At 36.2% G+C, this 72089-nt stretch overlaps 4 protein-coding genes across 10 annotated transcripts; 2 read left to right on the top strand and 2 right to left on the bottom strand.

Annotated features, from left to right (window-relative positions):
- Positions 1–6: 6 nt before the first annotated feature.
- On the bottom strand, positions 7–4185 carry LOC109858514 (ankyrin-1-like). Of its 4 annotated transcripts, XM_020435845.1 has the most exons (12): positions 3979–4185; positions 3673–3885; positions 3366–3566; positions 3054–3254; positions 2738–2935; positions 2434–2631; positions 1938–2132; positions 1633–1830; positions 1321–1521; positions 1013–1210; positions 806–904; positions 7–698 (listed from the first exon to the last, which is right to left on the bottom strand). In XM_020435845.1, exons 2-12 carry the CDS (start codon positions 3836–3838, stop codon positions 40–42), a joined length of 2514 nt encoding a protein of 837 aa, XP_020291434.1. In that variant the 5' UTR covers positions 3839–3885; positions 3979–4185; the 3' UTR covers positions 7–39. The 4 variants fall into 4 exon arrangements, with proteins under 4 accessions (XP_020291434.1, XP_020291433.1, XP_020291435.1 ...); XM_020435844.1 differs by having other exon boundaries at positions 3673–4185; XM_020435846.1 differs by lacking the exon at positions 806–904 and having other exon boundaries at positions 3673–4185.
- A 1955-nt stretch (positions 4186–6140) lies between these two features.
- On the bottom strand, positions 6141–9514 carry LOC109858515 (ankyrin-1-like). 2 transcript variants are annotated; one of them, XM_020435848.1, is made up of 8 exons: positions 9424–9514; positions 8835–9343; positions 8528–8728; positions 8223–8420; positions 7915–8112; positions 7608–7808; positions 7300–7500; positions 6141–7192 (listed from the first exon to the last, which is right to left on the bottom strand). In XM_020435848.1, the coding sequence occupies exons 2-8, from the start codon at positions 9067–9069 to the stop codon at positions 6531–6533; spliced, it is 1896 nt and encodes a 631-aa protein (XP_020291437.1). In that variant the 5' UTR covers positions 9070–9343; positions 9424–9514; the 3' UTR covers positions 6141–6530. The 2 variants fall into 2 exon arrangements, with proteins under 2 accessions (XP_020291437.1, XP_020291439.1); XM_020435850.1 differs by lacking the exon at positions 9424–9514 and having other exon boundaries at positions 8835–9049; positions 9146–9416.
- Positions 9515–11972: 2458 nt separating this feature from the next.
- LOC109858518 (UDP-N-acetylglucosamine--peptide N-acetylglucosaminyltransferase 110 kDa subunit) lies at positions 11973–29629 on the top strand. 3 transcript variants are annotated; one of them, XM_020435859.1, is made up of 12 exons: positions 11973–12402; positions 15436–15586; positions 15722–15965; positions 16249–16317; positions 21216–21412; positions 24432–24521; positions 24673–24853; positions 24942–25544; positions 26619–27133; positions 27265–27718; positions 27803–28179; positions 28279–29629. In XM_020435859.1, exons 1-12 carry the CDS (start codon positions 12267–12269, stop codon positions 28463–28465), a joined length of 3204 nt encoding a protein of 1067 aa, XP_020291448.1. In that variant the 5' UTR covers positions 11973–12266; the 3' UTR covers positions 28466–29629. The 3 variants fall into 3 exon arrangements, with proteins under 3 accessions (XP_020291448.1, XP_020291447.1, XP_020291449.1); XM_020435858.1 differs by lacking the exon at positions 11973–12402 and adding an exon at positions 14600–15036; XM_020435860.1 differs by lacking the exon at positions 11973–12402 and adding an exon at positions 14600–14976.
- Positions 29630–64813: 35184 nt separating this feature from the next.
- LOC109858511 (U1 small nuclear ribonucleoprotein 70 kDa) lies at positions 64814–71151 on the top strand. The gene is made up of 7 exons (XM_020435839.1): positions 64814–65091; positions 65204–65386; positions 65474–65536; positions 65628–65709; positions 69527–69770; positions 69877–70217; positions 70305–71151. Exons 1-7 carry the CDS (start codon positions 64948–64950, stop codon positions 70466–70468), a joined length of 1221 nt encoding a protein of 406 aa, XP_020291428.1. The 5' UTR covers positions 64814–64947; the 3' UTR covers positions 70469–71151.
- Positions 71152–72089: the final 938 nt, after the last annotated feature.

Here is a 72089-nt window from a genome sequence, read left to right on the forward strand (position 1 = left end):
AAAGTAGTTCGTTCTTCCTTAACTTACACACATAGCACTTTAGATGTATTTGAAGTAATTTCTATCATCATTAATATCAGTATTAAAATTACTGACACTAACAGACTTCCAAGTATCTATTAAAATTCTTATGTCAGTATCACTTAGGTAACTAAATATTTGATCAATACACTCACGTGGTAGCTCAGGACAATTACAGAAAAAATAGAAACTTTTAGTGCCTTGTTCGAACAACTCTTTCTTTTCCATACCTTTTCTGAACTGATTTTTTATCATGCTAGAGTATATTGGAAATTTTGTTTTATACTCGTCTGATCTTAAAACCTGCACTACATTTTCATTTCTCATGTATATTGCTACTAGATTTGTATCTTTTATCAAGATATCGTAAAATGATATGTTAGTATTACTAATTTTTTCATTCTTCATGATTGCTACTTCTTTTTCACATTTATCCTGAAAATCCTTCATTTTGTAATTGCGACTCATTGATAAGTGTTCACTTACGTATAAATTTGCAGTTTCCATCTTAACTATATGCTGTTCAAGAATCTCAGCAATTTCTTTACAATAGTAGCGGTTATAAAAGCGACGATAATTTTTATATGATATAGTATTAATGTTAGCACCTCTGTCTAACAGCATCTTAACAGTATCTACATGTTTTTGGTAAACAGCAAACCACAGTGGTGTATCACCTAGTGTAAAGAAAGAGATAAATGTCGCATTAACATAAAACTCCATGTTTTAAAAGATGTTCATCAATCTGTAAATATCTTTTCTCAGCTGCAATTTAAAGTTATACCTGACTTATCACTGGTATTAACGTTAGCACCTCTGTCCAAAAGCATCTGAATACCATTTACATGTCTTATTTGAACAGCGAGAAACAGTGGTGTAACACCTGAAAAGGAAGAGATATGTGTAGAATTAACTCTCCAATTAAACTCCATGTTGTAAAAAGTTTTCATCAATCTGTAAATATCTTTTTAGCTGCAATTTAAAGTTATACCTGACTTATCACTGGCATTAACGTTAGCTCCATGATTTAAAAGTAATTCAGCAATTTCTATTTCCTTATTTACAATTGCATTGTGAAGCAGAGTTGTGCGATCCCGAGTTTCAGCATTAACGTTAGCACCTCTGTCCAAAAGCATCTGTACACCACTTACATGTCTTATTTGAATAGCGACACACAGTGGTGTAACACCTAAAAAAGAAGGGATTTATATAGAATTAACTCTCCAATTAAACTTAATGTTCTAAAAGATGTTCATCAATCTGTAAATATATTTTCTCAGCTGCAATATAAAGTTATACCTGACTTATCACTAGCATTAATGTTAGCTCCATGATTTAATAGTAATTCAGCAATTTCTATTTCCTTTTTTTCCATCGCGTCGTGAAGCGGAGTTGTGCTAGACCACTGATTTTGATGATTAACGTTAGCACCTCTGTCCAACAGCATCTTAACACCATCTACATGGTTTCTTTGAATAGCAAAATATAGTGGTGTAAGACCTGGAGTAAAGGAAAAGATATATGTAGAATTAACATAAACTCCTTGTTGTAAAAAATGTTCATTAATCTGTCAATATCCTTTCTCAGTTGCAAAGAGAATAGGAGTTATACCGTTATTGTTACGGGCGTTAACGTTAGCTCCATGATTTAAAAGTAATTCAGTAATTTCTATTTCCTTATTTTTCATCGCGTCGTGAAGCATAGTTGTGCCATCCCAAGATTTAGCATTAACGTTAGCACCTCTGTCAAGAAGCATCTTAACAAATTGTTCATGTCCTTTTTTAACAGCAAGATGTAGTGGTGTAACATCTGGTGTAAATGTAGATATATATGGAAAATTAACATAAACTCCATGTTTTAAAAAATGTTCACAACATTTATATATATAATTTCTCTAGTGCAATATAGAGTTATACCTGAGTTATTATTAACGTTAGCTCCATGATTTAAAAGTAATTCAGCAATTTCCATTTTCTCATATTCAATCGCATAGTGAAGCGGAGTTCTGCCAGACCCCGGAATTTCGGCATTAACGTTAGCACCTCTGTCAAGAAACATCTTAACTACATTTACATGTCCTTTTTGAACGGCAAGACACAGTAGTGAAATACCTGAAAAAGAAGAGATGTATGTAGAATTAAACTTAATGTTCTAAAAGATGTTTATCAATCTGTAAATATTATTTCTCAGACCCGGTTTCACAATCCGCGGTTAACTCGAATTAACCGAAGTTCGACTTGCTGAGCTCGGTTTAACGCGTTCAATCTTCTTTGTCAAATCTTCGCTAACCAATCACAGTTCATGTTTAAGAAGAAAAGATACGTTACACCGAGTACAGCAAATTGGGCTTCCGTTAATTCAAGTTAACCGTCAATTGTGAAACCGGGCCTCAGTTGCAATATAAAGTTATACCTGACTTATCACTAGCATTAATGTTAGCTCCATGATTTAATAGTAATTCAGCAATTTCCATTTCCGCATATTTAAACGCATTATGAAGCGGAGTTGTGCCATCCTGAGTTTCAGTATTAACGTTAGCACTTCTGTCCAACAGCATCTTAACACCATCTACATGTCTTTGGCGAACAGCGAGACACAGTGGTGTAACACCTGGTGTAAATGTAGATATATATGTAAAATTAACATAAACTCCATGTTTTAAAAAATGTTCAAAAATTTATATATATATTTTTTCAGGTGCAATATAAAGTTGAACCTAAACTGTCACTGGCATTAACGTTAGCTCCATGATTTAAAAGTAATTCAGCAATTTCTATTTCCTCATATTTAAACGCATCATGAAGCGGAGTTGTGCCATCCCGAGTTTCAGTATTAACGTTAGCACCTCTGTCCAAAAGCATCTGTACAACACTTACATGTCTTATTTGAACAGCGAGACACAGTGGTGTAACACCTGAAAAAGAAGAGATATATGTAGAATTACCTCTCCAATTAAACTTAATGTTCTAAAAGATGTTCATCAATCTGTAAATATATTATCTCAGTTGCAATATAAAAAAAAAAAGTTATACCTGACTTATCACTAGCATTAATGTTAGCTCCATGATTTAATAGTAATTCAGCAATTTCTATTTGCTTATTTTCCATTGCATAGTGAAGCGGAGTTGTGCTAGACCACTGATTTTGATGATTAACGTTAGCACCTCTGTCCAACAGCATCTTAACACCATCTACAAGTTCTCTTTGAATAGCAAAATATAGTGGTGTAACACCTGGAGTAAAGGAAGAGATATATGTAGAAGTAACATAAACTCATTGTTGTAAAAAATGTTCATCCAAGTGTTACTATCCTTTCTCAGCTGCAAAAAGAGGAGAAGTTATACCGTTATTGTCACAAGCGTTAACGTTAGCTCCATGATTTAATAGTAGTTCAGCAATTTCTATTTCCTTATTATCCATTGCATCATGAAGCGGAGTTGTGCCAGACCACTGTGTTTGAGTATTAACGTTAGCACCTCTGTCCAACAGCATCTTAACACAATCTACATGTCTTTGTCGAACAGCGAGACACAGTGGTGTAACACCTGGTGTAAATGTAGATACATATGTAAAATTAACATAAACTCCATGTTTTAAAAAATGTTCAAAAATTTATATATATATTTTCTCAGGTGCAATATAAAGTTGTACCTAAACTGTCACTGGCATTAACGGTAGCTCCATAATTTAAAAGTAATTCAGCAATTTCTATTTCCTTATTTTCAATCGCATTGTGAAGTGGAGTTCTGCCAAACTGATCTTCAGTATTAATGTTAGCACGTCTGTCTAGAAGCATCTGAACAATTTCTGGCACCATTTATAACACCAAAATGAAGTGAAGTATTATAAGATTCGTCAGTGTCTCTGTTAACATTACAACCGTTTGTTTAAAGTAGTTTAATAACTTCTGTATGCTTATTCTCAATAGCATCACAAAGTAAATCATATCCTTCTGACCATGCTTGTGAATAAGATAGTCCAAGATAAGTAAGTAACTCCCTTGCTCTTTCTAGGTTTCCTTCACGAACTGCACATATTATTCTGTCGCTTGTACCAATAAAGTCCATGTTAAATATAGTGCTCAGTTTGCATCTGTTTTTCACTAAAATCTTTCTTCTATGTTGTTTCTTTGTTTAAGTTTTAGTTTTGATTTTTCTATAATTATTTATATGTATAACAGCCAATTTTTTCACTTCTAGATAAGTTTTCGATAACTTTATGTAGAAGATATCTCCCAAAATTGGTTCTTCTTATTGGTTCGCAGAGAAATTTATCCAGAGGATAGCTATCGAGAGGTGTGAAGAAATCGGCCGTAAGTCGAAATTGTTAGTTCGCATAAAATCTAGGTAGCGGTAATGGGAGCTTTTCAGCTACGTACAGAAGGCGTCAAAAAGTTGCAGAGTTGGTGCGGGGATGGGAGAACACGCGAGGCAGTGTTGTTGCCACTGAACTATAATGGCTTAGTTTACATCGTGCAATTGATACGCGTATCAAGTGATACAAATAACAATGTAAACGCATGAAACGTATTTTAAAAAGTTATAAGTTGATTAAAAGATATAGGGTTAAGATTATAAACTTATAATCTTTTAGTCTCTCTGATCAAAATGTCTTGCAGAAAAGGTATGACTTGAGGAGAAGATGAAACAAAGACATTTTTGGAATTATGCCTAGAAAAGCAAATTGTTGTTTTAATGGACGGAAAAAAAACACAAACATATAGATATTTTAAATTTATTAGTTGAAGATATATGGAAAAAAGAGGCTTTTTTAAAACGGCTCAAGCTATATATTTTTGTACACTGTTATTATTCATCCTTTTTCAAATAAATTATACAATCTACATTATACACGTTTTTTATTGAAACAAATTATACATGATCTGCAACAAGAAACTCAAGCACATTAATTCCAACTATCACTGCTAGGAAGCAATCGACATAAATTATATTCGTATTATTGTTTTCTTTTAGTACGTTTGATGTAAACGCACCCGCACTAAAGGCTTTGGTACGCACCAAACTTAATACGCGTATCAAGTTTTGACCATAGACGTATAATATATAGACTGCGCGTTCCCCACCTTTGCCATGTTAAGAAAATGTCTTCAACGTGGAGAGAGAGACAGCTGGTGTTGAATAGTAGCCTCATCTTTGTCTAGCGAAGTAGTGGGGGAAAAAAAAGTCTTCGCTGATTGATAGAATAGTAGTGGAAAAGTGGGGATAGAAAAATAGTGGAAGCACTAAACTCTATATACACTGGAATGCGCATCAAGAAAAATTCATGGTACAAATTGAATAGCGCCATGTTTGTTTGGCCTGGTATTTTAGCAAATCAGAAGCGTGTTCTGTGTTCCGCTACAATATGAATAACGGAGATGAAAAAGTACCAAAATAGAAAAAGATTATTCAGGAGTTTAAGTAGTAATAAAATTACATAAAATTATAAATATTTATTTTTAATATTTTAATTATAAATATGTATAAAAAAACTTTTGCTCGTTAATACAATATAAAAATAAATTTGCGTATTAATGCAATTTAGAAACCTATTTTTTTAATGGTAAAAAAGCACGAAGTACACGCGCGCTAATTGCAAAATATCATTATATGTTATGTTGCAAAATAACCTAACGATTTTTTTATTCTACATTGTTAACACATGCAGAAACTGATATCAGAGAGAAACCTGAGAGCGGCCATCCTAATGTAATTTTTTACGACGGTTTCAGCCGCTGGTTTTAGCCGTATTTCCACAAAAGTGGAACTCAAAGGCCGTTCTACATTAAACGCAAGTAGCAGATCTCGTGGAATTGACCAATTGCAGAGTCAAATCAGCCAATCGCCCAACGTGATTGATCAGTTCCACGAGATTTGCTACCAGAGAGAAACCTAAGAGCGGCCATCCTATAGTAATTTTTGATTATCTCTCAACTGGTGTGCAACTGTTGAGTCGTCTAAACGAACCCATTTACATTTTATGGGTAAGTTCCACTTGCCGTTCGCAACGCTCACGCTCATTCCACGAACTCGCATGTTCCAACTTCGAAACAACGGGTCCTTATATATATATATATAAAGAAAATACATACATATGTCTGTGATAAAAACAAAGATTAATTCAAAGCTTTCCAATCTAATTTTATTTTTCAAATTAATAAAAGAAATTACACGTATTACACTCTGTTCAATAAAAGAGTATCATCGAATTAATGTATATAAATTTTGCGTTATACAAATGTTATAAAATCTGACACAAAGTTTGAAAAAAAAGGAGATATAAAACAGTCTACTTTTCCTTGGATCCACCATACAAGAACACGTCCAAGAGAATGTAAACGTAAAAAAGAACTTTCAAAAAAGTAGGATAAGATAAAATCTTAAAAACAAAATAAATTCACAAAATAAGATAGTAATCTGTATTTAAAATACAGCAATAATCTAAGTTTTTATACCTGTTATTTCATGTTTAAAGTAGTTCGTTCTTCCTTAACTTACACACATAGCACTTTAGATGTATTTGAAGTAATTTCTATCATCATTAATATCAGTATTAAAATTACTGACACTAACAGACTTCCAAGTATCTATTAAAATTCTTATGTCATTATCACTTAAGTAACTAAATATTCGTTCAATACACCCAAGTGGTAGCTCAGGAAAGTTATAGAACAAATAAAAAATTTTAGTGCCTTGTTCGAGCAACTCTTTCTTTTGCATACCTTTTCTGAACTGATTTTTTATCATGCTAGAGTATATTGGAAATTTTGTTTTATACTTGTCTGATCGTAAAACCTGCACTACATTTTCATTTCTCATATATATTGCTAATCGATTTGTAGCTTTTATCAAGATATCGTAAACTGATATGTTAGTATTACTAATTTTCTCATTCTTCATGATTGCTACTTCTTTTTCACATTTATCCTGTAAATCTCTTATTTCATAATTGCTGCACATTAATAATAATTGGTCACTTACGGATAAATTTGCAGCTTTTATCTTAACTATATGCTGTGTAAGAAAGTCAGCAATTTCTTTACAAGAAATGCGACAATAAGAGTCATAATAATAGTTATATGATATAGCATTAATGTTAGCACCTCTGTCTAACAACATCGCAACAACTTCTACATTTCCTTTTTTAACAGCAAGACACAGTGGTGTAACACCTGGTGTAAAAGAAGAGATATATGTTGCATTAACATAAAACTCCATGTTTTAAAAGATGTTCATCAATCTGTAAATATCTTTTCTCAGCTGCAATTTAAAGTTATACCTGTCTTATCACTGGCATTAACGTTAGCTCCATGATTTAATAATAATTCAGCAATTTCTATTTCCTTATTTTCAATCGCATAGTGAAGCGGAGTTTTGCTAGACCAATGATTTTGATGATTAACGTTAGCACCTCTGTCCAACAGCATCTTAACACCATCTACATGTCCTCGTTGAACAGCAAGACACAGTGGTGTAAAACCTGGTGTAAAAGAATAGATATATATGTAGAATTACTAAAAAGTCCATGTTTTAAATATGTTCATCAATCTGTAAATATCTTTTCTCAGCTGCAATATAAAATTATACCTGACTTAGGCCTGGCATTGACGTTAGCTCCATGATTTAATAGTAATTCCGCAATTTTTATTTCCTTGTTTTCCATCGCATCATAAAGCGGAGTTGAGCCAAACTTCTTATTTTGATGATTAACGTTAGCACCTCTGTCCAACAGCATCTTAACACCATCTACATGTCGTTGGTGAACAGCGAGACACAGTGGTGTAAAACCTGGTATAAATGTAGATATGTATGTAAAATTAACATTAACTCCATGTTTTAAAAAATGTTCAAAAATTTTTATTTATATTTTCTCAGGTGCAATATAAAGGTGTACCTAAACTGTCACTGGCATTAACGGTAGCTCCATAATTTAAAAGTAATTCAGCAATTTCTATTTCCTTATTTGCAATCGCATAGTGAAGCGGAGTTCGGCCATTCCGATTTTCAGCATTAACGTTAGCACCTCTGTCCAAAAGCATCTGAACACCACTTACATGTCTTATTTGAATAGCGATACACATTGGTGTAACACCTGAAAAAGAAGAGATTTATATAGAATTAACTCTCCAATTAAACTTAATGTTCTAAAAGATGTTCATCAACCTGTAAATATATTTTCTCAGTTGCAATTTAAAGTTATACCTAACATATCACTGGCATTAACGTTAGCTCCATTATTTAAAAGTAATTCAGCAACTTCTATTTCCTTATTATCCATCGCATCGTGAAGCGGAGTTCTGCCAAACACAGATTTAGCATTAACGTTAGCACCTCTGTCCAACAGCATCTTAGCACCATCTACATGTCCTTGTCGAACAGCAAGACACAGTGGTGTAAAACCTGGTGTAAAAAAATAGATATATATGTACAATTACTAAAAAGTCCATGTTTTAAATATGTTCATCAATCTGTAAATATATTTTCTCAGTTGCAATATAAAGTTATACCTGACTTTCCACTAGCATTAATGTTAGCTCCATGATTTAATAGTAATTGAGCAATTTCTATTTGCTTAGTTTCCATCGCATAGTGAAGCAGAGTTGTGCAAGGCCACCAATTTGAATAATTAACGTTAGCACCTCTGTCCAACAGCATCTTAACACCACGTACATGTTGTTGGTGAACAGCGAGACACAGTGGTGTAAAACCTGGTGTAAATGTAGATATATATGTAAAAATAACATAAACTCCATGTTGTAAAAAATGTTCAAAAATTTATATATATATTTTCTCAGGTGCAATATAAAGGTGTACCTAAACTGTCACTGGCATTAACGGTAGCTCCATAATCTAAAAGTAATTCAGCAAGTTCTATATCCTTATTTTCAATTGCATTGTGAAGCGGAGTTCTGCCAAAGTGATCTTCAGTATTAATGTTAGCACGTCTGTTTAGAAGCATCTTAACAATTTCTATGTCACCATTTATAGCAGCTAAATGAAGTAAAGTATCATAAGATTCGTCAGTGTCTCTGTTAACATTACAACTCATTGTTAAAAGTAGTGTAATAATAAATTCTGTATGCTTCTTCTCAATAGCATCACAAAGTAAATCATATCCTTCTGACCATTCTTGTGAATAAGATAGTCCAAGATAAGTAAGTTACTCCCTTGTTCTTTCTAGGTTTCCTTCACGAACTGCACATATTAACCTATCGCTTGTACCAATATAGTCCATGGTAAAAATAGTGCTCAGTTTGCATCTGTTTTTGTCTAAAATCTCTCTTCTATGTTGTTTCTCTGTTTAAGTTTTAGTTTTGGTTTTCCTATAATTATTTATATGTGTAAGTCGCAATTGTTAGTTCGCATAAAATCTAGGTAGCAGTAATGAAAGCTTTTTAGCTACCATCATGGAGAGATGGAGATAAAGGAGGGAGCGTTGTCGAAAAAAGTTGAAGCCTATGCAGCCATGATTATATGAGCCACTAGTACTGCCATCTGTTAGAACTTTACAATACTTCGATGGAATAATGCCCAGAATGATATTTTAAGAAATCTAATAAAATATGTACTTAAAAAACTAACAAAAAAAAACAAAATTTAATAAATTATAATTATAGATATTATATTATAGATATTTATAACATTTAATAAATATAGGTAAATAAATAAGTAAATGAAAAAAATAACTTATAAACATAATTTACTGTCCTGCAAATAATATTAATTTATTATGAAAATGTCTCTTGCTTACATTATTATTCTTATTATTCTGTTTTACAATAGAAAAAAATCTTGTCTGTACATATTTTATTATAATACTTTTAATTTAATTTATTTTATGACATGTTAAATAGATCATATGAATGTGTTATCAATTCTTCAAATATATTAATCATATTTAAAGTTAAAAATACATTTTGTGTAATATAAAGAACGGAATATTTTGAACTAGAAGGTATATTATTTTCTTTTATAGCAAATCTGATAATCTTTTCTGTTTCAAGGCATATTTTTATCACGCTTTCTGAAGGATATGTTAAACTTTTACGATCTTTTATTTGTATAATTTTCTTTGATTTATTATTATCAATTAAAGCATTAACACAAATATCACACATGATGTATTTAATTAAATATCTTACAATAAATCCAGTTATGTAACTTATGACTTCTATNGAATATTGATCTAAATTAATAATATTATAAATTAATGCTGGAATATAAGGATGGATCGTGTTCAACTGAAATTTGATTAATATACTTTTCAGTGGCAAATTTCTTTTTCTTAATCCTCTCTTTATTAAAATTTTTCACACTTTCTTCCTGTCACTAACGGATTAATACGCATCAACGTCATAGACGTATAATATACATATAGACTACGCGTTCCCTACCTTTGCCATGTTAAGAAAATGTCTTCAACGTTGAGAGAGACAGCTGGTGTTGAACAATAGCCTCATCTTTGTCTAGCGAAGTAGTGGGGAAAAAAAAGTCTTCGCTGATTGATAGAATAGTAGTGGATAAGTGGTGGTGATGAAGAGTGAAAGAGATTAAAACCCGGTTTCACAATTCGCGGTTAACTCGAATTAACCGAAGTTCGACTTGCTGAGCTCGGTTTAACGCGTTCAATCTTCTTTGTCAAATCTTCGCTAACCAATCACAGTTCATGTTTAGGAAGGAAAGATGCGTTAGGCCGAGTTCAGCAAGTTGTGCTTCCGTTAATTTGAGTTAACCGTCAATTGTGAAACCGGGCCTAAGGGGTGATGGTAGATTAGGTGGTATGAAACAGTAAGCCCTGATCCCACCACAGACATTGATAGACAGAGAAAGAGTTACTATTTAACAACCCTGGCTAGTACGGTGCCGACCTGAAGCTCAATGTTACGGTGCAGACAATATAGTAGCCTCTCTCTCCAGCTGCTTTGTGCGCATGCGGTGAACATTCAAGCACGCTTGCGCATTTCTCTTTCTCGCGTTCTTTCTCTCACTTTCCNCTTTCCAATGTTTTGTCTCGCTCGCACTCACTTGGTAGATGCGCCTGCGCATAATGACGCTCGACCATCTATGCCCATATTTGGACTTCGTGCGTCTCTCTTTCTCGGGCCTCGTGCCTCTCATTGCGAAGATACGCGACTAGCCAGGGTTGGGTTTCTCTCTGAATTTCTCACTTTTGTGGAAATACGGTTAAAACTAGCGGTCGAAACCGTCGTAAGAAACTACAATGGGTGCGTTCAGACAACTCTACAGTTGCACAACGATTGAGAGATAATCACTTCTGATTGGATCGTACTTTTGGAACCGCTTGTGATTTTGAAGAATAGTCCTATCGTAAGTGATGATCTCTCAACCGTTGAGTTGTCTGAACGCACCCAATGGAATGGCCGCTCTCAGGGCGATGTCCCATTGAGCGGAAATCTATAGCGGAACGGAATGTGCGGAACCAGCTTGACCAATCGTAACCACAGAAAAAGCGAAGGAAAGAAAACGGAATGGCTATGATTGGTCGAGCTGGTTCCGCACATTCCGTTCCGCTATAGATTTCCGCTCAATGGGACGTCGCCCTCAGGCTTCTCTCTTCGTACACATTTATAGAGAATTTAATTTTTAGTAGTGGTAGTTTTGAATCACCGAAGTAGCATGTTTTTCCGCAAGAGGTCCTCAAGATCGATCTTAAAAGTCGACCATTTTCTCTCTCTCTCTCTCTCTTTTTCTCTCTTACTCATTAGGTCGCAATAAAATTCGAGTTTAGCTTATTTATCTAATCTTTCTGATCTTTCTTTTCATTTTTTAAAGAATACAGGTTTTTTTTTTTTATTGCGCACTTTATCTCCATAGTATCTTACTTCAATCACAACAAAGTTTAATTCTCTGGCGCGCTACGTGTATATCGATCACCTTCCGTCGTTCCTCCGTCTCTATCGCTGTGGCCGATCGGTCGCGCGAATTGCCGAGAACGTCCGAGGGTGACTGTTGAGTTTCTTGCGCTCTTGCAATGGCGACTTGCATGATGGCGCGCGTCTAAAAAACTCCGCGCAAAACGTACATGTCACACGCTGAGAATCGACCCAGCTGTGCGCGTGTGAATAATTTTGATCGCAATCGAGCAACGAGAGAACGCACAGATATTCCTAAATAAGCGGGGGTGCTATTAAGTTTCGTTGTCGCGCTCCGTCGCGCGGCGTCTCCCTTTTTGATTCTCGCGACGCGCGCTGCTGTTTCCAAAATCCACGGCCGGGAGTCGTAGCTATGCAGGCGCAACAGCAACCGCAGCAGCAACAACAACAGCAGCAGCAGCAGCAGCAGCAGCAGCAGGGCCATCAGCAGATAGGAGGCACCAGTGTGATATTGAAGATGAATGAGATCCAGCAGCTGTCGACCGTCGGTACGTTGTTGGCACCCGTCCATTTCTCTTAACCCGAATCGAATAATTTATTCGAGAGAGAGAAAGAGAGAGAGAGAGAGAGATAGAGTGAGCCATATGAATCTTTTCTAAAAAACCTTTGTATCTGCGTATTCTATTCTTCACGTTTACATATTTTTTGAATTTTTCTATGTCCGAAGCGCGAACGCGATTCCGAGTCCGCAATGTAATTTGTATCTTTTGCATCTTTCCGCAATTTTTTTTTGTGAATTATATATATTTTTAGTTCGTTCTTTATTCTCGCGGGATGTCCTTGTATCGCTATCGTAAGTGCACATGGCGTAAAGAAAGGAGGTAGAGAAAACAAAGATACATATATGTGTGCAACCGCTATCTGTTTGAGTGTGTGTATAAAATAAATCGTATCCTTATTTGCGCAAATCAAATTTAATTTTTCAAACGAGCAGTTTTTGAACAATTAGACAGTTTTTTAAAGAGATGTAACAACAAGCAGATGCTTGGAAAATAATAGAGAGTGAATGTTTGTGATTTTTTTATCGCGTTACGTAGTTGCGTGTTTGTATCCCGACAATTTTTGTTTAATCCCGAAGAAAGAGAAAACAAAATTTTTCGCGAGAGCAAGAGAGATAGCAGATATTATATATATATATATATATATATTTAATCCTTAAATCTCTAAGAGAAAAGCAATAAATTGTTTTCGCGATATGAAACAAATCGTCGATCTCTGCGGTCATTTGAGCGATCTGAGTCGAAACTTTATCTCCGGTGCTTATCCCCTCTGTAAAACGATATTCTCTCCGATCTGATCATATTTAACTCTTCTATTCTTTGTTCGCCATTCGTATTCGTGATAACGAGTGCGTTTTCTCGGACAACAGTTGCACAACGGTTGAGAGATAATCATAACTCACGATTGGATCATAGTTTTGGAACTGTAGCGCAGAGGAATTTTTGAAGAATAATCCCATTCCGTAAGGAACAATCTCTCTCAACCGTTTTGAGTTTTCTGTGAAACGTAACAACCCAATATCACGCGGAAAATTCTTTCGACTGATTTTTCGTAAACTACCGTTCTCTAGTTTCGTGTGAAACTTCCGCAACGCGATCCTCGTACAGATGTTAAAACAAATTTTATACGTTAGTGTGTTTTTTATTTCGGAAACTCTTACAAGTTGAGCACAAGAGAGTTTCCTGTTTCGGTCTTTTTTTTTTTTTCTTTTTATGCAGAAAATTCCGGCCGGCATCGCGCGTTTGGACTCGCTTTGGGCATCTCTCCCTCGCTCTAAGGGGGGTATCCTCCTCTCTTTTCTCTCTCTCTCTCTCTCTCTCTCTCTCTCGCCGCTTCCTCTCCTTTCATTGAACGCGACAATGGAATATTCCACTGGGCGCCTATTCCATCTGCCCTCGTGTGCGAGAGAGAGAAGGGAAGATCTCTCCCACTTCCCCTCCTTTTTCATCGTTATATGTAGCTTCTCCCATCTTGGTCCTCCGGGAACAGTGACGTACTTAGCAATTAGCAGACTGTAATAATCTGATTTTTTTGTAACAAAAAAAAAGAAAAAAGAACGATACGAGTCGCGCGAATTTTTTTCTGATCTCATTTCTAATAATAAAACATGTGCGCGTGTAGAAGAGGACGCGTTATCTAAGAAATTAATGTTATCTAAGAAATTGTGTAATAAACCGACCGAGTCAAAATTAGCTCGAGTTTGTTATCTAAGAAATTGTGTAATAAACCGACCGAGTCAAAATTAGCTCGAGTTCTTGATAAGTTTTTTTTGTTTTTGTGGATGAAGTCGCTGCTCGGTGCGAAAAAAAAGTTTTATTTGAATCAGCGCGAGAAACAAAATTTTTATAATATTTTTTTTTATATGTTTATTCATATCTCTCTCTCTGTCAATAAGTAATTTTATTAGAATTGACACTTTTGCGACAAATGATGGAAGAAGACGCAAGATACGTTTTTACACGTGGGCAATATCACCGGCCTATAAATATCGAGAATGAATTGTACACTACCCAACAAGACCATAACCGTCCACGCATCACACATACACATACGCTCCTGAAAATGTTTCTCCCCCCGCGTCGCTCCTTTTCCGTTTTAATCTGACGTGCGATGCATCAGGCCCGCTATAACCCCGACCAATCGGCTTGTACGTTGTCGCTCCGAACTACCGGAGAGAGGGGGAGAATAGAGCGAGCTAGGTTGAGCGTACTCGTAGCGAAGCCAAGCGCGAAGCAGAGCGTTAACGACTGAAAAATATTTCGGGGATCGTTGCGAAGTTTATAGATCGCGAAAGACACTGGTTTAGGAACGTTTAGTGCCGGACACAGTTTTCTCTTTCGCGTGAGAGCAGAGCGTGCGGATCTCTCGCAAAAATCGAGTTTTTGCGGCGGAGGTCTACCTGTGCGGTCATCTGAAAAAAAAAAAAAAGATGAGCGTTCACGTAGCGGAGAAGAAAAGCAACGCGCTGAAAGGTTCTAACGGGCTGATTGGAAACGCGGAAATCGAGGACGGCGACTGGCAGAGCGGGCAAAATCTCTTGGTGGTCACGCAGGACATCCAGGGCAAGGAGATAATTAGCTTGGCCGATAATCAGTCTGTCAATGTCCTCGCTGACGGTTATTGTTCGTATATTTTTGGACTAGTTTTTTTTTTTTTTTTCTTCCATCACAAAGAGGGACGATGGTCGGGCGATAGTCGTCGATCTTAAAATAAAGTTAAAGGAGAATCTTGATTCGTGATGTTTTATTTTTCTTTATGTGTTGATAACACGTGTGATTTTCGGTCGTCCTTTGTTTGGAATATAACACTAGTTCGAACTAACTACATCCAGTTTTCAATTTTTATATTTTTATTCTTTCATTATTAAACACACAATGCTGAAAATTTAGACTACAAAAATGTTTTAAAAATGTTTTTATTCTTTTGTCAGAATTATATATATATATGTGTGTGTGTATGTGTGTGTTGAGTGTAATCGAAATATTTAAATATTTTCATAACGTATTCTATTCTTATTTCAGGGTTACTTGAACTCGCTCATAGAGAATATCAGTCAGGAGATTATGAGAATGCTGAACGACACTGCATGCAATTGTGGCGGCAAGATCAAACCAATACCGGCGTTCTTCTCTTACTGTCCTCTATACATTTCCAGTGTAGAAGGCTAGAAAAGTAAGTGACATTTAATTTTTGATTAGATACGGTGAAAGTATTTACATATATTTTACAGATAAGTAAAGAATTCTATTATAATCTTAAATGATGGGTTGCGTTGCTAAGTAAGTATGCAACTTCGTAAATTTTCAGATCGGCACAATATAGCTCCTTAGCAATAAAGCAAAATCCTGTATTGGCAGAGGCGTACAGCAATTTAGGAAATGTGTATAAAGAGCGGGGACAACTGCCAGAAGCCTTGGAGAACTATCGTCACGCCGTCAGGTTGAAGCCAGACTTTATCGACGGCTACATCAACTTAGCCGCAGCTCTTGTGGCAGCGGGAGATATGGAACAAGCCGTTCAAGCATATGTCACAGCACTGCAATATAATCCCGTGAGATAATCGACATTAAACACATATTAAGTAACATATGAAGTGTTAGACTATTTCAAACTGCAAAAAAGTTCTTAGAAGACTTGCCAAATGTTTGTTTGTTTTTTTTTGTTATCATTTGATAAGACTATTATTTGTAATATGGTAAAACTATATCTTGTGTGAGATTTAGAGAAAGTTTTGAAAATTTTGATTACGTAAACTTCAATATAAACTTTTCATCTAAACAAGTACGTAGTAATAAGTTTATACAAAAATAATTTACATATATCGCTTGTTCCAGGATCTTTATTGTGTACGGAGCGATCTTGGTAATCTTTTGAAAGCATTAGCAAGACTTGATGAAGCTAAGGTACGTTTTAGAATTATTTCTATTAGTTTAATAAACTGAACCAACGTGTCACGCACATGTTTGCGAACATTTTTACTTCCATCAAGCCGGCGGGGAACAATGGAATAAAAAAAAAAAAAAAAACAGAAATAAGCTATTGCGTTTCTTGAACTGAATAAGAGATTGCTATCAGAAGTTTTTAATTAAAAAAAATTATCTATTCTATCCCGAAGACTTTGTCCCTAAAATTATCTTAATATCTTTTCTGAATCCTAAAGAAATGATATCAATATCAGTATTATAAGTATTGGCGTCTCTTTGCTGGATCAAGGAGAGAGCAAACAAAAAAAAGTTGTACTCAATACTTTCTAATCTAATTACGAAAATACATATTCTTGGTCCCCGTTAACACAATTCTTGACGGGGTGTAAATGTATCGCTCGTATGTGCACGAGCTATATCGCACAGTTCTCCGTGAATTAAGCGGGCCGAGCGAGAAAAATTCGTTCGCGTTATTGCGACGAGAAGCTTTCGTTCTTTTTGCTGGGGCTCAAATTGCAAGCGCGGCGCGCGATCTTCCAAGAAAATCAACTCGTGTATTTGAATTTTGTACACGAACAAATGTTTTGTGCATATATATATTGCGAGTGAGAAATAAAAACGTGAGCGCTAAAAAAACACGGTTGAAGAAAATCGTGGATTGGAAGAAGAAGATCGCGCGCGTTTCCTCAGTCTAATAAAGTCGCAGAGAAACCGCGTTTCATGTCGCACCATTTCCATTCTCCAAGACGCGACATTGAGCGACGGTTTTAACCCTAAACAATATAACTTTCAACAAAGCACGGACGTTTTTCGAAAACTGTTTTTTTTTTTAAAAAAAAAAAAAAGAAATCGAATCGCGACGTTCAGAAGACAGTCGAGAACATTTAAAATTTTTTTTTCTTCATGTTTTCTGTTTTTTGATCTTGAGCTAATTTGTTTTGAACAGTTTATTCGAGTGTAAAAAGAAATATAGTGTTTGGGGTTATATATATATATATATATATATATATTTTCGGAGTAACTGAAGAGAGAGAGAGAGAGAGCGTTACTTAGCATTGCGCGTTTTTGCAGCAACATCTTTACAGTGAATAATGTTTTGACTCTTTCAAGGACTCTTTCGTGGTGTTGTCGCAATAAAATAGGTTGTTTGCCAGTCCTATCAAAGTCAGTGATAGGATTTCAAATTTTGTTTTGTGTTTGACACCGATGGGTCTGGCAGCGCGCGAACACGTAACGTTTCTTGTTTGTTGATGTGTGTGACTTTTGCTGTTATATATTATCGCACGTGCATCACTGTGTGCACGTGTAATTTTCAGCACTTTTACATTGATGATGATAGAAAGTGAGAAAGAGAAAGAATGATATTGCGATATTGGCGCGAGATCACTTGATCAATTTGAAAATCGAAAAGTGTTACTACACGCGTTTTCATTTCGGTCAGCAAGGCGATATTATTTTGTGAAAATTTTTCAAGACACGAGACAAAGTCGAAGAAATATCACACAATAATAAATTATATATATATATTGCTGCTAATATTAATATTACTTGCAAGTAATATCAATATGAAAGGTAAAAAAAAAAAAAAACCACGTTGTCAAGTGAAAACCACGTTGTTAAACTTTTTTAAATCACATATGATTTGTTGTTTGTTCGACTGGTCAAGCGATCTGCTTTTGCAGCGCGGCGCGGCGACGACCGCGATGAGAATGTATCTGTAAGTACCGTATATATTTGCAAATTCTCGCTGGGGTTTTGATACACGTTCTGACTCATGAGCGCGTTGTGCGTGAGTAAAAGGACAAGGATTTACAGATACAATCTCTCGCGGTTTTACAAAATAACAACAGCAACGAGGAAAGCTTCCCGTTACATCTCCCGCTGTTCCCGAGAACTGGCTGGTACGCTCGTCTATTATCTATCAAGTTCATTCAGCCACCTACTTTACATCAACAACGTAAACTGACAGGATATATTATATACTCCATTGATCATGCTATTCACTTTTACAACAATATAACAAATGTTTTAAAAAAGAAGAGAAATATCTTAAATCTTCACGATCGTGAGAGGAGAATCTTCAGCAAAACAGTAGTTAGCTGATGAACTTGGTGAAGCGTGTCGTTCACAGCCACGCGAGTTATTCAACTTTGTACGCACACGTACATTGTGAAAGAAAATAAAGAAAAAAATGATGATAAAAAGTATAAAAGACAAAGAAAGATTGAGGCGAAGAATAATCAGTGAAGAGACATTAACGCAGCTGTCTTATTGTTGTGGATGGGATGATCAACTCTAGGAGGGGAAGTGCAGGATCATGTGAGATTGGTCTGTTACCGCGCCGGTTCCTTCGTCAAAGGGTGAATCTGGTTATTCAGTAACACACTGTCTCGGTCTAAGTTTATTATGAGAGCTTGCAAGCCGTACCTACCGAATCAACATACCGAAGGGTACACTGCAGGTAAAGTAATTCCCAAGGCCGGTCTCTAACATCAAAAAAACTAGTCCCTTCCATTCACTTTGAAAAAAAAAATAAATCCCTTCTTCTTATCCTTCCAAAACATATTGTTGCAAAACAACTTCACGAGGAACGATCAATATAACGGTTATCTTTAAGTTTATGCGTGCTCTTTTAAAAATCTCGAAAATATTTTATGCAAATTTCAGTTTGCACATAAACGTTAAAAGTACAAAAACAATTTATTTATTTTTTTCAATATCACACATAAACAATAGTTTTGCGAATTATATTTTATTGTGCAATAATCTTTTTATCATAATAATAATTTATAGTTTCTGAAATATTTATGAATTAATTATTTGAACTTTTATTGTTCTCCAATATGTCGCGTTGAACGGGTTTTAAAATTAAATTAAATATTATTGAAATATTTCTAATCTCTGTAAACAATTTATATAACGCTCCAATCTTATTTTTTTTTTTACACATTTGTAAGTTATTCTAATTGCAAATTATATTATGCACATTTATATTGTGTGTGCATATGAGAACAAAGTTACTATAGTGTGTATTCTTATTCCTTCTTCGCTCTTGTTCCTTTGTTTTTCCTTTACTTCAGGTAATGTATCCTGCAGAGACCGGTCGACTGTAAATGCCCTCTCTTACTTATTGTTTAGGTACGGATATTACTCTGTTCAATATTTAATGCAGCCCGCCTCTCGGCACGCGCGATTACTATCCATGCTGAATCCTTAGAGTCGTCATCTTAGTTGTTCGGAAAGTATCTCACGATCGTTTCATTTTAAAGAGATTAAAATTCATCTTTGTCTCTGCAAAACAAATTCGTCCGAGTTCAGACGAACCGTGTTAAGTGGATTTGATTTTAGCGTACGAATTTCAGTGGAGTCTGCCGGACGCATTTCGGAGATTCTACGTGTATAGAAAATCGCACGTTAACCGATGATGTCTCTAGCGCGCACCTCTGAACACTCCTTCATCCTCTGGACCTTCCCCGGTTTCCCACCCCCCCAAGAACGCATTGTTGATCACTCGCGGAGCAACTCTAGTCCACTCTGTTTCCTTGTTCCTTTCTCGTCCTTGACGAGTACGAAGAGGACGCGAATTATCGAGATCAATGTTGAACAAACCAAAGAAGTCAATTTTAATGAAATAATCGTATTTATAAATAAAAAAACATTTGATTCAATATGCATGAAGAAAATGTTGTTCGCATGTACTTTGGACTTGCATTATCTCTAGATCTATTTAGTAACATCAACATAATATATTTGTTTTCAGGAAAATAAAAATAAAAACTTGCATAATTTTAATATTTAGATTTTTTAAATGTATAACTGTATATATTTTCACAGTTGTTTTGGTTTTTTTTTTTTTGTACAGTTTACTTCTTCTCACGGATTGTTTACCACACTTTCACACAATCTGCACACTCAGACAAATCTACTTACTCTTCTAGGAATAGAATTTTTAATTTAATTTTAATTTAATTTTGTGTAATGTATTGTGTTGAATTCTCTCTACGTGACGAGTTTGGAGAAATTTTGTTCTAATGCTCTGATTTTTTCTAAATTTACAGTAATGTGTTATTTGTTTTTTTAGGAGAGACCTCTTACCTGGAGATACACGTGTAATATATACATACTTATACTTTTTTATGATGTCAATTAAGTAACTGCTATTCACATATCACGCAAGATGTTCAGAAAAGGATTTGAGGCTTAAAAAATAATAATTGTCAAAATGAACATATATTATTATATTTGATTTTTAAGTTTTTGAATATAAATACTGTTCTACATTAATGTAGATTGAAAGTTTGTCATCAAAATTAGAAGCATTTTACACATTTACAGCAATATATGTATATCATTTTACACATGTAAAAGTATATATATATATATATATATATATGTATATCATTTTACACATGTAAAAGTATATATATATATATATATCTTTCTCTCTTTAGTAATCTTCCATAGTTCTAAGGATATGTAATGCTAAAACCTGAGAAAATACGAAAATTATATTTATAAGAAATGATATAAAAATCTGACATAAATGATCACGAGAATTCATACAGAAACTTGGGGACAATTTCGTTCATCGAAACAACCGTTTGCCGTTTTGACGAATAGGAAGTTGGAAAGTGCGCGAGGAAAGGAAACAGAAAGGACATAGGGTAGCAAAACATGTTTTCTTTTTTTCATTAAGGTTAAACAACTTAAAGGATAAAAGGGAAGAGAAAAAGAAAGAAAGAAATGTGAAGAGTGTGTGTGTGTGAAAGAGAGAATGAAGCTGCGGCGCGGCGATGGGAGGTCGGGCACAAAGCGCGGCGCGCGTCCTTTTGTGAGTTTGCGAATGTGTTGCTGTAAACCGCACTCTGTTTCTCTAGGCGTGCTATTTAAAGGCGATCGAGACACGACCAGATTTTGCAGTTGCTTGGAGCAATCTCGGCTGTGTGTTCAATGCTCAAGGCGAAATATGGCTGGCGATACACCATTTCGAGAAAGCGGTCGCGTTGGATCCCAACTTCCTAGATGCGTACATTAACCTGGGCAACGTGCTCAAGGAGGCCAGAATATTTGACAGGTTTGCATTTATTACTTATTTCTTTTTTAATTTTAGTCACATATATATTTCAAACTGGACCCTTTTCCAGACGGATCAACTATATAGAAGTAATTTATGAAAGACTATTTATTATACGCGTACATATTACGCACAGTGTTTGATCAATCGACGTTTTGAAATTTTTCTCATTGTCGATTTTAAAATCTGTGCAAAAGCAAAATTAGTAGTTTTAGTTATTCCATTGTTGTGTACAAAAGCATCAGTGGGAAGTCAAAAACTATACAAGTTTTTTTTGGTTTTCTTCAAATTATACGTATCTCCGAATATTTGACTCTCTTCTTCTGCAATCTATTTGAAAGATAATTTGAAAAATATTGTTGCTAAAAATATCATCTCGATTAACAGTCCAACTCCCCCACTTTTCGGGGGGGCGGGGCACTTTACCGATTTGGCTCCACTAAGACAGTAATAAAGATTGATGTCTGAGTCTCACAGCGATAAAATAAAAAAAAAAGACCGAACGATAAAATTGCTGTGTGAATGTGTTGACCACATACTCGTTTTTTGCGTATCTGTTCTGAAAACACGGCGCATGAGCCGTCGAATAAGCGTTAAGGATCGATAACATCCTTTTAAAGTTCACCGTCCTCCGCATTTGAATGAAAATTCGGACAATGCACCGATTTCATCGCTGAAATCTTTTATTTTTTCATAAATATTGTGCACGAGTCGATTCGCGCAATTATGATAAAAATATTATTTATTTATTTATTATTACACATCGTGTCAAACTTTAATGTATTTCGCGGCATAATTTTTCATTTGAAGTCTTTCGCGTAATTTTTAATCAGCAGTATTGGAATCTTTATTTTACAAATTGTGCGTTAGAAATTTATTTTTGACTTTCGGCATGGAAAAGTGACAGTCGTACAATTTTGTCATTACTTTTGCTGGACTACGTTTGACATGTTGAAGGTCTTTTGACATATAAATACATTGACACCCATGCGTTTGTCTGAAGATGATCCAAACCTAGGATCGAAACGTTACTATCAAATATTAATAAATCCTTAATTGTTACACACACTAACATCCGTGTTGAGAGGCTCTTATTGGCTCTTTGACCTTCCTTTTTTGGAAATTTATTTGGATTATATCTACGCGTATATTTCTAGTCATGTTTTTTTTTTTTATATATATTTTATTTTTTAAAAATTCTCCGATTGAAAAGCCACGCACACTCTTTTATATAAATATATTTATCTTCACACAATGTTCTCTACTCTATTCGTGTCTGGCTCCCGTCGGTCTGTTGATTTCTATCCAGATTCGTCTGATAGCCGTCTGATAAAAAAAAAAAAAAAAAATCTTGACGCCTTTCATATTGTTATCTTTGCTCACACTTACGCAATATCGTTTTCGTGTTTTCACTTCTCTTATCAATTCTCCATTAATATTTATTAAATTGTTTTACTAAATATTTAGATGTTATTATATACATGCACACACACACATATATATATATGTCGAAGCTATCTCACAACAAAAAAATTATAAGACGTAATTTTAGCGTGTATTATTTCAAGAGACCGCAATAAGAAAAATTAAGTGTGAAATTGTGATGTGAACGCGCGTATTTTTTCGTGTTTTTTTTTTTTTTTCTTTTTATTATGAAAAATCCTCACGCATAAAGTGGGAGGAATCCCAAGGACTGCTATCGATTCTGGAAACCGCTCCGCCCCCACACTACTAGCCCTTCGTCCCCGTTGTGGGAGGATACGCGTGCCCGTTCACCGCTTTCGACGTAAACGGGAATCTCGTTCGCGAGAGTTAAGTGTCCTCCCTTCGGTCGCCAACATCTAGCCCCGGACCTGTCTCTCACGATCCGCACATCGAAGGATTTTCCGGTTGCTTGTGTGTAATTCCTGCTTTACCTCCTGCTGCCTAAAAAAATATCTGTGGATGCTAGGATAAGTGGAATTCTATGTGGATTCAAAAAAGCTCACATTCACGCACAATACACTTCGCGATCGCGTCGTTCGTATTTTTGATTTTTTTTTTTTTTTTACGCTTGAACGTCAGCCAGACTGACGTGTGTGCGCTCACGAGAAATTGCGCGTTCAACAAGATCTGAGAGGATCCGTTTGTGCCTTGCGTCACCTCTTTAATTTTGCACGTATCGTCAGGAGAGAGTCGATTCCGTTTTTCTTCAGATTTATATTTACAGAGTGACACATTTTTTATTTTTATTTTTTTACGTAATCTCTGTGCATTCTAAAAAAAAATCCAACACACTTCGCGTTTTGTGAAATAATACGCAAATAATTTTGAAATTAATTAAATCTTTTTTGCGGTCGTGCGTTTGCTTTCGAAAGGTTAACGTTTTCGAAAGTGCTTGGCTTCTGCGCATTTTGCATGAATTCGCGCCTATTCAGAGACGTATTCTCCTTTGAAAGAGACAAAGATCTTTGGATTTCTCTTGGCGATAGCCTCGCGCTACTTTTTTTGTTCTTCCAATGATCTTTTCTCTATTTAAGGATGTTGCTTGCCTAAACGATATCCGCGTTGCCAAGAATCTTTTTCCTCGCGCTCGGATCCGCGGACTCCGGGATCTGCGGATCCAAGACAGGTCGGGATGGGGAAGGTATGGACTGCCAGTGCGTGGTCGTCTATACGGTGATTTCGCCCTCGACTACTATCGCGCCCGCGCTTCGCGTTCAGATAGAAGACACTCTAGTACGACCCTCCACTCCTGGGTGCGTCTCCTGGATAAGGCGTTGCGTCAAAAGGTTTCGAACTCGTCTCCGTAACGAGAAGCTATATTAGTTTCTGTACAATCACATAATCGAATCGGTGGAAAGAGAAAGAATTCTTTTTTTTTTTTTAGAACACAAAGAACGATATACTCTAACCAAGTTTAACGTTTGAGTTGATATCCAAGTTTTTATATCCACAAAATAAAATTTTTCTTTCTCAAGGATTGGGATAAAAAATAATCGTAATCATTGATTATTCTTCAATTAATCGATTGTTACAGAGCTGTTGCGGCGTATCTTCGTGCGTTGAATCTTAGCCCAAATAATGCGGTGGTACACGGTAATTTGGCCTGTGTTTACTATGAACAAGGGTGAGTTTTTTGCGCTTACAGTTGTATAATAAAAGTTTATTTTATACAAAAAAAGTGTTTGTAGTATAAATTTTACAAAATAAAACACTGGTGGTGTCACGACAGAGACCACTTTTTGAGAAAAAGATATAATCACGTATGATGTTTGCAGCCTTATCGATTTGGCCATCGATACTTATCGACGTGCTATCGAATTGCAACCGAACTTCCCAGATGCGTACTGTAATTTGGCTAATGCGCTCAAAGAAAAGGGCCAAGTGGTCGAAGCGGAAGAATGTTACAATACCGCCCTCCGACTTTGCCCTACACACGCAGATTCTCTTAACAACTTGGTAAAGAATGATTAATGATCTTCAATGACTTTTTAAACAAAATTTCAAATAAATCTTAAATAAAAATTTATACTTGACTTCTTCTTAGGCCAACATAAAACGCGAGCAAGGCTACATTGAGGAAGCCACTCGCTTGTATCTCAAAGCTCTGGAAGTATTTCCTGAGTTCGCGGCAGCCCACAGTAATCTCGCGTCAGTTCTGCAGCAACAGGGCAAACTGAACGAAGCATTGATGCATTACAAAGAAGCGATACGTATACAGCCAACTTTTGCAGATGCTTACTCGAATATGGGTAACACACTGAAAGAAATGCAAGATATTCAAGGTGCTCTGCAATGTTACACACGAGCCATTCAGATCAATCCGGCTTTTGCCGATGCTCATTCCAATTTGGCATCAATACATAAAGATTCCGGCAACATTCCCGAAGCGATACAATCGTACAGAACGGCGTTGAAACTGAAACCAGACTTTCCCGATGCTTATTGCAATTTGGCACACTGTCTGCAAATAGTATGCGATTGGACTGATTATGAAGCCAGAATGAAAAAGTTGGTGTCAATTGTAGCCGAGCAGTTAGACAAAAACAGATTACCTAGCGTGCATCCCCATCATTCCATGCTTTATCCGTTGTCTCACGAGTTCAGAAAGGCTATTGCTGCCAGGCACGCTAATCTTTGCATCGAGAAGGTGAGTCGAATCAATCTTCTTATAAATTTATCATAAAACAGATATATGTTTGGCTGTATGGAGCAGACACGGATGTCGATGTGTGTGTGTGTTCTCAAAATTTAGTTTATTGCGATAAACTGTACAGTACAAAAGTGATGGTCGAATCTCTTAGTCTTACCACTGACTACTAATCACCACCTAACGACGACCGTCACTATTTCTTCTTCTTTTTTGCGAGTCTTTTGTAAGTTTTTGTTAGGTCTTACTATTACAATTTTAATAATTAACCTAACTATAAAAAAGTTAGTTGCTCCTTTCAATTTCGTTAGATGTCTCTGGTTTCTCTCTATCTTTTCTTTGTTTTTATATTTTCGACCTACTGCCCATTTGCGTTACAACTGTGAGTGGAACAACATGTTCCTTTTCTCTTGCTCTTGTCATCATTGTCGCGTTGACGCACACTTTTGTGAATTTAACGTCTTTCTTGTTTTAATTGTGAGTAATTTGATTTTTATATTTATAATTTTTCTTCTTTGTTTTTATTTATTTTGCGTTTGATCTTACACATGATTTACTTTCCGAAGATGATCCCAATCTGGGATCGAAACGTCAATGTTTTTTGAACATAAGGATTTTATAATAAATATACACTCTGTTAACTGTGTCCAGGCTCTCATTGGCCATTTCACTTCCTAAGTTTTTATTACAATTTTCTTTTATTGCGTACTATTTATTATTGTTAACATTTTTTGTAGTATTACACTGAGAAAAACCTAAACCAAAGATCGAAAGCTTTGTACTGTACAGTTTATCGCAACAAACTAAATATTTTGAACACACACATCGACATCCGTGTCCGCTCCATACAGCCAAACATATATCTGTTTAATAAGAATTTTTGGAGCCGTTTATATCAAATTTCATTATTTATCACAAAAGTTATATATGCGCTGCATTGAACAATTAGTATTTTATTTTATTTTTTTTTTCTAGTATTAATTATTTGTTACATATGAATAAATCAAAACTGTTGTTACATACTATTGTTTAAAAAAAAAAAAAAAAAGAAAAAAAAACTACGTAAATTTGCAGATCCATGTTCTTCATAAACAGCCATATAAATATCCACGTCTGATCGGCACGCGTTTAAAGATTGGATATGTTTCGTCGGACTTCGGCAATCATCCAACCAGTCACTTGATGCAATCAATTCCCGGATTGCACGATCGTGACAAAGTCGAGATTTTCTGTTACGCGCTTAGTGCGGACGACGGCACAACCTTCCGTGCGAAAATCGCACGAGAAGCTGAGCATTTTGTTGATTTGTCGCAAATTCCTTGCAACGGCAAGGCCGCCGATCGCATCAACGCGGATGGCATTCACATTTTGGTCAACATGAACGGTTATACGAAGGGTGCTAGGAATGAAATCTTCGCTTTGCGACCGGCGCCGATACAGGTCATGTGGCTAGGTTATCCTGGCACTTCTGGCGCAAGTTTTATGGATTATCTTATCACAGACGAGGTCACGTCACCGCTAGAACTTGCCAGCCAATATAGCGAGAAACTCGCTTACATGCCACATACTTATTTTATCGGAGATCATAAGTACGTATTATAACTTTTCTTGACAAAAAGTTAAAAGAATGTTGAAATAAAAAAAGTTTGCTCGCAACTGCGTTCTAATGACGTAACATCGCTGTAATTTGTTTTTTTTTGTTTGTTTGTGCGTTTTTCAGACAAATGTTCCCTCACTTGAAAGAGCGTTTAATCCTAACCGACAAATTAAATCACAAGGGTAAAGTGGCGGATAACGTGGCGGTGATTAACGCCACGGATCTCTCGCCAATGATCGAAAACGCTTTGATAAAAGAGATTCGCGAAGTTGTTGTACCAGACGCCAAAAAACAACCGGTTGAGATTTCACTCAAGATCGCCGAATTACCGACCACCACTCCGATCGAGACAATGATTGCTTCTGGTCAGTGTCAGATGTCTGTGAACGGCGTTGTTGTGCAAAACGGCATGGCCACCACACAGGTGAATAACAAAACTGCTACGGGCGAGGAAGTGCCTCAGAATATTGTGATCACAACAAGACAGCAATACGGTTTGCCAGAAGACGCCGTTGTTTATTGCAACTTCAATCAATTGTACAAGATCGATCCACTAACTCTTCACATGTGGGCACATGTGAGTAATCGCGATTGAATAAGATTTTTTCAGTGAGAGATCTTTTTTCCGGATCGTTTCGATGAGACTTCATTTCGATTTCAGATTTTAAAACACGTGCCGAACTCTGTACTGTGGTTGCTACGTTTTCCGGCAGTCGGTGAACCCAATTTACAAGCAACAGCGCAGCAATTGGGTCTGACACCTGGCAGGATCTTGTTCAGCAACGTCGCCGCGAAAGAGGAACATGTAAGACGAGGCCAGTTGGCTGACGTATGTCTAGACACTCCGCTCTGTAATGGACACACAACCAGTATGGACGTTTTATGGACCGGAACGCCGGTAGTTACTCTACCGGGCGAAACTCTAGCCTCTCGCGTTGCTGCTAGTCAATTGAACACTCTTGGTTGTCCTGAATTAGTAGCACGAACACGACAAGAGTATCAAGATATCGCTATTAGATTGGGCACTGATAGAGAATAGTAAGTATTATGACGCTTTAAATATTTTACATTGGTTACAAAACAATTTTGTGAGTCATGAAGAAAAAAATCTAATTTTTTACTTTTTTCACTTACTAGTTTGAAAGCAACAAGAGCTAAAGTCTGGAAAGCTCGATCAGAGAGTCCGCTGTTCAACTGCAAGATGTACGCGATAGGCATGGAGATGTTGTACACGAAGATGTGGGAGCGTTATTCGCACGGAGAAAATCCTGATCACGTAGCGGCTGTTGATAAGAATGATAGTCAAAAATCCATCATGTCTTAAAGAAAAAAAGTCACGTCAGGACAATTTCACCTTCATTTACTCACACAGCTTCAAAGTCCGCGATTAAAGATTTCTCTTTCCCAGAAATTTTAGCATTTACGATCCACAAGTTAATGTAATTCTATTTCCACAGTAAAGTCTCGTATAAATTCCGTATCTTTGCCGATTACTGTTTTTGTACAATAAACTTCACAGAGCTTATATTAGAATAGCACGGTAGACGTTAAGATATACATATATTTCCGCAAAAAGTTCGCGATATGCTCTCATCTCTTTCTCTCTTTCTCTTTCCTTTACTTTCATTATTTATAAATTTCTTTACTTACGACAGTGGATTTATCGAATGTATGAAAATTGATGAAAAAAAAAAAAATGTACAATCTACAATTTAGGCTTTAAGCTCCGAAAAATCCCAGAAATGATGAAATGATGTCTAAACCTTCTAAAAGTTTATATTAAAAAAAATTAAGAAGTGTATTATACGCGCAAATTTCTATTTGATAGAATTTTAAAATGTTTATATTGTAAAATGCGATCGAAAATCCACTGAATCCATTTTCACTATGCGCACCTGTCGTATCGATCGATCAAGTGTAACCCTGTTGGGATTTTGCTTTAGGTGATTATTTGACGCAAAAAAATTTGGCGCACACTGTGTTAAAAAATGCAAACTGCTCTCAACGCATATTAGAGCTAATTTAGTGTTATACTTTTATTGTTTATTTTTTATTACAAGAGAATAAAGAGCAAATTAAAAAAAAAAAAAAAAAATTGACGGTGAAATTCAAAAGTTCGGATATCTTGCATAAAAAAGCAAGACTTCAAAGAAATGAAAGACTTTTTAAAGATACCTGTTGTAAAACTCTCTGTAAAGAGAGAGTTACGCCATTTAAAAATTTCAATAAAACCAAAAAGTACGATCAAGAGAGAAGATCCGATTATTTTATCGTGATTACTTATTGTATATAAGATATTTAAAAAATATCTCATCTTTCAAAATCACAATCTTTGATTGAGAAAGTATAAGACAAAAAAAAGTCGAAAACTTCTATTTAAATCGTAAAAAAAAAAAAATATAAAGAATTCAAAAAGTAAATTTGTTGCTGCAAGAGTTTAGAGAGAATGCCAAAAAAAAAAAAAAAAAAAAAAAAAAAAAAAAAAGGATCCAAAAAGTGTAGAATCTAAGAATCTCATGAAAATCGAGAATAATTCGATGCTTGAGATCCTTACGAGCATCTCGATAGCGACATATTAGCGGCCACGGATATCATATATAAATGTAATTTGTATCATATTGAGCGAATAATGATCTTAAGTATGTAAATATTTTATAAAAGTAATTATTAGTTATATATATATATATATTTGCATTAGTATAATAGCGGATTGTGCGATTTTGTGGTATTGACAAAAAAATGCGTGAGGTAGTAAAAAAAAATATTTGGACTATATATATATAACGCACTGATGTACGTGTAGAGAGAGAATAAAGACAGTGAACGAAATGTCTCTTATTATGTATTGTCGACATTGAGCATCAACGTGAAAAAAAATTCACTAGTTTTAATATTTTAATCTTATACTATACGATATATAATATTATACGTACATGTATATATATAATATATATATATATATATATATGTGACAATATTATATACAAGGTTAAAATATACTGAAAATTATGTATAAATGTACACTAACTGGCATACTTATATCAATTTTCATCTTTCGAGATCGAGTTACTCAACTTTTTTGTCGCTTCGTTTTTGAGTATTTATGCATTATGATTGAAAAATTAGCAAATTCCAAAATACGAATACTTTGGACAAGAAAATTTGGTATCTCGATCTCGATAAAGGAATTATAATGCCGACTGGTGTACATACGAAAGACTTTTTGGATTAAGATATCGTAGGTCAGCATCTAATATCAATAACGCGATGATTTTAATGGTAATTTACAGATTTATAGATACCTTAATGGTTTATAGTGAGTATTAAAAGGATTTGAGTGCTTAGTGTGTAATAATCGCTCAAGTGATTGTATTATATATTTTCAATATGCTCCAGATTCTAATCTCATCAATGTGTATATACATATTTAATTTAATAAACATGGGTTATACAATACAAATATTACGGCGATGAGAATATATTTTGTGTGTGTGGTAACAAAATAATCTAAAGCCTCTTGCACAATAGACGGAATAGCGTTAACGATAGAAATAACACAGTTTTTAACAAAGGGTACCGATTGTGTGTGTGTGTATTTATGCGAAGTAGTGAAAATTACAAAAGTGAGAAAATTTACTAAAATATATCTGTGATTTTATTAGTCGACAACTAGTAAACTTTCTCACTTTTGTAATTTTCACTACTTCGCATAAATACACAGTCGGTACCCAGAATTCCAGAACTCGTCGGAAATTTTATCGCTTATTGCTTATTCCGATTTTCTGATCCGCATTGATACATGTGTAGTTTTGTATGTTAGATTCCGCTGTTCCTACCTTTATTTTTAAATATAAACTCTTTAAAACTTTATTATGTTATTTCTATCGCTGTCGCTATTCCGTCCATTGTGCAAGAGGCTTAAGAAAATCCTTTATATATTAATGGTGGTGCAAGTATGGCTCTTTGGACCGAAACTAACTAGTCCATACGCCAGTCTAAGTCAAAAGAATATATAAAGAATATTATGGCAAAAGCGCCAGTCTATGTCAGAACGCAGATACAAAGTCCACTGTAGCAAAACATACGCTCTGCTTTGCATAAAATCTAAAAATTATGTTGTCGATTGAAGAAGACCGAGAAACGATACTTCCGTGACGACGGTTACGTTGGAACTTCTTTATATATTAATAATTTCTCATTCATGTGGCAACGCTTGAAACCTATACATATTTCTTTCTGCAATATAAACGGCTATTCTTTTTCTACAGATGTGCTGCAGTCTGATGGCGAACCTACGCAACTTTATTATTCCACACTCACCGCAAAGCCAGAGAGAGAGAACACGCGAAAAAACTTAAGCATTAAAAAATCAACCAATCACAAGCCGGCATTCTTTTTCAACGCAGTTACATTTGAAAGAATGCTGGTCTGTGATTGGTTAATTTGCTCAAAATTTTACCGCTCAAGACTTTTCGCGCGTGTGTTCCCGGCTTTAGCGATGAATGAGCCATAAATAAGCCAATGTCGGCGTTCTTTTACATATTCCGCCGACCTTCGTGTGTGTATTCTGAGAGACACTTGCTGAATTTAGAGACTCCATATCATTCTCATGAATAAATATCTGTCGAGCATTTATATTAAACGCTGCGCGTTTCGATTTTTATTCAGTCGGTAAGTAATAAAAATTTATACTTCACGTCACATGTGCTATAGATTTCCAGTACTGGCAAGTAAATATCGGAACACAACCTAAATCACTGGTGCTCAGTCACCGAGAGTTTGAATCTTGATTTTTTTTTTTGCGTTTTCTACGTACAATTATGTAAAAGAGATAATGATAAGACGTGAGAGATATAATAAAATTACAGAAACAATAAGATAAGTAACAAAGATATAACAGGAGGTGTGTAAATATCACATCGGGAATCGTTAAAGAGTTTTTTTTTTCTAATACCGTCAGTCTCGGATAGATGCCGCGCGTATTAGCCGTTAAGTTTTTTTTTTATAGATAACATTCCTTCATCGTTTAATCACAGATCCGCCTACCGTAGCGACTATCAGGCACAGCCGATAGAGTTGCTATTTGTTTGTACGTCGGTTACGTGTGGCAGATAAAAAAGAGTTGTAACTTGCGGGCATTAGATTTCACATGATGCTCGCTTATCGCACGGAACTTATCGAGAATCGTCTTGTTTGGGAGGTTGCGAGCGTACGCTTTATAACGCAACATAAAAAAAGACGACGGTTACCGCAAAAAAAACAGATACATATTTTGTACAACGAGATTTTTATTGTAAAAAAAAAAAAATAGAATTGTCCGTGAAAAACGCCAGAGCGACTTGAAACGCCAACAATGAAATTTCCAAAATATCACGGCTAATTGCGGTCTCTTTTCAGGTCGCTTCTTCGTAACACAACGCGGCCACGCGAGTTCTAATTCTTGCTTTTAGCGCAGCAGCAGTGGCTCTGCGATCGCGTTTTGTCGGCCCTTAGGCGCGGTATCGATTGCCAGCACCTTGCGAGGGTGAAACTAGGTCGGAAGCACCCTTCCCACAAGGGAATAGTCGCTCCTTCCCTCTCTTTCCGCGCGCGCGCGCGCGCGCGCCATTTTGTGTTATCCTCTCGCTCTCACTGATTCATTGTTAAATTTGTGTCATCATTTTGTTAGCTTTTTTTTTTAACATACAGTTAATTCTTGAAACGACAGAGATCGCATTCCCGACTTGATACCGTCCTAGTCGTGATATTCACAATGCGTCTGTATGGAGGGAGAGAGAGAAAGAGTTTCGCTTTCTCTCTCTCTCTCTCTCTCTCTCTCTCATTTCTTTCCGGCAAGAGAACATATTTTATATAATTGACGTATAAACAGTGAATGATTATTTATGAATGTCAGAAAGAGAGAGAGAGAGAGAAAGAAAAAGAAAAGAGAAGAGAGGAACTTGTCCCAGATTCTGAATAGATTTCAAACGTGTCTATCTATATACTCGCGCGGCCTATTTATCCTCTCTCCTTTTGATTCGAGCATTTCAGTACTTTCCCTTTACTGTTTTCTTCTCTAGTTTTCTTTTTTTTTTCCTTCCCGCAGTGGCGTTTTTTTCGAGAACATTTCTCAACGCCAAGTTGTAACAAGTTTTACACAACGCATTGTTTCATAAAATTACAAACGCACTAAATAAGATATAACATATACAAATGGAATTATATCTGATTCTCATCGTGGTCACAAAAAATATAATTAAAAAACAAAGAAAGAGAAGAGGAATCCTTATATTCTCTTCTTTTGTTTTAACTTACGCCACTGGATTCACTCTTTATGTGTAACCCCCTTCGCTCCTATATATCTATGTATGTATTCCACTACCATACCTGTGGTAACCATCCATTCCCCTGAACTCCTCAGTCTTCAGTGTCACGTGGATAGGCTAGTAGGCTGCCAGATCGAGCGATTGCCCCTCTTCTCAGGGTGGTTCGCCCGCGTTTGCGTTTCATACCTTGGAGAGTTGCGGGGGGGAATCTTTGACATAAATAATCAGTAGTGGAGCACGGCGGTGCCGGCCAGGTCGCCATGACGACGGCATCGATCGACGCTTTCAAGAGTTCGAAGCAACCTATCCTCCTGCTGAACCGCTTTTTTTTTCTTTCCGCGCGCGTCTTTACTTTCTTACATCAATTCCCCTCTCTAATTCCCGTTCTCTCGATCCGTCTACCGATAGTGTGTCGCACTTCCTGTTGTGTTTTCTTGCACAACAATTTGCTCGACCACTTCCGCTTCCTTCTACGTATATAAATCGTCTGGACCCGTTTGGGGTGACCTCGGTTAGAGAGCACAGCACGTGGATCTTCGCGTGGATTCACACCGCTCTCTCTCGAAATTGCCGCGAGAATCGTAACGATGTACATTTATTACACAGAATACGCTTTGCAAATACACACATGTGTGTAGATAAAAGAACTTATATAGAATATAGAAAAAATTTTTTCAATATTTCGTTTACGTGTGTGTATTTAAAACTTTTGGCATATACGTATTACGTATTAACTCTTTTGCATTCCCGTTTTGGCCTTTTGTTTTGCGCCTGTTTTTGAAAAATTTACTCCAGAGCTAAACATAAGAACACGTTTGGTGAGAAAAAATGTGAGTCTGCGCAATTTCTGTTAAGTCCAACGTTCGTATATGGCGCTTGTGACGAAGCATTTCAAGGCTGAACCGTCATCCCCCTTGACCGCTCTCCCGTTCCGGCTCGCCAACCGTTGGCTTTATCCTCGTCTATCCGCCGGGTATTCTCTCTACTATTCGCGTCGTGAAACGACGAATCTATCCTATCGTATGACTCCGCAGCGTTACGCAACACTAGCGCGCGCGTACGCGAATGCGAGCGTGAATTGCGGCGTTGCCGAGCGCAGTCGAGCGAACAGCCACGGCAGTCGTCGAAGACTAGAGAGACGTATGTATAGGAAGGGAGATGTGTGTGCGTGCGTGTGTGTTCATGTACACATATAGTTGTAGATCGCTCGCGAGAGATGTAGGGTTTGGTTTGCAACGGAGGTTATGGCGGTCTGGGCTGAATCTAGGTAAAGGCTCCGACGACCTGGATTGGAATCCGCAATCGATATTCCCGATGTGGGAAGTTACATGAGTACAGTTATTAGTTGAGTTATTAATTGAGCAAATTTTAATGCTCGTGATAAATGCGGCGTAAAGTAATTTGAGAGAATCGCGAAAAATAGATACAAGTTTATTAATAAAAATGTTAATAATAGATATATTAAAAGAGACTAAAATTATGACGACGGATAAAGTAATTCAGGACTGTCAGTAGGCCACGCTCGTTTTTGCCGAAGGGTTCGTGTAGTTAGCATCTTCCGGTGTATTTCCGCATAGCGCTGGATACTCGGGGAGACGCTGTAAATATATATATATAACATACGTACATATGTACATACACGGGCACCTGCGGAAATACACGCGATCCTTGCGTGTCGCCGCTCGTTTAGAACGGAACAAAGGCTAATCACTCTGAGCAGAAATATCAGAACGTACCAATCACGAAAAAATTCATCAAAAAAAAAAAAAAAACAAAAACTACATAGAAATTAGAGATATACTAACAATCACTATATATATTTTATATGTTACATTTTTTTATATATTTATGTATATATCTTACATATATACTTTTATTAATTATATATCCATTATAGAATATATAAATAAATAATTACACATTTTTTATATGTACATATAAAAAAAGAAATAAGAATGCAATAATTGTTTTTCGAGGATAAGTCTTTGGAATTTGAATTCCTTTAAAAAGAAATTAAACAAAGGGATATATATTAAAAGAAACTAATAGAAAGGATTATATAAAAATAAAGAAAGCAGAGAAGAAAACTACACAAGTTTAGTTCTTGTTTGTCATGTATTTTTTCGCATCGTTTCTCTTGTTCATCTTCTCGCACTCTTATATCTTGTCTAACGTCGAAAAGTGTTCTGAGTGTTCTGACAATGGTTCTTTTTTCCGACAACGTTCGAAGGTCGAAACGCGAGACGAGTCGGTGTCGGGAGTATAGAGGCAAAGCAAAATGGCGAGCTCGTTCACGTAACCAAGGCAGGGAATCCCTCCCTACATCAGCTAAATCTAGCTCGCAGCTTTTTCCTGAACGCTTCCAAGGTCGATTAATTACGCTCGCGTCTTTTTGCGGCCGCCGCTTATTATAGAGATTTTCTCTTTCCCAATATCCTACTCACGCATCCACCTACTGTCACATCGAGAATGAAAGAAAACATGAACAGGAGAAAAACTAAGCAGAAGATAAAAAAAAAAATGCAATAAACGTTCAACATATGTGCCACCTACACGACGGATACAAAAGCAAACAATATTTTTGTTCGTACGATTTAATGTGGCGAATTAAAAAAAAAACTACATGGTCGCGGATTAGAAAATTATATCCGCACTTACGTAACGTTCGAGCGAGTGTTACAACTACCGGTTTCATAACTACATTCGCAACCAATTGCGGTGATAAAATCGTATTTTCTTTCATATCTCGTGCGCGAAAAGAACAATTATGAACACATGCACATATGTAAATCATATTATATGTAACGACATGTATACAAATTACATAGATCTAATTTACACTTCCCGAGAAAGAAAAAAAACGTATAATTGCGACGAGGGTTTCTGCAGTGAACTACTGGATTTTGTAATAGAACATTTTGTTGTAATGATCAAAATTGAGCGCGCAACATACGTCACGCCATATCTCACGCAACATTACATTTACGATAGTTAAGACACGCGGTTGTTAAAGAAGTACGCTTGCGTGATATCTACTTATTGCGCGCACACATACCGGGTGTTCCACAATTCTTTCAATTTGATTAACTTTTAATTTAATTTTAAAATCAGATAAAAAATTAAATCCTTAATTTAGAGATTAGAGAAATGCATAAGAAAAAATGGATTCAATTAAACGCGATTATAAATTATCTCTCTTGAAAATTTGTCGATGAAATTTTTTTGCCACCGTGTATAACTAAGAAAGTTGCGAACATTCCGCAATTCCGCATTCAACAAAGGGGCCAAGAACAACACCGAAGAGTACACGGAGTGTGCAGCGCGCGTGTGCAGTGACACAAATTCACACTTCCAACCTCCTCTTTCTCCACCCCTCGTCAACCCCTTTGCAAACTGGGCCAGTGCATTTATGAAGCGACCGCATAAATTTGCCCGCAGTCTCTAAGTTATTCATGAATTTTCAAGATTATTTTCATCTCGTTCATAACGTGTCTTTTAAATGCTGCACGTTTTTATATATCTGTAAGAAAATAGAGATTCTTGATTTCTTTAGGACTGGTAAAAGAGTGAATCAGCAAATGAATTTGTGCGCAAAACCACTTTGTTTTTTGTAAGGCGAACCACAACTGGACCAACGGTGAACGCTATAGTTACGTCATTAAGCGTGAGAAACATCCATGGATCCTTTTAGGACCTGAATGTCCCTTCCTTGGTCAGTACGAGATAAGAGGGCCGTCCAGCACAAATCAGCTTTGAAGGAGGGCGGGAACCATTCGAGGGGTGAGGGAAAAGCATCACGCAGAATGGTATATTTCCGTTCGTGTATTGCCTATCTATTTGGCAGGTTTTGTCAGGAGCATGCGCATAACGCGCGCTCACCTACCCACTCATCTACCTGACTAGTCTGCCTGCTCGATTGCCTGCCTACCGGTTTGCCTTGATCCCTTGAATAGTCAGTAGGTGGGTTGGTAAGTAAGTAGGTACGTCTCTCTTACGTAAGCTTACCCGTCGGTACACGTCGGTTTAGAATGAACGAAAGACAGAGAGAAACATCGAAGACATGGCGGATGAAATGAGGATGAGTAGTTGATTTTTACATTTATAACTACTTCATCCCAAGTATAACTGATTAAAACTAATCTTGAGAAATATTTCTTTTTTGCAATAAGAAAGAAAAAACCACTTGTTTTTGTAGCGGCTTGTAAGAATGTAAGAAGCTGGGGTTTTCTAATGCCCCAGTACTGTTACATCCGAGCAATACATTTATAAAATGTCAAAGATATTAATTTTTGTTCTCTAAAGTAGCAGTCCGGTTACTTCATGATTATTAGTTTATAGTGTTTTAAGCGATTAACTCTATTTTATTATCTCTTTTTTAGTATCGTAACAAATAAAGTGTTTGTAAAATTTAAGTTTTTTTTTAATTATTAAAATATCCCAAAACTATAATTTCTGTAGCCTTATTAGATAAAAAAAAAAAAAAAAGAACGTCGAGATGAGGAAACATTTATCATCAGTTCCACGCGTATGTGAGATGACCAGTAATTTTCCTACATCATACGCCATGACGCGCACGAAGCGGCTCTCGCGTGCTCGCGATTTCCGGGAAGAGAAAAGAACACGAGAGCGCTTAAGATATGCTTCCCGCAGGAGTGGCGCTCGTTGTCCTTGAGGTGTTCTTGGTTCTCGACAGTTTCGTAGCGGAAGGCTTCGTTTCGCAGGGCGTGGTCTGGCGATGACTTTGCGGCAGCCATCTTTGAGAAATCGTTTAGGAATGGTTAGTAAGGGTGAAAGTTGGGGTGGGCTTTTCGGAAGAAGGCAGGAGCAGATATCGCACAGGTTTGTGTATGGTTGAGGAATCATTTATGCTGCGCTTTTCTGCGCCACGCTTCTCGTGGGACATTCGCTGAAAATACCGGATATTTAGAGAACTCTCGTAGATTCTGTCCTTGTGTAAAACACTGGAGAGAGATATACGTACACATAAATTAAGCAATATAATTGTTTACGAGATACTTAGATAACACAAGAAACAGAGAGCAGCTTGAGAAAGCACGTTTTCATCGCTTTTTTCGAACGTATCACAAAGCGAATTGCCCGTGAACGTAAATGTTGGCATTGGCAAACGTGAAATCGTCGACGACTCGTTTCGAGTATGCTGCTTAATAATTGATATCTCGTCGTCGATTGCGCAACCAGCTAGTCTATGCACACATACATTATATATATAATATACAGACATACACTATAAGTATATTCGCATGCATGCGTGTGTGCCAATGATAAGCGTATCCGGCCTCTGTTTTCTCTCTTCTCTCTTTCTCTCTTTTAATCATGGGAAGAGTCATACATGTCTATGATTAACCATTATACTCATTACTTTTTTTATATAATCATCATGTTTCATAAATTTACAATATCTTCGCATAATTAACATTTTTTCTCTCTAATTTATTATTTATGGCGGATCACATTAATTTATATCAAAAGCGACATAATTACACTAGAAAGAGGTGCGAGAATGCAAACTTTTAAGACATACTATAGAGAAAGGTGCGCTGACTTCAGCTCGAGAAATAACCGCGCTGACTTCAGCGCTAGAGTTCCGTTCATAAGCATGGTTTTATTCGTCTTTGCTTCTTCAAGGCCTACCTGACCCCTTTCCGCCTTCCCTTCGTCTATACTCCTTCTACTCGGCAGATTCACTACAGCGTGCTTATATCACGGTACCATTTCGTTCGTCTCGCCTCATCATGGCTGCCATCGTTCTCTCACTCTTTCCCGTTGCTTCCTCGCATCCTTTATGTCCCTCCTTCTCCCTCACCATCTATTCGTGCCATCTCTGTCCGTTGTCTCTACTCGTCTCTAGCATCATGTGCTTCGTCTCCACCCCCTCTTTCCCCGTTGCAATAATCCACGGTCTTTACCGCTGCCTCTTTGCCCCACGAGCCAACCGTTTCGCAATGATGTCATCCATGTCATTGGCGTCGACTTAACATTTTCAACAGATTCCAATAGCAAAATTAAAGTTGCTGGTACAAACATTAATGGTAATTACTGACCTCTGATAAGATCGCACGATTTCACAATATCTAACAAAACTTATGTAGAAAATACATACTCAATCATGCAAAAAAAAGCTGTTAACCGATATTTGAAAATATTCAAAATGAAGAGAATATATAAAACGACCAAAATTGAAATGAATAAAACCATGATTTATTAAGTGTAGTAATACTGCGTATATTACAATATAATCTTATTGTTTGAAATATAATACTTTTACTTTGCGATTTTTATTTATAAACGTACAAAGCTGTGGTTAACTCGATTATTTTGCGGTTTGAAGGTAAAGTCTTTTCCTGAAATCAGGTACTAAATGTGATGAAGCAAGACGATGCGATATCGGGGCCAACGAGTAAAATTAGATAGCGAGGATGGAATCTGAGCATGGTATGCGATCCGAAATGGAAACGGAAACACTTTGGTCGCTTATACGAAAGATGGCCGCAATATGACGCTGCGAAAGAAAATGGCGCTTTAGCATTCGCAAATGGCTGCGGTATTCCATGTTTGACGAAAAAGACATATCTGCGCTATATTTCCCCCTTTTTTTAACTTATCAGTTGAGAAGTAATATTAGAAGCAAAGTTCGTTGTAACATGATACATTATTGAAAAAATAAATACAATTTTATTTTAATATTATAAATTCTTTTAGATTTGTTCAGAAGCTGTTATTCTTGGTTTCTATATTTTTACTCATTTATACAAATAAATAAAGTATGATTTATAATGAACTACAGTCAACAAAAATCACAATCTCAACAAAATCTTTCCACGTGTATACGAAGTAGTACAAGGTAAGCCGGTCTCATTTTCCTTTCTTCCTCGAGGGTACATTTTGTTTTTCTCCGTCCCTTTAACGCTAACCTCTTTTAATATTCAAAACTTACCTTAAAATTTGTTACTAATTTAACGTCATAATGCTTATATTATGTAATTGATTTATCTCGTGTAATAACGCTAGGCTAGGTTAGGTTTACAAGTTGTAAGTTTGGAAATCTAGATGTTTAAAAGCAAAAAACAAGAACAAACAATAAAAAAAAGGACAAGTTTCTCAAAGACAAGTTTCTAGTCACCATATAACGAAAAAAATCAACATTCGGACACGGATGTGGAAAAGGATAGATAGCGTAGAAAACGTATATACATATCGGTCCGGTTAATTCTCTAGCAGATCGGGGAAAAGGAGTCCAACGGCCGGTATTTGCCGAGTTACGAAAGTAAGCAGTTTTAGAAAGTATAGTGCGCGGCAAGAGAGGTGAACGGCGGCCTAAGCCCGGGATCTCTCACGTGATTACAGAACTCAGCAGCGTATTTGGGCAATATTAGATTCGAGAAATTGAGTTACTCATATTAGAATAATTAATTGTAGAATATTAAAATTTCTATTCTTATAAACAGTATTTACACGCTTTTAGTATTTTTATTTTATTTTATGATATACTTAAGTATTTTCAACTATGACAAATAGTCACGAAGAAATATTTATGTAAAGAATCAAAATGCGCAAAGATTTATATATGATTATATTTATACAGTATAATTTATAAGTATGTGTAAGCATAAATTAAGAATTATAATTCACAATCATTTCTTATATAACTACACATCATCGTAATCATTATATAAAACAAATATCAACAATAGTATAACTTATAAATGAAGACATAACATGATTAATTGTGTAACTCTTTGTATAATCTGCAAATTTTAATGATCATAGTATACAAAAACATGTGAATTCGCAATGCTTTACGATTTACAGCATAAAAATCGTAATTTACAAATCAAAAATCAAATGGATCGTCAAGAACCACTCAAAAAAGTCCATCGAAGTATAACCGGCGCTTGTGCAGTGTTTTCCGTGATCCCAGAGCCTCTTGATATTATACTGTTACAGCTGGGGGAACACGGCTTCCACTGTTGAGCCCGTGTATAAATTGAGTCACGTGTTCGATAATTATGTAGTATGTACGATTGCAGATCTGAGCATCTCTTAGATTGTATAGATTAAAACATTGACCAAGCAAGAGATTTAGAGAAAAGAAATAAAGAAAGAAAATTTATACATTCATAAAACAAATGAAGAATTTTGTTAAAGTTAGAAGTTTTAAAATTAATAAATTTTCAGTATTAAATATTTACATTTCCAAACAAATAAAAATAAAAATATTATTTTTGAAATAATAAAAATGCAAAATTCGATAAAATGTGATAAAAAAAATTAATAAAAATAAAGATAAATTTTAATGGCTGGGGCTGCAATGTTCAGAATAAAAGATCGCAAAATCGAAATATCAAAAATTAAACTTCGAATTGAAGTTTCTAAATCTCAAAAGGTTTATATGCGGATTTCACAGATTTACATATAATACACGAAATAAACAAATAATAATATGTGTATTGTGTGTAAAGTTGACGCGAGACACAATCTGATGATTAAATTTACTTTTGAGATTCAAAAAACCAATAACCTTATATCCACATCGCCATAGTTTTTCCCAACCTTTTTTCGATATTAAAAAATGAAACAACGGCGAAGATTTGAAGTTTATAATCCAATTTCATCGCGCACATCTTAAGAATGACACACCATTTTGTTTGAAAGAGAAAACGGGTATTACGCTGCGCTTTGTCGCAGGGCCGATAGGAGAGAGAAAAAGACTGACTGTCGTTTTGCATATAAGCCAAGCCAGTTTCTCACCCCCACTGACCTAGCGACCGAGAGAGTCTGCGCAAGACAAGGGGGCAGCTGGGTTGATCCTTCCCTGGATACTACTCATCTTCTGCTGCTTCCTGCTGCGTTCTCCGTCTGCGTATTCTCCGTCGTCAGCCGCCGTAACAAACGTTAGATCACACACTGGCCCAGCGAGCGAACCGGAGCCACGGAATGGTCACGTGACAGCAACAGTTGCGTCACACAGTTCGGCCCCTCTCGCTGAGCTTGCTAAACGGACCAACGAGTGAGAGGGAACCGCCATCTTTACCCGCTGACTGAGTGAGAGCGTGCAAAAATGATAAAGAGAGACCGCGGACACACGGCACCAACAACGGACCACCGACATTTTATTCCGTTTTTTCTCTCTTCATTTACCATCTTTCATTTTTATAACCGCTCTTTTCGCGGAGACAAAAATAAAGATGAAGAACTATGAATTTGCGTTTCGCAAAATTTCCAATCTATAACACAGTAGGTCAATAGGTCTTACAAAACACACATGTAAAATTCAAGAATTAATGTCTAAAATAAAAACCTGAATTTTTATAAAATGTAAAATTTAACAATGCAAATATAACAGCTGGCAAAATTAAAAAAAAAACAAAGTCGACGATTCAAAAAACGAAAGAACCAGAAATCCACTATTAATAGTTTAATCATTACCAAGACACAATTTCGAAAGCAGTTTTGAAAATTTCGCGGGTCAAGTAGGCCAATCGAATCACTAGATTTTTGCTCACTATACGTTATATTAGTCAAAAATGTTCGATGATACTAGGCGTGCGCGAGAGGTACACAAAGAGAAAGAGAGACGGAGAAAGAATGAATCCGAAGGCTGCGATAAATGGGTTAGACGGTCGTGGTCAATAGGTCGCGTACTTTTCGAAGTCCTGCTTTCATACGAAGAAGAGGGGAGAAAACGAAAGTACGATGAGAAAAACACTACTCTTTCTTTTTCCTTTTTTTTTTTTTTTAACTCGATCTTACTATTGAAATTTTATCTTGGTGACACTCATTTGTCACGATACTCACACACAAGAAAAGGAATCAAATCCAACGATACGCACGATCTTGCTGCGTAATTAGCACGATTCGAGGCCAACACGAATCCCGCCACGACGGTCTTCCGGTCACGCCACGCACGCAAAATTCGCGGCAACATTACTTGTATAGGCGGCGCCTATCGTTTCCGTTAGTTCGTCCTCTTCTTTTTAAAATGGTGTCTCGTTCTTATATCTTGCAACTTCCGGTGTCTACCACTTTTGAAGCTTTTGCGCGCTTCTTTTTCTCCAGAAACTTTAGTTACAATTGTTTTTATTTCAAGGTAAAATTTTTTACAGAAAAACTTTCTCTGTAAAATATTACTTCCTTCAATTACTTCCTTCTTGCAGTAGAAAGTAAAACTCGGTCTTCTCAATTCTAGATTCCTGCGAGCATAACGAAATATATCGATGTTTCAAAATCTTTCCTAGATTATATACTGACTCGATTGTGATTAAATCAGGTTGCATGCAGTCTCTCTTGAGATCCTTTCACTGGAGAGTCTCGCGAAACTACCGATATTAAATTTTTCTTTTGCTTCTTCAAGAACAAAAATTCAAGAAAATCCAAAAGAAGAACTTATAGGTGTTCTGCCACCCGTTTTCTGTCGCGAATGAACAATTTCGAAGTTAACAGATCGACGAGTGAGACCACGCGATGGCGAACTCGAGAGCGGCAACCGAACTTCTGCGGACCAGGAACTAACCGTGAAACACGACCGATCTCATAACCGAACGGCGACGAACGAGGATGTACTCCAGCGCGTAGCCTTTGCCGCACTCTCAGTTCTCTCTCCCCACTATCGGCAGCGACGACCGCATCCGGCAATGACGATGGCGCGCACTCGCGAGAGCACCGTTCTCTGCTGCCATTGGCCAGACGCGGTTGCTACTCGGATCGCGATTGGCCAATAGCACACACACAAGGATGCGAAAAACGTTGCACACTCCGACAGCTTATACGCCTCCTTCTCTATCTCCTCACTCTCTCACTCTCTCTCTCTCTTTCTTCTCCCCTCTCCCTCTCACGCTCTTTCCCTACCATCTCCTGATGTACACGCGAGCGCGCGCGGCACACACTTACGCACGTGTAATTTCCTTCACTGGCGCGGTGTGGTCTATGTATAGGCGCGTGTATAGAGTTATGTATGTCGGGAGGTGGATTCAGCAACGACACTCTCACCCTAGCACGATTCTATAACGACAGCCGAACAGGAACTGCTGGAGGCGCGCGCGAGAACCCGCTACTTATGCCCCGGGTGGGAAGAAACAGCGGAATCAAGCCGTGCGGTCCCGCCTTGGATTCCAACTGCTGCGGATCTGTGCGGATCCGAAAGAGCCAATCGTTGCGGTATGTCGCTACGCGACGATTCAACCCAGAGAAAGATTAATTAGGGACACCGTGCGCGCGGTTCCAAAATTCATATCTAGTACTGAAAATCTATAATGCACGTCACGTGCACTATAAATGTTCAGTACCGACAGTAAAATAACGGAACGTAAAACCGAAAAAAAGTTTTACAAGAATTGCGCTCTCTTCCCCCCCGCATCGTGAAAGATTAGATAGCGCTTCTTGTACAACTGTGCAAAATATCTCTCTCTCTCTCTCAAATATATGAGATATATAAAATATTCAATAGGTTCTACGTTATTAATAAGAAGCACGAGTTACATTCTCTTTATATATACGTGCGTATATTTGTCAATAAAATATACAATACGTACATACATTATGGATGATGTTCATACACGAGATAGAAGTAAAAGGAGGCCTATACGAGCAATCCATCTTTTTTATGCAAATTTACTTGGTTTAACTTTTTGAACAGCGCCCTCCCATCCTGGAGCTATAACACTTATTATGGAGGATATATAGTCATCGATAACTATTACTAAAGACGGAGGTACTTTTTTTGCGTGTAACTGATGACGTTCGTTACACAAAAACACACGGATATTTAAAATCGAATAGTTGTGAATGTATACACGTATACCTGAGCACATTTGTGACTTGATCACTTTGACTGAGAAAGAAAATGAAGACTACATGAGTGTACGTTCATTTGCTGGCGATTATTCTATTTTTCTATCTATCTCTTTTGGTCTGTTGCAAAACATTCGCTTACCACTTACGACAAAGGCGGAACCTTTGACCTATTTTTCTATCGATCTCGCCTGGTTCTGCATCTAGGACGTCTCGACGGCCTCGGTCCCGGCCGTCTAGATTTCCGCCACTCCCTGAATGCGAAGTCCTCGTACTGACCTCGCTCTCCATTGTAGGGAGATATTAAGTCTAATGACCAATCAAGAAGAGAGACATAAAAAAAAGATGTCAATATCGATAACATCGTTCGTGATAATTAGCCAGAAAGATTAGCAAGAATTCGCGTTCGATATGAAATTGATAAAGATTAATAAAAATTAATTAATCTATACTGCGCGAAAATTAGAATTTGATACTCCAGATATTGATATATCTCATTAAAAACTATTGTCATCTCAATTAAAATTTATTTTTCAAAGAATCGAGACTCAGTTAACATTCCGCGCATTCTAAACTGCCGCATTCTGACAATGTGAAACATCAAGAAGAGAACAGATGAACGTTTCATTATCGTTGAGTTACGTAACATTCGACGATCGTTGAACGGCCATTGGGATCGAAGACAATCATCAGTCCAATGATTGTTATAAAAATAATGCGAAGCGAAAGAGAGCAGCTTGTTCTCTCGTATCGAGCCATCGACTTCCTAAATTGAATTACTTGTGACGAAGTCGCAAGATGACAGATCTCGTTTGCAGACCGATTGATTTGAAATGGGCATGATTTTGTGCACGTGTGTGTGTGGATCTGTATCGCGAATACATTGTATTTGAATTGACAGCTAAATGTTAGGACGTAACACAATCGCCAAGCAGAATACTCGGAAGGGTTAAGCGTGAGGCAGAATAGTCGCTATAGCGTTTAGTCGATTAACCAGCGCGATGCAGGATAAAGCTAGAAGGGGAAAGAGGGAGGAAGGAAGGGTTAGGCCGCTCCGTAAAACGTCGGGACTTGGCTTTGCCTGGCTTGCCGGTCGTCCTATTTCTGCACTCGGGAAAGTTCGTGTACCAGGGCGATCGTACACGAAGCTACGAAGATATAAGTAGGTCGTTCGTAGCAGCACGTGTCGTCCTTGACTCACATAGAGCGGCGCGCAGGCGCTTGCCGTTGCCGCATTGCTGGTCGCTAGGGCTCTTTCTTTGTTTGCCTCCACGTTCGCGCGCGTATGCATGGTTGTGTAAATGTGTATGTGTGTACGCGACGTGTATAAATGCGTGTACTTTGTGAGTCGGTTCTTCGCGCGCTTGTGTGGCGCGCACGCTCGCAGATGGGAGCTTCCCGTTGTTCAATAAGTGCGCGTGCGCGTATGTACATATACAGGGTGATCCCGAAAAAGCCGCTTCACAAAGTTTTCGTCTCTTGGGTCATCCTGTATTCAATACATTCGTAAATCGAATGCTCGCGCATACTTAAACGAGTTGGAACACAACGTGACATCGCATAATATATCATGTCCAAAATATATCTCTTATTAATCTAGTCTTTTTTATTATTATTATCTCTCGCGTAATCAACGTTTGCATATTCGCGTGAATAATCGAGGGAAAGATTTATATCAAAGGAAGATGAAGTTTTATTTTTCTTTCCTCTTAAGAAAGAGCATAAATGCGATGTATTAAGTCATGCGTATAACAAAGGTATATCTATATCTATTCAATTCTTTTTTTCCGTAAATTCAGTTGTTTATAGTTCCTGGACTATTAGTGCTTCGTGGGATATTATTGCGGAAAAGTTCAGCTATAATTAAGTCTATAAGCAGATTAGAGATATACGGCGACCTTTGAATTCTGCCGCATTTTCTACAACCGAGACATCGCGACGGCAATTCGCTATGGTTGTCAAGGACACTTGCATCACGAAGACCTCGGTATACAAAGTTGGTAGTCTAGCTTTGGTATCGCGGCGTGAGTATTGATCGCAGCGGGAACTCAAAGGGGAGGCCACCACGTTAGGATATTCGAACCCCAATTGGATCGCCCTAACTCATGTGGCAGGCAACCAGAGAAGAATGCGAGCGCGCGCAACCTATTTCTTAATAATACATATATATATATATATATACATATATGTGTGTGTATATATATATATATATATATATATAACTAAATATTTTTATTATAAAAAGTAAGCGTTGGAAATATAAAAGTTTGATGAAAAAAAGAATTTTTTTCTATGTTTTTAATATAAAATAATAAAATTCTCTTAATTGCGCGGCGAACAATCCAACACAATATATATGTATGGGTTAATTGTAAACAATTTTTATAGCTATTCGTGATTTACATTCGACTGTTTGACTGAGTGTCACTGTGATACATCGATATATGACTAGTGTCTAGCCCTTGATCAAACTAGGGAGCCATCTAACTAGTCACAATGTGACCATGAATCGTTTTACAGCTTTCACTTCCTAGACAAGCAGGTGTGCATAAATATCGTGAGAACTTTGCGAATCACATTTTGGATATTGAGTTCCTTCCATCAATTAATTGTTGAAAACAACTTTGCAAAGCACGATATGTTCATATGATGTTTCATGCGGAAGATAAAACGAGATGTGATATAAGATAAAAAAATAAATTCGAGTGACAAGAAAACAAAAAAAAAAAAAAAAAAAAAAAAAAAAAAAAAAAAAAAAAAANTNNGGGNAANAAAAAAAAAAAAAAAAAAAAAAAAAAAAAACAGAAAAGGAAATAACGATACTTTAGTTCTGCGACATATTTCCAATGCGCAAATAATGTTAAATAACAAGTTTCTTTGTAGAATGTTTTTTGATGCATGAGATATACAAACAATAAAAAGAGATCTTCAGATACGCCGTTAATTATGCTACACGTGTATTACATTTTGCGATCCGATCTCTGTAATTTAACGCAATTGTCAGTTTTTCCTTGATGTTTTTTTCTGTATCCTTGACGCTGCATGTGCTGCAGCGCTGGTTCTCCTATTTTCTACTACTATATAAATCAATTTGCATTCATCATTTTCTTCCAACTTAATTTATGAAAGAAGATAATACACAGCAGAGAACAACGTGACTGACTTTCTCTACATATTATTAGAAAATTGGTTTTGTTTAATATTTTAAATGAAATATACACTTCTTAACAAAATTATTACACGGTGGAATTAATTTATTTCTCTCGTTGAAAAATCGTAACGATACGATTTCACACATCAGCACGCGGTTACCCGTATGGCGACGTTCTTTGAGATAAGCATATTCTTATCTACATGCGTATACTTACGTAAGCAAGAATTCGCGTAAACTCAGCTCGCTGTCGCGCTTATCCCTTCCTTTCGCTTGCTATTCTTTTTTTCCTTATCAGCCTCATGACTCTTCCTCACGTTGTAATCGAAATGCCTCCACAAAGTCGTCGGCGATTTTGTAACACTTTAAACTCTCTTGCACTTTGACGCGGACTTTCATCTCGGAATATAATCATCGACATAATAAAATTTTTCTTTTCGAAATTAAACATTTATGAATTTTACAAAAGAACAAATAAGTATTTCAGGTTTCGAGGTGAGATTAGAGAGAAAAAATATTCGAATCGTTCTATGATATTGTATTATTTTGCGAATAATTCTGGGATGTTCAATTTGACTCACTTGTACAAGTTTCGCGCGATGATGCGAAAAAGAACGAAGGAATCGAAAGAGTATTTACTCGCACGAAAAATTTATACGCCCAGTAAACACAAAATAACTGTAACGTAAGATTAATGTTATATAATTTCTCACTTAACAATGTAACTGCTACGTACAAGGCATGTTACATCGCAGTTACATTGTTGAGTGGGAAATTATAATATCAATGTTAAGTACCGTTACTTTGTGTTTACTGAGCGGCGATATAGCAAACAGAATTTGTATATATATTTTTTATGACAAATACATACATATATATATATATATATATATATATATATATATAGAACTTTTTATATAGAAAATTGATTGATTTTTTATATAGAACTTTTTATATAGAACTTCAGTGAAAATTTTTATACAGAACTTTTTATTAAAATTCAGTGAAAATTTTTGTATATTAAAAAATGAGAACTTTTTTATGATGAATATGTATGAATACATATGACGTTCTATCTAAAAAGTTCTATATATATATAAATTTTCACTGAAGTTCTATATAAAAAGTTCTATAATTATATATATATGAATATATATATATATATATTTATCATAAAAAAATTCTCAGTTTTTAATATATAAAAATTTTCACTGAACATTCCGAGAAGCATTATGATGATATTTTAGAAATAAAAATTATTTTTCAGAAGACAAATGAAATTAATTTGCATTTCATTTTTTTGTTGAACTGCGTACTTCATGGAAAATATGTACTTTACCGCACCTATGTACTGTATACGCGACTTACATACCACGTGTCTTACCCTCGCGTGACTAAGGTACTGGAAGCACGTGGCCCCCCACTTCGCTAAGCAAGATACATAAGCGTGAGAGAAATAGAAAAAAATGTAGGTCTCTCTTTTGTACCAATAGAACTAAAAAATCCGGGAACAAAGCCAGAAAACATTAAAAAAACGCAATTAATAGGAAAAGCGGTAAGAGTGATTACGCGAAATTACGCGAGAACAAGGACGAAAGAAAGTAAAAAAGAGAAAGAGAAAGAAAAAGAGAGACAGAGAGAGGAGTAAATAGAAAAGGATGGTGCGACAAATAGACGAAGCCCGGGAGGGGAGGATTGACACCATAATAGAGAAGACGACAAGAAGAAGAAAGACGAAAAGAAGGGGGTCAAAATCGAAAGTGACAAAAGAGAGGGAAAGGTAAGAGAGAAATAGAAAAAGAGAAGCGATGGGACAAGCGAACGGAGCAAACAGCAGAAAGAGATACATTTAGTGAAATCGTGAATAGATCTAGGGGAAATTACAAGAGGGAAGGAGAGGAGGAGAGGGAGAGAATAACGGTGAGAGAAGACGGAAGAAAACAGAGATGCGAGAGGGGGGCTGAGCTGCTGGTGGGGTCGATAGTTGGCTGTGTTGCTGAGAGCCGGTTGTGTAACAAAGGAGCGAACGGAGTAACGAGAAATCCCCGGGGTGTACTCACCAGCTTCTCTGAATACGTATCGTGATAACTTCTCTTGTTTGTATGATAAATCGATTATTGTCAAATATACCGATCGATCGACACGTAATCGATCTAGTAAGTAAGTTATTGTTCGTAATAATATATATTACCGTATATTTGCAATCTGTTTGATACCCCCCGTAATAACGAAGTTAAAAAACACCAATGTAAAAATTATGGACGTTAAAAAATTGCGAGCGTATCCTCGAATCTTTCACGAACCACGACGAACGCGAATGATGATCACAGCTGACTGCACTTGACTTGTCTAGATGCAAGATAAATAGGTGCGGCTAGTTGCTATTAATAGTAGTAGTTGCTTTTACACAGAGAACTACAAAGCGTACTCGCGAACACTCTCTTACGTGTGAAGAAATAATTTCACTCGTACACTTGGAAAATTACTACGTAGCCACGCGAATATAGGATGCGACCAAAAATTCGACCGAATTTCGCGCGCGGCAGAAAACACAATTCTTTTTTTTTCATGTATTTTCAATTGTTTATTTATTTGTTAACGTATGCGTGCATGCGCTCTTTTCGAAATTATAAAGAACGAAATGTGTGTGTGTGTGTGCGTGTACATAAATGTATAACGAGAAACTGTTGTAAACTCGTCATTGTGTTATATTACTATACAACAAAAATTTGAAATAAATTTAAAAAACAAATTGCGACAACACCATGTCCATTAGATTTCAATGTTATATTCACAAGTTGTCTTCAAGGTTCATCAACTTCTGTCACACATATATATCGTCGTGATATAAATATATTTTATATACTTATTAGTCACAAAGACAAAGTTTAAATAGAAATGAGTGAATATGTCCGCGGTATATACTTCACGCGGAGAAGAAAGGGAATATCAAATAAAATCCGGTATGAAGGTCATTGACCTTTCGACACGTGTCCCACACCACATGTTACATTCGATGAACTAAACGGGCTTTTTCTAGGTTTATCAGCTACTTTACCAGCGGAGAGAGACTTTAAGTATAACTATAGTACAGTCGTACTGTAGTCCACCACGGTACTAGCAACCGCGTCTCTTCGCCCACGCCTTCTGAAAGCGAGAACAGAGACACACGGTTTATTTTTCTCAAAAGAAACTCGCGCGATACGTATTTGATCGAAAAAAAAACTGGCTACTCGGAACACGCGGCTTGTTGTGTTGATTGTCATCGTCAACGATATCATTTCTCTCTACGCGCTTATAACAACTCGCATTCCGTTATACGCCCCCCTCTTCCCGCATATCTCTCGTTTTCCCTTGTTCTATCAATGTGTGCGAAGATGACTGTGAGCAGAGCCTGGAGTATTGATCAAACGGTATTCTAGCTTCGCCGTCTGTACATCGCGTCATGGTATGACACAATGCACTATAGCGAGAAGATGGATGACAAGGAGTGAGACAGAGAGAGAGAGAGAGAGAGAGAGAGAATTCGAAGGGTGATGCGTGCATACATGTGCGGTAAGGGCGCAATGAATGGAATTACAGGTGAAAGGGCCGAATACTGAAAGAGAAAACTTCCTTTTATCTCTAATACATATATTAGCAAATATATAGCGTTTGATTTATGCGCGCACACTTACACACACACGCGAAAAGCATTTTTGTACTAAAACAACTATTTTAAGTAAACTTTTTTTTTTTACTCTAAAAACTATTTCTCACACAAAGATACACCGGATAATCTACTCTTCTTTCTGTTTTATAGAGTTTTCAATCAACTTCCAGTTTTTCTCTTCGCTTCTCTCGGAATTTCACTTTTTCTTGTCTTCCCTTTGTTTTTTCTTTTCTTTTTTTTTTTTTATTCCCCGCGGGCACTAACTGTTATACACCACTCGAGGGAGACCGCGTAATTCATCAGTCATTCGAACGACGCGTTTCGTATCTGTCGCATTACGTAGCAAAACGGTATGACGCCGCAAGGACGACCGTCGGGCAACCGCGATGATACCATAGTTTGTCCCCGTCGGCAGAGCCTCGCTCTAGAGAATTGCTCTAGATCTAAGGTCAGTAGATGACCAGAAGGGCAAGAGGTGCGGTAAAGGAGTGAAGAGTCGACGGTACCAGTTCAATACGAGCTCTGACCTATTTGGCAACACTCCCAAAAAGCGGCAGCGGGGGGGGGGGGCTTTCTTTAATGTAACAAGCGAGATAATTTATATATATTTGTTTTTTCGTTTTACATCGTTCGTCCATGTGTGTGAAAATATTATAATACTGTAAGAGAGTCCGTATGTAAATCTTCCGTCAATTGCAGATACAACATCGATTCGATGAGATGCGCGAGATTTTTTTTTTCCTCTAGAATATAGACGCCGGATGAAGAACATTACTTGGATACATTTTGAAGCAGCAATTAGAAAATTATTCACTAGAACATTTATAGTCTCTGTCGACACCGGCGTTAATATTTAATAATTATTTTAAACTAAGCAATTAATTCAATTAAAATCAAGTAAAAACTAGATATCTCAAAAAAAATCTAATAACATATCACCTCTATAATTTTATTTAAGATAATTATGAAACATTAACCTTAACATAAATTTATAGCTCTTAATCTTTCGAGAAATTATATAAAGATAAATTTAATTTTAAATAATCCCTGATACAAAAGGTATTAAAAAATAATTATACTCTTATTGTATTGAAAAAATGACCTAAACCACAGGTCGAAAACGTTTTACTTTTACTTTTGAAATAAACAAAGTATTAAAATTTGCACCTCTACAACTGTGTCTGCTTCTAAGAGCCATTGTTCTGTTAAATATTTTTTAGAAAATTATATATTAAAAAAAAAAAAAAGAAAAAAAAATGAAATGTTTTAGATATGTCTGAGAATGTAATTACATTACAAATCTGTGTCTTTTTGACAAACTTTACTTCTTGAATAATTAACAAAAGAAGAGACGGAAGTAATAAAAAAAAAAAAAAAAAACAATATTATACAATTATGTGATTGCTGTATTATCTCTAACAAGTAAGAAACATAATCTGTCTTCTAGAGTGGCTTTTAAAAAAAACGGAGTTATATATTTCTTTAAATCATGTTTTTACGTTCACAATATCTTTTTTGTTTGTTTTTTCATTCCGTTAATAACGTGTCGTAATGGATGTTTAGACACTCTCTAGGAGCTTTTATGCTGGCCCGTGCCATCTTCCGCCAAAACTAGATCACGCGTATCTTTTCGTTGGTAAATGTGTCAACTGTTCGAGCGCGGGATCAATACTTACGCCCTGGTTTCGCCTCTCTCTCTCTCTCTCTCTCTCTCTCTCTCTCCCTCTCTCTCTCTCTCTCTTTCTTCCTCTCTGCCTCTCTTCCTTACTCGCGATCCAGATCCGCGCTCCTCTCTCCACCGTGGTGTCATCCCTTCTCTCTTATCAAGCGGCTTGTTTTAGAGCGGTTGCTCTTATCTTTTTGTCTGGAGCTTGTCATTAACCGCGTCTGCTATTGTCTGAACGCTCGCGAGCAATTCTCATTCGAACGTTCAGGGCTCGCTTGCGATGGATAGAAACGTGACGATAAAAAAAAAAAAAAAAAAAAAAAAAANAAAAGTTAAATGTGTGTAGAATCGTTTTTAAATTTGTTTCTTTCAGAATATACTTAATATTTTCATATTTGCAGTAATTAAAAAAAAAAAAAAAAAAAAACTTTGTGTAACGATATTTCTTTCAAAATTTATTTTGAAGAAGAAAATATCTGCTTTTTTTTCAGATATGTCTTTTTCTGTACGTATTTATATAAACATGGAGAGTTATTTTTTGTAAACTTGACAAAGAAAAATGTGAGAAAAATGCGAGAATTTTTCTCTCTTATATAATCTCTCATATAATCCAGAATTAGTTTCTCTCGGCTCTTATCGTATACATTTAACTTTGCGTCTGATTATTTTCGACGGGTGATGTGTGTGATGTACGTCACCATATTTACAATTTCTAGGAAAACATCTGATGAATAAAAATGTAATACAGATGTGCCGCAACACTCGGTATTATTGCACAATTCGCGAAGTAATTAGCGTTTTTCTCAATTTATTTCGCAAACAACGAAATCGGTGTTATTTTCTAAATATGCAAACCGAACCGGTCATTTCTAGCGATTTATTTTAACACTTTTAACACTTAAATAAATGTATGAAAAAAGAACGCGCGCATATTTCATAACTACTATCGTTATTTCTCAAGAGAAGACACAAGCGTGAATTTTCACTTTCTATTACTGTTGTAATTCAAGAGAGTCACGCGTTACATAATCTCACGTTAATGTGGAATAAACTTAGTGTGCTCGAGAGTGATTAGATCTTTTCTTGTTCTGCGTATCTTTACGTAGATATCATATATTGATATCCGTAGAGTGTAAAAAAAATATTAGTACAGCGATAGAGAGACGGATTGAAAATATTTCTACGGGAAGATAATTAAATCTGTAGCTATATATATATATATATATATATATATATATATATATAACTGGACATCGGAAAAAGATGCTCGAACTATAGATCGAAACGAGTTTAGCCGAGAGAAGTGAATCTTCAATAGCGCGGGTCTGGTCGATGAAGAAAGGCTTGACCCAATGACCTGGAACTGCGCATGCCGGATAGTTTACGAAGTAACTCGACCTGGATCGATGCGTACTAGGTGCGCTAGAAATTTCACCGCGGAATTAGATTTCTTCCACGTGCGCGCTGAGGTTACACTTTTTCCCGGCTCGCTCGTGTTCCATTCGCCACCGGAAGTAGCGATTGCCGTGTGAGGCCACACGAATATAATCGCGTGTTATATATTAAGAGACCGCCTTTATAAATAATTAACAAGATACATAAGAGAAGGCGAAGGCGGTTTTTTGCCAGACCGTTATTCGATACATTACTGTTTTTTTTGTTTTTGTATTAATTTGCTATCGACTGTATATTGCGTCTAATCTAATGTGAGTGTATACACACTTAGATATATATATATGTATATACGTTAGATAACTCTCACGTTAATTTCCTAAGTTGACAACAGACTGTACTCACACATCCTGTTCGTTCACTTTTACCGACAAGTAAACGAAAGAATCCCGAAACAAGGTCGATGACCTTAACCAGTGCATGACTTTCAATCTTACTATATACTCAGTCTTCCCATGTTTATCAAGTAAATTGTAAATCGAAAATTAACATTCAATTTAACGATTTCACACAGATCAAGAGTTTAGTTTTCGCGTTTTTAAGTTTCGGAAAACAAAAAATTTTCTTAGAATTTTTTTTTTCAAGTGAGATGTTATCTCATGCATCAATAGTTAACAATAACTGCACACACACACACACACACAACAATAATAATAATAAAAACTACTATATAAATTATAAATATTTTTTATTTATTATAAGAATTTTTTTTTAAGTGAGATGTTATCTCATGCGTCAATAGTTAATAACTGCACACACACACACACACACACACAACAATAATAATAATACAAACTACCATATAAATTATAAATATTATTTAATCGTGTTGCAAAGAGCATCGTTTTTGCAATGAAGAAAGTTTCAACCGCGAAATTTCACACTATCAATAGCCCAGTCTCTCGCGAATGTGTATGTAATCTTACAATTAATTTGTTGAGCGATAGATTTTAGCTGTGTTCGCGCTTGTACCGCGCGTGCAAGAGCCTTCTGGCCTTGAGGGATACGACTTTCGCTGACTAATTGAAAATTTAGTTGATTGTGCATCTCGTGTTGTCACGCGCGTATCCCGTGCTTGGTTTTTACATTTGTGATCGATACACATTTGCGATCGAACGTATATTATACATGTACACACTTTTTTGTTACACGCATTTATATAGATTCTGACACGTCGTATGTGACATCGATCGTCTTTCATCCCTAAATACAAATACACGCGCGGCAATCTATCCGGTCCGTCCGTATTCCCGGACGGTCGATCCCTTGATTACGTAAGGTTCTTATTGGGTACCACAGGTGCGTAGGAGCGGAGGTCACGTTGCCACATTTGAAAGTGACGGCCTTTCTCATACAACCGTTCCTCAAACATGTACAACGAACCTGCTTGCCACACCGCGCTCATTATTATTATTACGTATTGCGGTCGTAAATTCACGAAACTTACTTTGTAAAATTGACAAACGGTGTACAACAGAAAATTCATCGATATTATTCTTACGATACGTGGAGAAATTTCCTTCAAAATTTTGACTTCACGCTATTTGACTTCGGTGAAGCAACTACTGTTTATAGCAGTAAGTCGGTCAAATGACAGCGAATTCAAACAAAATTTTGCAACAGATATTTCGCGTCCGAATAAAACTCATGTTCCGTCAGAGCAGAGTCTGTAAACAAACGGAGTCTGTGAACTGAATTTATGTGTGACGGACGTTTGAGGAAGAATCTGTTTCTATTTGAGAACATTTATTTCTCATTTTGAGTTTTTATAATAAATATGTCTTATATAATAAAAAAAAATATATATATATCTATATTTGATATAAATGATCTATTTTTTTAAAATATACTGTTTTAATTGCTAAATAAATACTGTTTTAATTGCATAATAAAAATAAAAAAAAAAAAAAAACAAAGAAAGATAATATTGTTTGGGAATAATAGTATCGGAACTAATATAATATTTTGTTTGAGAAGATAATAATATTGTTAAAAATTACGATTTTATTTTGGAGTGTAACTTGTATGACGCAGTAGATATAAGTCTGGCGATATTATTGATAAATGCGAGTCAAAGGGTCATCGCTGCTAGATTAAACGAAGCGAAGGAACAAAAAAAAACAAAAACAAAAAATGTGAAACCAGATACTTTCGTTACCCTGACATCTTGATTGTGGCAACAATCGGAGCTTTTTCTTTAAAATAGCCGAGAGAGGAAGGAGAGAAGCCAAGTTCAGCAAGTAGTGGGCGAATTAGTGATGTGACTGCCGTGTCGTGTATTACATTTAGCTGATCAGCAAGTCTAATTTGCATTTTTTTTTTTTTTTTTTTATTACCAGAAAGACCAGTTGTCTGTCCTTCGGTACAACTCGTGTGTCAAGAGAGAGGAATAAAGAACGCGGAAGAGAGAAGAAAGAAAAGAGAGAAGTAAGCAAACGCAAGAAGAGTAAGACGCAAAGTGTTGTTAGATAGTGCCGAGAAATCGTAGCAGCAAAAGCGTTGAGAATTCTGAAGCACAGGCAATGTATAAATTTCGTCGCGCGCAAAAAGTGATCGGTATCCCAACATATACGGTGGAACGCGCAAAAACGACATTTGGAAGTGAAGTATAAATGTATACGAGCACATTGTGTGAACGTTTTCCTCTGTCAACATTTATTCAAGCAAACTGTGTACAATCTCAGATATGGATAAAAAATGTCTCCAGATACTAGATAACTGCTGTTGTCACCGCTAAAACTAGAAGATAAACGAGAAAAATATTCAAGAGAAACTTCTTTCGTATAAGTTTCCGACGTTAATTGAATTATTTTCAAACAATATTTGAATAATGATACAGTTTCAAACAATTTTTCAAACGTGTAATAGGTTTTTTTCCGTCAGTCCCACTCTCATCTGGTAGCGCATTTAAAAGTGTTTTATTTTTCACGTGGTAATTAAATCAGAAAAGGTGCTGGGTCTGGAAACAATCTTTTTAAGAAACAAAACTTTTTTGTTTCTTTTTTGTTTGTTTTAATATAGCGTAGTTTGTTTCTTTATTTAAACTATACGTATTTTTATAAATAACAATTCGCGTTTCACAAAACACAATGTGTATACTTAATATGATATACTTGCGCATATAAGGAGAGTGAGAAGAGTGTAATATTTCACACACACAAATTCGTAAGAAAAAAAAGAGCCACTATTACTCAATACGGTGACAACGCTGTGTACCAACGGGTGTGCTTTCTCGTAGTTTAACAATCTTTTAAAGGCGCATACGTTCGTTCGAAAGTTTTGAGTGAGGGGAACAGGGAGATATAGAGTCTAGGCAAAGGGGGCTAGAACCTCCGGTCGACGACCTCCGCACGTGGAGTTGTTCGGAAGTAGGCCACATCGTGACATTACGCAAAATACAAGATGGCTGTTGCCATTACCGGAAAGCCGGTATTACGGTCTGTCAAGTATATACTTCGCCAGATTTCCTTGGGATAGGCCTTCGTCGCCGACTATGCGTAAATTTAGCGGATAATCTCGTCCGTGTGTGTGTGTGTGAGCTGACTGTGCGTATACGTTCGCTTACTTACACAGACGTGTAAGTCATTAAGTGCTTGTTTGCCCTACAGACACGCGTAAGCTCATAGAAAGAGAAAACGTTACGTTTCAGAGAAAATTTTATCTCTTTTATCTAACTGAAGGTTGGGGGAAAGCTGTCGGAGATTGAAGGCAATTTCATTCTCAACAATTTTTGCCGTGAAATTTCTCTTCCTCTTTCTCTTTTTTCTTACACAGGCACTTGGTTGAAACAAACCGTTTGTTCCCGTATATATAATTTGGTCTATAATTTGGTTGAGTGTTCATGATATTTTGAAGTAATCGCGGGAACTCAGACAAGCGCACGCATATTGCAAGCGGTCGCGCGCAATCCGATATATCCGACTTCTCGTTTAATATGGCGGTTGCGAATTAAGTTTATGGGACGAAATATAGCTGCGGAATACAAAGTTCTCCTCTTTTTTTTGCAAGCTTTTTTCTTTATACAATGACAAAACTTGCATCTGTAGAGATTGTACAATCCGAAACGGTGTGATAAAATCTTGACTCGCTTAAATCGGGAAATATAATTGAGAACAAGCGAATATATATAGTTTTTGAACTATTTATATTCGACACAATGTCTATATATAATATTATTAGTTTTTGTGATTTCTTCTTTCGCGAGCAGAAACAAAGCGCGCAAATACCTACGTTGAATTTTTGCTGGACTGGCACTACGTGATTATGCATACTCGGTGTTCATCAATCAGAATTTGTTTTATAAATTTTGTTTTATAAATTTTTCTTTGATTAATATACCGCTTAGTTGCGGTTTATTAGAATTAATAGTCCGATCTTCTTGAGTCTGACTGATAACAGTTTTGCTATTTTAAAAACTTAAGTTTTTTGAGACAAATGAGAGAGTAAAAGAGAGAGAGAGAGAAAGATTATATCTACTATAATTAACATTTATATTGTACTGCCGTTGTGTTAGTTAAAATGTCCTGTCTCGCAGTTTTGCATTTTACAAGATATATTGCGGTATTGAAAGTTCTACACATATGTTCCATCTTTTAAATGAAGCTAGAAAGTCCTAAAAGAGAACTAGACATCTTTATAGATGTCTAGAAAGTGTTAAACTTAGTTGTTCTAATTGCTGATGACACAAACAAAAGAATAAAAAAATAATCGAATAATTCGTTCGTATCGCAAATACAATAAAAATGTGACAATAGGTCAAATTCGAGCAACTAAACAAGATTTTAATAAAATAGAAAAATTCAAATAAAATATTACAAAAAAATATTACATAAAATATTAAATTGATAACCGCCAACCGCGCCACGTCTAATTTATTTTACACTGCGACTGCTTCTTGTTATTTGACATTTATTCGACATCTCATACTTGCAATATGTTTTATAATATTTTTTGTATCGTTTTGCGAACTGAAGAAGACTCCAGTCAGAGTCGAAATATTTCGCTGACTAATTGTAATCTATTTTTTTTTTTTGAAAAGAATAAAACCTCGGTTTTTTTTCGATTCTTCCAATATGCTAAAAATAAGATATTTTAGCTATACATACAAGAAGAAAGCAGTGTACATACTAAGATTTGTTAAACAATTCGGAAAAAGTTGAAAATAAATTTTCGTTGAGAAAAAAAAAGTTGACTGGCTCAAAGAAAATTTCTCCGCGTATGTATCTGTGTATACTATTTTCGGAGCGCCGTGTGTGCGTAAAAGTACGTGCGACGCATGAAAAATTGCAAGCACGCTCTTTATTCGGTACGCGTTCATGCGAGAATGCATCGTCGCGGCACGTATATACGCTCGTGAAACACCATAGAATTGCATACAGTCGATTTTGACGAGCATTACATTTATTTTGGCGAGCGTCAGTGAATTACCAGTGAAATATATACGAGTGGAGAATCGCTCGCGTTTGCATTCTAATTACTGTTACGCAATGTAAACTGTTTTATTTACGAATCTGAGTCACGTACAATCTTGGACCTTTGAGTTAGCTTGATGAAACAGTGATTTTAATTTTAAAACTCTTCTTGTGAGTAGGTTTATCTTTTTTTTATGAAGTAATAATTGATAAAGTCGAATGTGTTTCCTGGAAAAAGAGCAGTCAAACTAAATACAGGTAACAGGTAGCGGAACTGTGTGTCGCTATCAAAAGCGACTGCACTTGTACGTAACGATAGCGCTTACGTAATGTATATTTAAGTTGAGTAAGCGACGTTACGAGAGAATTCAAAGGAAACGGCAACGTCTTTTGATGTTGCATGAATTTTTTTTCTTTTTTTTTTTTAGCAAAAACAACACTCGATTGCATAACGTATTCTTCGCATATCTTACACAAAATAAGGAAAATAATTAAATTGCACACACATTAAAACAATAATATATATTATTATTTACTTGAAAGTAAATAAAAAATTACTATCGTTATTCGATAATTGAAATGTCAGTTTTTCTAAACCCCTTTTTTTTTTCAATGCTTCCCCGTGTAACAAAGATTAACAGCGCCTCCATCACCTAAGTGGCAAAAAAGTAAAACATAAAGGCGAGTTTATCAAGAAAGAGAAAAACGGAATAGATGTTCGAGCCTTCTTTTGTGACAAAGTGAATATATATTTTATTGGTTATAGTTTATTGGTTATCTATTGACATGTAATAACATATGTGTAATACTCCCATATGGCTAGTTGAGCTCTCAGCGGGGTCTTAACACTAACACGGTTCAGACAATGCTCATTCTCTCTTTATCACTGCTCAGTTCGTTTGTAAAGCGCATGCGTGACATTTTTCCACAATGCTATATTGGCCACGTTCCGATATTCACTGCCAGTACTAAAAATCTATAGCACATGTGACGTGAAGTATAACCTCAAAAGTTTTATAAGATATTGGGTGCGTTCAGACAACTCAACGGTTGAGAGATCATCACTTATGATAGGACTATTCTTCAAAATCTGCTGCGGTTCCAAAAGTACGATCCAATCAGAAGTGATTATCTCTCAACCGTTGTGCAACTGTTGAGTTGTTTGAACGCACCCATTGTTTGCAGTTTATTTGTGTGGTACAAAAATTCCGTTGCTGTAATAAAAATAAAATAAAATCAGTGCAAAATGGTGAGGTATTGTCATGTCTACGAGAAACAATTTAAAATTAAGGATCTTTTCAGTAACTTTGTATATATGTAAAATATCTTTGTAAATATTATTTTATAAGTCCATAAAATAAATATATTACTTTTTTGTAAAATATTTGGTGTCACTTGTGTATTTGCATGTGCTGTGTTCTATTTTTTACTTAATTATGTTGCTTTTATTAATATATTACATCACTGATATTTTTTATTATTGTGCTAAAAATTTTAACGTTTTATTTCATCTCTTTTCTATATTGTTTTCACTTTCTTGCACAATACAAATTAATTTTTATTTTTACATCATGCCTTGAACATATTTATCTAATAAAATTTTACGTATAATTTTTTGTAATTAAACAATAAAACTATTATAGACACTTTTTATAATTATTTTTCTTATTAATTATCAATTAGTAAATTCCTTTGATAAATCTGTTTAAATTTTCCCGCCACATTTGCGCATTAACAATTATTGAACACTTGTCCTATTCTTTCTTGAAGAGTCAATAAACGTCTGTCTTCTATTCTTCAGTGTTGGGTCAAATCCCGCTTATGGGAATCTTGCTCAACTAGCCATATAGGAATATCACATACATGTGTAATAAGACTGTTACTTTTTGAAACAAGAATTTGAGAAAATCATCAGCAATGTATTTGTGATTCCGTCTCTCTCTTTCTTCGTTTTGTACTGTCGCTATCTCGCTTGTATGTTTCACTTTTCTGCCGCTTGCGCCATGGACGCGCTAGTAATCTTCGTTACAACATGAAAATATATCGACTAGCAGTTCAAAGTTATAAAATCAAAGGTCGCAAATTGCAGTTGCAAAATCCCAGAGAACTGGCCAATTGTATCATCTGTATAAGTTTGCAAAGCACAAACAGACAGAAAAAAACTTAAGCAGTCAAAATTTAAACATTAAGCAAATCAACCAATCACAGGCCAGTATTCTCAAATATAAGCAACGTTCAAAAGAATGGGTGCGTTCAGACAACCACTGAACTATAATATTGAATGCGCCTTGCCATTGTGCGAGCTGTCCGCGATAGAGAGCATCACAACTAGGATCTCCGTCTTTGTCTCGTCGTCGCTGATTGGTTGAAATTTATACGAGTACAGTCCAAGACAAAAAAAACAACGAAAAGTAAAGAATGACTGCGTTCAGCAGAAATCAGCGCTTAGCAACGAATACAGTCCAAAACAAAAGAACAACTAAAAGTAAAGAATGATGACTGTGTTCGGCAGTCATTCTTTCAATCAGCGCTCAGCAATTGCTGAGTGACTGAATGACTGAACGCTGTAGTAGTGGGGCTAAAATTCAATATGGCCACGGGTTTGGCTGTTGCGATCTTGACAAAGTTGATTATTGTGGTCAGAATCAGAATCTTTTACAAGAAAATTGACAAAATGGTGAAAATTGTTGTTGTGTATGCGGAGTGGAGCGGTCGCTGAAAAACTCGCGTATTACGGGTGCTTTCCGACTACGTACACAGGCGACACTGTGTTACACAGTGGCTGCTTTCCTTTTAGGGGACACAGTCGACACAAGTCGACACAAGTTTCATTCTGTCTTTGTTTCTCACTGAATATTGAACGAAGACAGAATGACTTTTGTGTCGACTTGTGTCGACTGTGTCTCCTAAAAGGAAAGCAGCCAGTGTTACTTGTGTACGTAGTTGGAAAGCACCCTACTTTTCATAGGTGTGTAATTATTATAAGCAAATTAGTGTCATTTTATTAGTGTTATATTTCCTATATATATATATATTTCTCTTCCCCTAATATTGTCTATTGTGCGCAAAGCATACTGTTTCATATCGCCTAACCTATCATCACCCCTTAATCTCTTTCATTCCTCTTCATCCCCACTACTTTGCTAGACGGAGATGACGCTACTGTTCAACACCAGCTGTCTCTCACAACGCTGAAGACATTTTCTTAACATGGCAAAGGTAGGGAACGCGCAGTCTATATATTATATTACGTCTATGACTTTTCGTTGTTTTTTTGTCTTGGACTGTACTCGTATAAATTTCAACCAATCAGCGACGACGAGACAAAGACAGAGATCCTAGTTGTGATGCTCTCTATCGCGGACAGCTCGCACAATGGCAAGGCGCGTTCCATATTAGGCGATTTTTGGCGATCGTATGATACATATACCAAAGTGTACCGAACTATAATTTGAAGTCACTCGAACTATAGTTTGGTACACTTTGGTATATGTACCATACGATTGCCAAAAATCGCCTATTATAGTTCAGTGCAAACAACTCAATGGTTGCACAACGGTTGAGAGATAATGGGTGCATTCAGACAACTCAACGGTTGAGAGATCATCACTTATGATAGGACTATTCTTCAAAATCTGCAGCGGTTCCAAAAGTATGATCCAATCAGAAGTGATTATCTCTCAACCGTTGTGCAACTGTTTAGTTGTCTGAACGTACCCAATCACTTGTGATTGGATCATACTTTTGGAACCGCTGCAGATTTTGAAGAATAGTCCTATCATAAGTGATGATCTCTCAACCGTTGAGTTTTCTGAACGTAACCGATGTCGGTATGTGAATGGTTGATTTCCTCAATGGTTAAGGCTAATAGGTGCGTTCAGACAACTCAACAGTCGCACAACGGTTGAGAGATAATCACTTGTGATTGGATCGTACTTTTGGAACCGCTGCAGATTTTGAAGAATAGTCCTATCATAAGTGATGATCTCTCAACCGTTGAGTTGTCTGAACGCACCCAATATTATATTTGTCGTACGACAAAGATTTTAAGTATATGTTGATTGGCTATCAAATACAGTTCTTTATAAAACTTCATCTGATAGCCAATCAACATATACTTAAAATCTTTATCGTACGACAAATGTAATATCAGCCTAAGTCCGTTTTTTCGTGTGTTCCCGGCTTAAACAAATTAATAATTAATAAACGTGATAGTGGCGCTCTCTCTACGGAAGCAATACGTGGCGGCCATTTTATAGACAGCGGGAGAATGCTGCTAATACCGTTTGTCTTATATTCTGGTTCATAAATTTTCTAAAACACATCGTCGTTCAGGTGAGTGAGTCTAACATCTCATCGGAATGACACAATATTTGCCGCCGAATTTACTGGCGCTCTTCGCTCCGCGTGACCCGGTTCCGTTTCTACCACCGGTTAGCAAACTTCCCCACGAGAAGAAGAACAGCGGCTATGTGGGCGTCGGAGATTTCCTCAAATATTTCGAGGTAAGAGAAAAAATGCATTGAGAATTTTTGTTCTTACAGCTGTATCGTCGATTAAAAAAATCGTGTTTGTAAACATTTTAATTGAGAATGAATGTTTGTGGGTCTCTTGCAGGACCCCAAAGAAACACCGCCACCTGTACGTGTGGAAACCAGAGAAGAACGTCTCGAACGTCGAAGGAGAGAACGTGCGGAGCAAGTAGCATATAAACTTGAGCAAGAGATTGCGGTATGGGACCCAGCTGGTATTTCCAATGTTACAGCAGATCCCTTTAAGACTCTCTTTGTAGCTCGAATTGTAAGTAACTACCGTATACACGGTCATATGAAGTAAAATAACTGTATGAACTAAATTGAAGCATAAATATTGTTTTTATTCTCACAGAATTATGACACATCGGAATCCAAACTTAGAAGAGAATTTGAAGTTTATGGTCCGGTGAAAAAAGTAATATTAATATTTTTCTCCACGATGCTTAAGAATTTTTTTATTATCACATGGGTTGAGATTTTTATTTAGTAATGTTATTTTATTGCAGATTGTAGTAATACATAATACAATTAATGGCAAACCCAGAGGATATGCCTTCATTGAATATGAACATGAAAGAGATATGCACTGTAAGTAACAACACCTTAACGAGGTAAAACAAAATAAGAAAAACAGAGTGGTACCCTTCTCGCGAAGCTCAATGAGCCCCGTATAGTCTGGAATTTTATCTTAGCGTCACTTCCAGCTAGATAGTGGGGGCAGGGCTATATAGTTAGGCAGGGAATAGTTACCAGTTTTGGTACTTAAACCAGACAGTACGATTTGGGGGGGGTTTCCCGCCATACTCACCCATCAGGAATATCGTTCTGTAAAATGCATAAATACGGTAAAAAAAGCAGAACAAACAAATAATTAAAACAAACCTCGCGAACGCTTATTGGCTATCCTTGATTAATACAGTTTTTATCTTGTTCTTGGTACAGCGTGGTGGCCGCTGCCGGCAACTAGTGCCGTTCACTATTCCATGCAAAATCCCTGAACCTGCCTGATAAGATAGGTTTGTATGTGTGGTAAGATCCAACATACAACAACGTTTGTTAGCGTCTATTTGCTTACCCTAATTATCGTGTCTGATGATTTTTATCGAGCAATATCGCGATTTCGGTTGGATTTGGACACAAATGGGCGTCTGCGATAAAAACCCCTGTGTTCTTTTAATGGGAGTTTTTGACTCGAATTTTGAGCCGTAACTATTATTACGTACATTTCGGGTGGTACTTTTCTTTCAAAATGAATAACACATTTCCGTTAAGACCGTTCGTGGATTCGTGGATCTGTAGATTCTAGGATCCTCTGCTGTCTAATCCGTACACAAGTCGCGGACGTTAGCGTCTATGGATCACAAAATCGCGTGAAAGTTAGCATTCTACATTGAAATTGAGTAATGAGGCTTTAGGACGAAGGTTCAGGGACACTACTAATCGCAATTAGGTGCTATTCGTTCTTTTCATGCAAATGTACAGCAAAACGCGGTAAATCGGTATTACTTTGCACACATTTCTTTGTCTATTTATACACGCGCAGAACAATATTTTACAATTACAACTTGCTGATTGGCATTTGTTCTAACAATATTATTACAATGGGATGAGTTGTATATATATATATCGTCTATATATATATATATATATATGTATATATAGACGATTATATACGTCTCATTGCACATTTACGTAACACGTGTTTCAGCGCTATTAATATTTTAATTTTAGGTAAATTTAATTTAATTAATTTATTTATTTAATTTTTTAATTATAATAGGTATTTGAAAGTACTTATTTTTTAATTACAAGAGAATTTGAAAACAATTAAATAGAATAGGAATTAAAGTAATTTATGGAAAACCATGCCACGGTCGAGAGAACATTTGAAGGTATTATTTAATATATATATTTGAATGTGTGAAAAAAAAATAGTGTATTGGTAGATTTAGAACACAAATTTTATTTTTGCATGAGTCCAAAGACGCAGAGCGTGATGTAAAAATTTATGCAAATACAATTATTTGAACACTTTGTTCTGTTTTAATCAGGATTCAACAATATTTGCTAAAAGCAACTTGTGAAATATATATTACAAGTCGAACATATCAATTTCGATATAGAATACTAATTTCTCTAATTCATCAGTTTGTTGCAAAAAATACAATACACTAGCGGATTGTAGAATTTCTGGATCTTAATTTTTTGGATCATTGAATCCACGGACACTCGGCCCTTGCGAATTGCATTTTTCCAAGAGAATTCGAGAAATGTCAATCTCAAGAGCCTTGAGGTTTCCGAGATTGGATCCTCGAATCTACGATCGCGCAACATGTTACCACGTAAACGAATAAAAACGATACTCTTCTTTTCCCTCGACACAAAGTAAAAAAAAAACAAAAAAAAAAAAACAAAGAAAAAAAAATTATCAAAGTAGAACCAATTAGTATCTCGAAAAACGCACTCACCTTTAACATTACGGTAAATATAATAATCTAATATTAGATTCACACTGTAACACATATCATAAGTATGTACGAAAAATGCGCACAGTTTGATCGTAAGTAAAATGAGATAAAAGCGCACCAGGTAAACGCAATGTAAACCTCTTCGGGAGATCGAACGAACGAACGAACGAACGAACGTATGAAGACTGGGCATCTTCGCAATGAGTAATCTCCTCGCGAGTCTCTTACGAGTTCATTTCACAATTATACCGTACCCTAAGCTTTGTGTTAACTTCCGTACGTAAGTAACCGCGGTAGGTATTTTTTGTATTTGCTATACTTTTTTGGATCTAAAAAAACAAATAGATTTAAGCTATACTCTGAAGTTCAGATTCATCTCTTGCTTCCGATCGTCGTGCAGTACTACAGCTACGGCTTGTGACGCATTCCTCGTTTTATCACATCGTAAAATGTGATTTTTGGAACATACATATTGAATTTTTTAAACTTGTTGCGATATTTTTTTAGGATGAGAAATTTGGAAACACACGAATGTTCGTTAAGGGAATGGAAAAAAAAAAACTGATTTTTTTATTAAATAAAAATGTTTTATATTATACATTTTTGTGTTTTTTTTTTCAACAAAAAAAAATTCGTGTTTTTCACTAATAGATTTATTAGTGATGGATATCTTTGTAAATATTTGATATCTTTTTAAATTAATTTTTTCAATATCTTTATAAATATTTATTAGGCATCACTTTTTTCATTAAAAATAAAAAATAAAAAAATTCTGTTTCAAAACCTCAATATTATTTGTTTTTCAATCAATCTGTCACAACAAGAAAACATTACTGATTTATATAGACAGAAATACGTTATTCTCTGGACCGGATGTGTGAATATTTATTATATATATATGTATATATATATATATATATATTTTACTGCATTTTATGTAATAAAACGACACACGCCGAGAAGCGAATATGCGCGCGATCGGCTGCAACTCGTGGTTTTACTACCTCGCTACTCCGACATCGTCCACAAAAATTGCACAAAAAGTGACAGATTCTGCTGCAATAACGGCAGCATTGTTGATTTGAGACACGTTCTCAGGGTATTTCAGCCAGTATTTCCCTTCAAGACAACTTCAGCATATTTGTCATTTTGATGATCTGGGATTACAAGTCTCGTTAAAAAGAAAAAAAAAACAAAAAAAAAAAAACTTTCTAAAGGCTTATATCGAGCGACGACTGCGTTGGTTTGGCAGTCCGCGTCTCATTCCGCAAAGTTGCGGACAAAATTCTTGTCAAGCCTCTATTTTTCTTACACGATTCTCCGTTCGAGAATATCTCGAGCACTCCTTGAGAGAGGAATCGAGGATTTGCGGAACCGAGGATCCTGTGGACTTAACGCTCACACGCTAAAGCAGATCGAAACAATGTTCGAGATGGAATCTGTGATTTGTAAATTTCGCCTGTTTAGGTGGTCCGTGAATCTGAGAACCTGTGGATTTCGGTCGACTTTTTTTTTGTTTTTGTTTTTTATGGTTCCGTAGATCCGAAAATCTTTAGATCGATATATATATGCAAGATCTATGGATTTTGAATGTTCTTCAAAAGTTTGTGAGTCCTGGAACGTGGTAGGTTCGATAACATTCAGATATGAGAATTACATTGACTTGAAGAAATTTTTGATTGTAAAATATATATATATTTTTGCTCTTCAAAATAAATTCTCAGATCTGATATAACACTCCCAGTTATATAACATTCAGAAAAAAAATGTTTCAATCTCGAGAGATGGACTATTTCTCCAGGACTCGCAGTTCCAGGAAATTTTTAAACGTTAGATTCCTCTGAAGTTCGCCCTCTTATCGGGACGTAGTACAGTCATAAATCAATTAGGCACATGAATCTGTTAGCGAACAGTAATTTTTGATCGGTACCTTTTAGCGGCATATAAGCATGCGGATGGTAAGAAAATAGATGGTCGCAGAGTGTTGGTCGATGTTGAACGAGCAAGAACGGTAAAAGGTTGGCTGCCCCGAAGACTCGGCGGCGGTCTAGGTGGCACTCGTAGGGGCGGCCCCGATGTAAACATCAAGCATTCGGGACGGGAGGATAACGAAAGGGAGCGTGAACGATATCGTTTGGAACGCGAGCGGGAAACCTCGGGACGTGGTCTCGACAGGGACAGGTGGGTTTGAGACAAATTAATTCAATCAAACAACAAGTATGTTGAAAGAAGTTTTTCAATATGAAAAACAATTTATAAAAATTTTTATTTTTTTATCGCTCTTTAGAGATCGCGATCGGCTGGATAGAGAGCGGCGAAGATCGCGCGATCGCAAACGAAGGAGCAGGAGTAGATCTCGTGACCGGAAGCGCAGACGAAGTCGCGATCGACTGCCGGATCCTGATATCGAAGAAATTGAACGACCCCGTGACAGAAGAGATCGTGATCGCGATCGAGATCGGGATCGTAAAAGGCGACGATCGCGGAGCAACGATCGCGAGCGCGACAGAGATCGTGGTAAGCGAGATAAGCGCGACAGAGACCGTGATCGCAGAGACCGAAAGGAGCGGAGCGATCGTCAGGATGAGGACACGAAGGAAATTCGCATTAAGGAAGAGCCCATGGATGGTACGTTTGGACAGTGATTATAATTTCCACAAAAAGTATATAGAAAACAAAACATATGATATTGATTTTTTTTTTCTGACTTTTTAGATTATCCAGATTACAGCAATACTTTCACAACGTCGGGTTCGTATTTCACCGCGGTCAAATACGAGGATGATAATGATCAGGAAGTGGAGGAGAAGTACCGAATTCCAGAGGGTCGACCCGACCCGCCTCCATACAACAATTACGATTCCGTGCAAGATTATTGATGTCGGCAGTATATATGTTTTTGCTGTGTTGTTTTTTTTTTCCATGATAAATCACATCATCCTCGCATTATCTTCGTGTCTGTACTATTAGAATAATAGTAAATTATCTCTCAGGAGCGAGAACTAATTTTGAACTCTCTCGAGTTAATAAGTGTTTAAACAGTTAAAGAAGAAGAGGCTCAAAGCGATGTTGGGAAAGTTCAAGTGAGAAATCCACGGGATATAAAAAATTAAGGTACATACACAATTATTAATAATTGCTTCCGCGAAAAAAAGAATTTCAATGAATACTAATTAAAACGCGTATGTTTCCAGAAAAATTGCATATTAATCCTATTTATATTAATCCGCGAATTGTTTCTTTTTTCTTTTTCATTTCTCTAATCATTGAGGATTTTAGATTTGTAGTAAAAAAAAAAAGAAAGAAAATATTTTAACGCTCCCTTTTTAATTCAAAGAGCAATTTGATGAGATTATAGCAAAATGATGCAATGTAAAGTAAAAATGAATTCGTAAATCGACTCAGTACTATAAAAAAAAAAAAACATGCTACAAACTTAAGTACTGACTGTCTATGTGTACATATAACTAGATACGTATATAAAAATCTGATTTATTTCATGATTCTTGCTATCTCCCTGTACGTTTATATATATCTAAATAAACTAGACAATATGATTATTCGCGCGTGTCCTGTTCTCATTCTTTACCCTGTCACACAAATAAACTGTCTTTAAGTTTAGTTTCCTTTTTAATGTTTATTTCGCATCCTACAACAAAGTTCGCGTAAAGTAATATATATATGTATATATATATAAAGGTCGAAGGTTTAACGTCGGTATGCTTTAAACCAAGACGTGATCTTGATTTTACACATCGCTCTGCAATTCCGCTAATCGATTTGCGCGTGCTTGATTGTTTGACACTCGCGTGCCAGAACGCCACGCAAGTGTCAACTTTCGCGCGGTGAGAAAAAAAACTCGGTCGATCAACACTCGGTCGTTCAACATGCACGAATAAAGTAAAGTCGCAAGGCAATAAGTATTTTTTCTTCCAATGTGTTATTTTTGCGAGCAAATATAATTTTCAATGAAAAATATTTATACCGTCATCTCGCAGAGCTGTCATACTTATCTCAATTATATTCTTTGTCGAAGATCTTCATACAGAGAGTATAGAGTTGAGGTTTTTTATTTTTTTAGTTTTTTATTTTTACCATCTAGACGTTTTTTTTTAAATAGTTGACCGTTTAAGTGACTACACGTTACATCACAGTTTATTGTGATCAATTATATATTGTTTTTCGTATGTATGCTTAATTTTTATACATTGTAAAAATCTATCCTCACACGAATTTGTACTGCGACAATGTTTATTTTTTCATTTTTTTATTTTGTAATTTTAACTAGTGTGCAACTGATGAAGACTACAACAATAAAGTCGAAACGCTTTGTCTACATTATTACTAATATTTTCGCAATACATCCTGCATTGGTTCGCAATAGCTGTTACAATCATCACAATTTTGGAATAACCATTTCGAACCGGAGGTCTCATCCCTCAACACATCTTTATTATTTTTTTATTTTTTTTTTTTTGAAACATTTTTAGCATTATTGGT

This window comes from Pseudomyrmex gracilis, unplaced genomic scaffold (assembly GCF_002006095.1).
Source record: "Pseudomyrmex gracilis isolate BER0280 unplaced genomic scaffold, ASM200609v1 scaffold_209, whole genome shotgun sequence".
NCBI lineage: Eukaryota > Metazoa > Arthropoda > Insecta > Hymenoptera > Formicidae > Pseudomyrmex > Pseudomyrmex gracilis.

What these genes read in the sequence shown, in the direction of transcription:
- LOC109858511 (XM_020435839.1), top strand. Translation starts at nt 64,948, where the DNA reads ATGACACAATATTTGCCGCCGAATTTACTGGCGCTCTTCGCTCCGCGT. An exon ending in ACATGAAAGAGATATGCACT is followed by an intron (nt 65,710 to 69,526) that starts GTAAGTAACAAC and finishes GGTACCTTTTAG; the next exon opens with CGGCATATAAGCATGCGGAT. An exon ending in CGTGGTCTCGACAGGGACAG is followed by an intron (nt 69,771 to 69,876) that starts GTGGGTTTGAGA and finishes ATCGCTCTTTAG; the next exon opens with AGATCGCGATCGGCTGGATA.
- LOC109858515 (XM_020435848.1), bottom strand. Translation starts at nt 9,069, where the DNA reads ATGAGTTGTAATGTTAACAGAGACACTGACGAATCTTATGATACTTTA. An exon ending in TAATGCCAGTGACAGTTTAG is followed by an intron (nt 7,809 to 7,914) that starts GTACACCTTTAT and finishes CATTTATACCAG; the next exon opens with GTTTTACACCACTGTGTCTC. An exon ending in TAATGCCAGTGATAAGACAG is followed by an intron (nt 7,193 to 7,299) that starts GTATAACTTTAA and finishes CTTTTACACCAG; the next exon opens with GTGTTACACCACTGTGTCTT.
- LOC109858514 (XM_020435845.1), bottom strand. Translation starts at nt 3,838, where the DNA reads ATGGTGCCAGAAATTGTTCAGATGCTTCTAGACAGACGTGCTAACATT. An exon ending in TAACGCTTGTGACAATAACG is followed by an intron (nt 3,255 to 3,365) that starts GTATAACTTCTC and finishes CCTTTACTCCAG; the next exon opens with GTGTTACACCACTATATTTT. An exon ending in TAATGCTAGTGATAAGTCAG is followed by an intron (nt 2,936 to 3,053) that starts GTATAACTTTTT and finishes CTTCTTTTTCAG; the next exon opens with GTGTTACACCACTGTGTCTC.
- LOC109858518 (XM_020435858.1), top strand. Translation starts at nt 14,844, where the DNA reads ATGAGCGTTCACGTAGCGGAGAAGAAAAGCAACGCGCTGAAAGGTTCT. An exon ending in CAAGACTTGATGAAGCTAAG is followed by an intron (nt 16,318 to 21,215) that starts GTACGTTTTAGA and finishes CTGTTTCTCTAG; the next exon opens with GCGTGCTATTTAAAGGCGAT. An exon ending in TATTTTATCGGAGATCATAA is followed by an intron (nt 27,134 to 27,264) that starts GTACGTATTATA and finishes TGCGTTTTTCAG; the next exon opens with ACAAATGTTCCCTCACTTGA.